Source organism: Urocampus carinirostris, chromosome 2 (assembly GCF_059441175.1).
Source record: "Urocampus carinirostris isolate Australia breed hairy pipefish chromosome 2, RoL_Ucar_1.0, whole genome shotgun sequence".
NCBI lineage: Eukaryota > Metazoa > Chordata > Actinopteri > Syngnathiformes > Syngnathidae > Urocampus > Urocampus carinirostris.
This window is the reverse complement of record NC_142350.1, coordinates 39,421,220-39,493,308: the sequence shown is the minus strand read 5'-3', so window position 1 is coordinate 39,493,308 and position 72,089 is coordinate 39,421,220. Positions and strand designations below refer to the sequence as shown.

The window sequence follows — 72,089 nt, the reverse complement described above, 5'->3', positions numbered from 1 at the left end:
GGCAGGGAACACCCTGAACTGGTTGCCAGCCAATCGCAGGGCACACGGGGACAGACAACTCACTCGCTCAGTCACACCTAGGGACAATTTGGACCGGCCAATTCACCTGAAATGCATGTCTTTGGAATGTGGGAGGAAACCAGAGTGCCCGGAGGAAACCCACGCAAGCACGGGAGAACATACAAACTCCGCACAGGAAGTCTGGAGCTGGATTTGAACCCACGACAGGTTCCCATGACATGAACTGTGCCGCACAAGCGGTAACCAATGCGCCGCCATGCTGCCCCAGTCTTTACTTATGTTTTTCAAACTTTTTGTCCCCCAAAGTAAATACCAGATAAATTGCCTATTGACTTGCTCCTACAGTGTTTACCACCAACATTTGAGACCCTCTATATAATCAAATGATAATATATATTATATAATAGGTGAACCAGAAAGAACTCAATTCCATGATATCTGCAGCCAGAGATGTTTGTTTCTAATCTTCTTCCATAATTTAACCATGATAAAACAGAGAATGCATGAATCATGTTCAAGTCATAAAAATGTATTGTTTGTAAAAAATATGTCAGCTGCAATATTGTTTTATATAGTGCCTTAACTTGGACCTTTAAAGCTAGGGGTCTGACGCTCAATTAACACGAGGGTGGTTAGAGCTAGGGACTACTTGATTCCAAAAGAAAAATACTGATTGAAATCTTTAACTGTTGTCAAAGAATGAGTTAAGGATTAAAACTTGGAAACACACAACCAAGAGACAGCTTTCCAGATTTGAACAAAAGAAAATATTTATGGACATCTACAAAACAGTTCGGGAAAATAGGAGATGAGGTCTAAAGAACAAAAGGTTCTCAGATCTGAGAAGGTCAGAGTTCCGTCAAGTTCTGACTTCTCTTCACTCTAAACAAAGCTGAGTTCCTCTTCATACTTCTCCCCCAAAAATTGGCCACTGGCCGCTTAACCTGGAGTTTTGTATTAATTGGCGCTTCCCTAGCTTGGTGAACTCCTCTTATTTATTGGAAACTTCCTTAAAAACAGCTCTCTGGGTATTAGCAGAATGGACTCTGGTGTGACTGCTCCCAGAATCCAATTGATTGCAGGATGGGAATTGGGAGGTGACCGTAGTTCACAAGCTCGCCCTATAGAAAAGGGAAGGTCCACAATAAAGGCACATGTTTATCACTTTGGTTGGTATTTTTGGGGGTGTCTTGCCACAGAACTGAGCTAAAAAAAAGGGGGGCTAAAGTACAACTGTGTACATTTTCACAAAATTCGGTTCCGCTGTTTTGGGGCCTATAAGCCATATACGACACACACACACAAATCGGGATTTTAAAATTAGTTCATTTAGATTGATAGATAGATAGATAGATACTTCATTCCCGTAGGGAAATTCACACTTCCAGCGGTATCCTTGTGTTGATTATTAACAGATGAACAGGATGGCCTTGGGGTTCTGTGTTGTAGTTTAGCAACAGCGGAGTGGATGACGTCACACGCTAGGCCAAAAGTTCAACGTCCCTGCAGCAGATGGAAATCTTTGTGTTTACATGCCCAGCGTTACACCACCTCGTGTTCACGTAGATAGCATGTCCGCCTCCTCTCCGCTTCCCGCAGGCTTTTGTGTCTCTGTCTGCCCTAACAGCGCTGAAGCCAGGTAGCTCCACGTTAACGTCCGGGATGCTAGACGTGAGCCACGTTTCCGTAAAACACAGCAAACTGCACTCCCTGTACGCTTTGATGTTTTTCACCAGCACAGCCAGTTAGTTGGTCTTATTTGGTAAAGAGTTCACATTTCCCATGATTACGGACGGTACCGAAGGCTTATATTACCGCTAGCTGCTTAGCCTTCACCTTAGCTCCGGCTCTGCAGCCACGATAGGGCCCCCTCATCACGCTGGCATGAGAATTTTTCAGGGCAAGGAGTTGATTCCTCAAATAAATGCATTTATTTGCGTTAAAACCCATAACCATAGGATAGAATGTAGTCCAAAGTGTAGTAGCTCAGGAGGTAGAGGGATCGTTTTAGGATTAAGGGATCCCAGTTCGAATCCCAGCTTGTCCGTGTTACATGCCGAAGTGTCCTTGGGTAAGACACTGAACCCCCAATACCCCCAATAAGCAAGTTAGCGCCTGCCATGGCTGCACAGATCACGGCCGCTATTGGGAAATGTGAAGCACAATGTAAAGCGCTTTGGGAAGTCATTGACTTGAAAAGCGCTATATAAATGCAGATCATTTCATTTCATTTCATTTCAGTTGTCAAACGGGACGAAAAACACAGAAGATAGAAGCAGACAATAAAAACAATAAATCGCGGTGGCGCCTATGATGTAGATAGATTTATATATGTAAATCACTCAGTGCCCTTATATGGAGCAAATACTTTAGTGGTTGACTTTACTTTTGATATATACAGCCTGCTAAAAACATACTGATCACATTGTAACTACAGTACATAGTAAGAACTGGCAGCCCTTTGCACAAATCAGTAACAAAAGAGTAGCACTGTGCTTCAAAAAGGTGGGTGACCGTTGGTCTGATGGAGGACTCCAGTTTTCAAATAGTTTTTCAGAAATTATGAGTATATGTAAAAGCACCATTTGTGTTCAATGTCACATCAGTATTTTGGAGCAACACTTGGAGTATCCGAGCAACATCTCTTTGAAGCATGTCTGTTTTCCAAGTCACACACATGTTACACTACGTGGCTGTTCAGTTGAGCAGTGCTTATACCAGCCGCCCAGACTTGTCCATCACTCAAAATGTTAGTAATGTGTCGTTCACTAACAAAACGCCTCTATGAGTTGGCTCTTTGAAGTGAAGAGCCGGTACCCTTCGAGGCACTCTTTTTATACAGACATTCCGTGTTGATGACTATACATTTTTTGTGCATATTCACGGTTCACAGATCCCTTAACCAAATGGTTTGTTGGGGCACCACTTCCTGTGGTGTGTCTTGGGCAGGTCCAGCCCGGGGGCACCCATCCTTTTCCTAAACGTTTCTTTTGGTTAAGGGGTTTTCTACCCCACATAAAACAGACAGTACTGGTTTCCATGATTACCAGAAGCAGGAGAAGCCTACTGATTATACTTTGTATTTTATCTTTATGTTAAACTGAAAGTATTTTAATTTGTGTCACCTATGTTTTTCAGGAATCATGTCTTACCCATTTACCGTAGTTTTTTAACGAAGAAAATGTAAAGTTTATTCTTGTATTTCATAGTATAATTATTGTTGCGATGTAAAGACCATATTTTTAATTGACATTTGAGTTGTGTTGTGGTTTGAGTTGTGGTGAGATTCAGACTTTAAAGTTATTTAGTACAAAATAGTTCTAGGTAGGGGTCATGAATTTGGTACTGTAGGCACAAAGTAGCCCCCTAAGCACCTGAGTAGCTCGGTGACTGGTTCCGAAAACATATAATGGCACATCTTGATTCTCTAGGAAGTTTAATTTCTTACAGGCATGATGTTTAGTGGTTGCCTGAGCCTATGTCAACCTGGTAATAACATGGTACTAACCTAGTAATGCCATGTTATTTTCAAACTGCATATCAAACTAGTAGCTCTTATTAACAAAGACTAACTCTCAGCTTCAAAAAGGATGAAGACCCCTGCTGTATATGTTTTCCATCGTATTAATACGTTTTGTGCATGTTATATTATTATTATTAATATATCCATTAAAGGGAAAACCCAAAACCATGTATTTTTTTCTTCTTTTGCTACTTTTTCCTAGCTTTATGATAAATTTTTCTTGCTTGTTTCCTTTTTTCTTTTTCCTTTCATCTTCCCTCTTTTATTTTTTCTCCCTTAGTTTCTTTTTTTTCATTTTTGACTTTTTTTTGCTTTATTTCCCCCCTTTTGAAAGTCAAAATGGTACATCATAATAGATAATGTATAAATTAACAAAAAATATCAGAATGCCTGCCTTTTTTGAGTGAGCTGAACCAAAAGAGACGGCTCTTGAAAAAAAAGATGGAATTGCCATCCCTAGAAAACGTAAAGCCCATACTTCATCACTCAGGTTTTGCACAAACATTACCACAACTCTGGGCACCAAGAAAAGCAATGAATGTTTGTTCTAAAGCCACAAAGACACTACACAGCTCCGGCTCATCTTTCCTGCTCAGCACTGGCCAGGCAAATATGGCATGAGTGGTGCTCTTTGTTGACATAGAAACAACACTGTTTCTCACAGTTACTAATCTGCACTTTTTTTTCACCCTGCTCTTCATTGCTCTTTCTGAATCCACTGCCATTAGTACTGCTTAGTACTGACAGCCTTTCCCCTCCTTATCCTCTTCTAAACTTTGGTTTTACCACATTTCTTCTATCCTGTTTTTTCCTCTTCTAATGTTTAAGTGAGTAGGGAGCTGATCAGTTATCATGGAAAAAAAACCACACAAGAAATCATGTCAGAACTAGACTAAAATCGAAGTTAAATTAATAAAACACATGACACAGTTAATCCCAGCTGAAGTTTTCATTCATTCACACTCACCACTCACTATCACCTAACAGCAGTATTGGGACGTTATTGAAAAACAGTAATCAGTTCTGGATATTGGTTCAGATTCAGATTCAGATATACTTTATTATCATTCTTGTACACGTATATACAGAACGAAATGTCGATACAGCTGACCCCCACAGTTTCCTTGAATGTACAGATATAAATAAATGTTGTACTGAGTTAGAGTATTCAAGTACTAATAATATGCTAAATAATTATAGCTTTGTATAGTATTATACAGCAGTGCAAAGAGTGCAAGCAGCTAACCAGATGTGCAAAATGGGCAGTCAGGTTACTCCATTTAAAAAGTTATTTAGTCCCCCCAGATTACTAACAAAACCAGTAGTGTGTTGCTCTAAAAGTAACTAGTTACAAATTTCCATGCTCTGAAGCAAACCCATTTAAACTGCTTTCAAATAGCCACATAATTTAAAAACGAAAAAAAAAGGAAAATACATACACCAACTATTGTAAGAGGCAAACCTTTGTCATATTTCTTGGCTTGTATACGAACACTTTTCCATGTCAATTTTATCTCTTTGCTTCAAACTAGTCAAGTCATGTTTATTTTTATAGCCCTTAATCACAAAGAGTCTCAAGGGCTGCACAGACCACAGATTAAATTTCCTTCTCCATTTTTGGGTACTGTCTAAGACATTTTCTTTGTTTTCACTCTAGGCATAGTGTATTTCATAAATCATTTTACAAATGAAAAAAAATATTTCAGTCTCTGAAATTCCATGCGTAAATTCCATGTTTACGTTTGCCCCATTGATTTCCAGTTGGTTTGTTGTATAAATCATGGCGCTTCCTCACACGCTGCGTACCGTTCTCTACTGTAAACCAATATCCAAATATGTCCATATAACCTGACCTCCTGACTTGAATATTTTATGTTATAGTTTTAAATTGAGCTTGGATGCGAGTATTTACAGTAGGAGGATTATCTACATAATCCTCATACTCTGGGCTTGAGATGGCGCCACAATAACTATATTCAGTTGTATTTCACATGTAAATATAAACATGCCCACATTCCAGATACGAGGGTTTTCTTAGACAACGTGAGGGATGCAGGAGTGTTCAGCACACAGTTAGACCACCATACACACTTCCTCATACCCAAGAGAGTTGTTCCATTCTTGACCTATCAAGCACACTTGGATTTAGGTTGTATCATGATGCTTGTAAATTAAAGTTATGTCATGTTTTTACATAACATAACACATAAATTATAAACCATACCACTAATTTTGTTAATTACTTACTTTTGCATGCACACTAAAACTTGTGATAAATTTCTTAAGCCACTTGTCAAGCATAGTCCCCAGAGATATATTTGTGGAACATGCTTGTCAATCCCAGTTCTTGTGCTCATACAGTGCTCCTATACATTACCAGATATTACACTTTTACATCAAAGAGTTTCCTTAAGTATGCAAATTGCTCCTTGTTATGGTTGAACAAATCCTTCGATGTGGAACTATCAGGAATTTCACATCTCAACAACACGTATCGGACTGAAACTGATAAACAGTCGACTACCATAATGGTCATCAGTGACTTGGACCACTAGATCCAAATTGGGCCTGAGTTTGCGAAACCCTTTTATGTAGGATCAAAGGATTCTTCTCTTAAGGTATACCTCAATATTATCTATCCTTGAAAATTAGCGCAGCTGTCTAACATCTGACAATCATTTTCAACTTGATAGGAAAGAAGAACGTAAACATAAAACCTTTTGAAGGGTCCATTCAACTGAAGGCGGCACCCTTGAAAACAATACCCATATCGTGCTATTATCGCAATCACAAAATAGATGCATGCCATGCTTCTCAAGGGTTCATCAAGACGAGGGCATCCCAGTGGAGTATCACTTTACATCACTCCCTCTATCGTCTGAGAAACTTCTTTTACCTCTCTCACTACACGGTTTTACAAGATTTTGTGAGAACCTTGAAACGAAAGCAAATGTACCGGCTTCAAACAAAACAATTTGTGAATGTTTGCAGACCATTACAGTTAATGTATCAAAGGTGCTGTTAAACATTTTGGGAACCACCCACCCTTCCGGGCTTTTTCTTTAGCTAGATAAGGTGAATAAGAGGGCATTTGTCCTACCACTGCACATGTACTTTAAAAAAAAAATAGTGCAGGGTTTGGGGCAGCACGGCGGCGCAGTGGTTAGCGCGTGTGCGGCACAGTTCTAAGGTCTTGGGAACCTCCTGTGTGGGTTCAAATGCATCTTCCGGGCTTCCTGTGCGGAGTTTGTATGTTCTCCCATGCTTGCGTGGGTTTGCTCCGGGCACTCCGGTTTCCTCCCACATTCCAAAGACATGCATTTCAGGTGGATTGGCCAGTCCAAATTGTCCCTAGGTGTGAATGAGCGAGTGAGTTGTCTGTCCCTTTGTGCCCTGCGATTGGCTGGCAACCAGTTCAGGGTGTCCCCTGCCCACTGCCCGATGATTACTGGGATGGGCCCCAGCACCCCTGCGACTCTGAGGATAAGCGGTGCAGCTAATGAGATGATGAGATGAGTGCAAGGTTTGCCCTAAACCTCAACCGTGTTTTTTTGTCTTAAATACTCGCTATACTAGTAATAATAACCAGGTGGTGGCATATTCTTGTTTAACTATTTACAGGATGCCACAATGATGGAGTACACGGGTTTTTCAGCATGATGCGGCAGAAGAGCTCACCAATGGGTAGTCAATGGACAAAGTAAAGTTGAAGGAGCTTTAAAGCTTTAACTGAAGGTACGGTTAAAGTTTCAACTTGAGTTAGCTTAACTATGACAGCACTCTGAAGGAGTAAACAACATTGGCCACTCTGTTCCTCGATAATATACAACTTGTAGTATTTAGAGTACTGTAAACTTCTGACTTAAAATCGCTAGCTTTTTGCTACTTTTTTGCTACATTTTAAAATACTGTGGCTTTGAATACAGTGCGACTTATACTTTTTTTATTCTTGGTCGCACACAGGAAAACTAAGAGCTGCTATTTTCTACAACACAAAACACCGCGGCGACCCTAATGAGATGAGATGAGATGAGATGAGAAAACACTGCAGTGACATCTGGCAACCTATATGACGCCCTTCTTAAACATTTGTTTTAGCCAAGATAATTCATACAATACATAAAAGGAGCAAAACGGTAGATATTACAGTGCGTTATTCCATATTCACAACGCTTTTGCAATATCTAAACGTTTTTATCCCAAAAAAATCAAATGCTTGATTCATGCATCCGAATTGAAGAGCAGTGGAAGTTATCCATTAAAACAATACACTTCTCCATATCGTCACCGTCAATGTCAGATCACTGAAGTTTCCTTTAATCCTCTGGGTACAATATCAAGTCAATGCAATTTGGTCCATTGCCACAACAACCACAAATGACAACAATACAAAAAGACATATCTGCTTTACAATTTGGCACTATTTTCCACAGTATGGTTGCCCTGAGGCTGTCATCTAGAAATATAGGGTATTTTACGCAACGCAGCCCTCATTCGCATTTGCATGGTGCAAGATTAAATATGTGCTATTCTTTGTTATCACCATCTTGAATAACCACATAATCTGAAAACACCTGAGATAAACAACTCAAAGGAGAACTGAAAATGACACGGCTAAAAACTGGGGCATGGTGCAATGGGCATTCTGCAGCTGTCAACACCAAATTCCAAAACGCCAAAAGTGGTATGTGCAATGGGCTTAAAATGTATTATATTGATGAGAATTAGTGCATATAGCTGTCCCGCCTAAAATCTGTTGCAGCTTGTACAAAATTGAGATTAATACTTAAATTTTAGCATTTGGCTTTTACTCAAGTGCGCTCTGAAGTCCGGAATTCACTGTATCTTTATCTTGCACATTTATAAACCGTTTGCACAAAAGAGGAGCCAATTTTATCTTCTCTCAACAGCGACAAGTTTGGCCACTTTTAGGTTACTTTTGTATGAAATAGAAACCTTTATATAGATCAGTGAACAAGGGACCGGCTCAGTAGCTGAAACAAAATCCTTCAGGGAATCATTATCTATCACAGGTCAACTGGTGAAAAGCCGTACTCGGGACATGATGTTAGATATTGATTGTCCTATGTGTGGAGAATAAAAACATGTCTACAAGTAGGTAGAAAATTGATCCAGTTCGATTCCTTCATCAAAAAAGCTAGTATTTACTAAGCTTTTGTAATAAACGCTGATTTTCAAATGGCACTCAGTATTTGCTCCATATAGGGGCACGCTGTCATTGAGAATTGCAGATCGGAGCAGGGTTAATTTGACACAATGTCAGGAACCTACATATTTTTCATAACTTGTACTTCCGATGTTATTCACTTTTTGTTTAAAACTATGCTGATAAAACGTAACGAATAAGGATCAAATTGTTCGTAGGTGTATTGAATTTGGACTTTATGATATATGTGATACTGCACCCTTTTTCCACTCTGAGCACTTGTCTTTTCAAAGGTCTGTTCATTTTTCTTATTAGGATCTGTCCAGTACACAAGATTAAATAGAACCCACCACCAAAGCCATTTAAGGTATACTATAGCTGTTGTCAGTCTGGCTGATTCTCTCTTTATGTCTCTATTTGTCTCTATTTCTCTCTCTTTCTCTCTTTCTCTCTTTCTCTCTTTCTCTCTTTCTCTCTTTCTCTCTTTCTCTCTTTCTCTCTTTCTCTCTTTCTCTCTTTCTCTCTTTCTCTCTTTCTCTCTTTCTCTCTTTCACTCTTTCTCTCTTTCTCTTTCTCTTTCCCTTTCTCTCTTTTTTTTTCTCTCTCATTGAAATAGAGGGGAACAATTTGATATACAGTAGTTCTTTCAATTTGCCTCTTCTAAAACTTCTCTTGGACGTCACCCAACATGATCTATAACATGGTCAAACTGAAAACTCGATGTTAGACCTAGGTAGTGATGACGGATCTTAGCATTTATTTGTCCCTAAATATGTGAGGAGGAGGCAACAGAGATGGAAGCCTAGAAAAGAAACTTGAGGGAAAATAATGGTTGAATTTTACAACCAATTCTGTCACAATGCTGCACTCAAGTTCCTCTTTAAGTTCCCTCTCTATCACTCTCTGTACTATCTCTCTCTATCTTTCTTTATTTGGTGACATAAATCCGGGATAGATTTTCCTCTTCATAGCTAAAGTCACTTGTTTTGTTTCCTCCTATCACGACTCTCCCTCATAGCAATTCAAACACGGTGTCTCCTTGGCTCTGTGCTGGATTGTTTTCTCTCTTGTCACGTCCCAAGCACTCTTGTCTCAGATGTTGTTATTTCAGTCTACCAAACCCTTGCCTGCTCTTTTTTGATCCTGAGTAGCACCTAACGAACTCTTGGACTGTCGCTCTCACTGTTTGATTTTACTGGAACACCAACCCCTTGCCTCCATTTTCGACCAATTGTTGTCTTCCTACCTGAAATGGTGTGTCCTAAACCCTGTATGAATAAAATAACCCTGGTTTATTTTCTAGTCTGTGCTTCTGCACTTGCTTCGACACCACCCTGAGCGGGTTCTTGACTAATTCTGCTGGAGACTGCGGTCTTACACCATAACCTGTAAGGACAAACATGAATGTTTTCCTCCATAAACTTCAATTAGGGTTGATGCAAAGCTTAAAAAATTCGAAAGTGAGATGGGTTGTCAGAAGTTGTTGTCGAGGTAATAGATCATTTCACTTTTACCCTTCACTTTAAACAAATGAGCCCAATTCCACTCAAATCTGATGTAATTACCAGAAATGTAATCAGTACTTATGAGTTGCAAAATAGTGAAAATAGTTGTCGAAGGAAACAGTTTCTTATTTCCCCAATAGACAAAACAGGAGAGGAAACAGGTAATGCAACACAGGTTGAGAACAACAAATTCAAAGGTGCTATCGTGATAGAAAACATTGGACTAAACTCAGAGACCCTATAGGAAACCGACCATGATAACACCAAATTCCAGGAGCCATGACATGAAAGGAGCAGGAAGTTAAGTGTGGGTGTCTGCCAAGAGGCCAAATAAGTTAACCCTCACCACATTTACCATGAGACAGCTACTGTTCCTGCCTCGCCTCGTATGCCGTTATAGATACAGTGAATAAACCTTGCACAAAGCTTCCATTGGCAAAATAATTATTTTGGTGACTTGTCACATAAGGGTTTACTCTGCCTTGTTCACTCGCTTTAACTTCAATGTTCCTCACATGACTGTCAAGGGATCTGTGAACGGTAAACATGAAGTCAAGTTGATTAAGAGCTAATAAATAGTTCAAAATCTATTCGAGTATCCAATATTTTTTTGCATTTTAGGTCTGTGTTTCCTGCATTGTGGTGACCTTCAGGTTGTTAGAAATCCTTTCTGCGCATACAGTGATGCTTTCACTGGCAGCCTTGCTACAGAAGTTTCAATAGCTAGGCTTTTCCAACACTTACCTTAAGTTTCCACTGGTTTATCAAATGGGGACATTTTCACTGACTGACCACTAACAATAAATATACTGTGCTCTGAATCCGTTGGGATACTCAATCTTTAGTCTTAACATCCAATACCTGCATTAGGTGACAATACAAATAAGTAGCTCTTTTCGTCGTAGGCCAAACTGTAACAAGACCTGTGGCATGGATTTTCATTCCTTCATTTGATTAACTGTGTTTCCCACGTTAAATGACTTTATGGACCCTTAGCTCTCCTATGCTCAGACAAGGGGCTTGTAAGGATGGGACCACCGGAGTGAAGGTTGCAGACTCACTAATGCAATCCTTTACTAACATATCCACCCTACCTTTTAAAATTGTCTTACATTGTAAAGAGTTAACCAAATAATATCTGGTTACAAAGCCTGATCCGGCTCCAACTTTAGAGCGTATGTGTGCTATGTTTTAGGGACGGATGGAAACTTATCTGGAGCATAATACATCTAATTGTCCTTTATTTAAATCATGTTTCAAACTCACGAATATTTTGTTTATAGAACAGTAGTGTCAGGTGTTTAAGGTTTCTTCAATGAAATTTAAAATTGAAGCTTGGCATATAGTATTTACTTAATCACTACAATTGTCAGAATAGTCTGTATTGATTCTGAACTGAACAGTAGATATCTATTGCATTAACTATGCAAATTATTTTGATTGAAATCTCATCAGAAATTATTCTCACAAGTTTCCACCAATAGAAATGTTTAGTACCAAATACATTGTTCCTTGAAGAGTATTGTATTCTTATTTAATGAAGCAAGACAGCAAATGTTTATTATTTAAAAAATGACTGGGTACTGTTCTTCATAATTTCGTCAAATCCATGTGACCCAGTTTTTATTATAAATCACTGGTAAAATGACTATAATTGCATACAAAGTATTGTACGCAAAACAAATCTAACCTATGACTAAGATTGTCAAAACAGTCATATAAATAACATTGCATCAGTAAATAAACAGAGGAAAATTCCTTTATTCTTTCCATTTTCAAATGAACAATAATTAAACTGTAAAACAATAACATAAAACATATTGCTTTGTTATTTCCTCTCAATTGAACACAGAAGGAGCATGCAAAAACAAGCCTGAAATATCATTGTTTACTATATTCAGGGTTTTCTGGTAAAGTAGTAATATTTTTTGTACTGAAAACATAGAAAACTAGAACTAAATAAATAATAATAAGCTTTTGTTTCTTTGTGGCTTGTGGAAATGACACAAAATTTGCTCATTAACAGCTGTACAATACAATGGTACAATACACAATCAAGTGCTCAAAGAAAGTAGGCTGAAGCAAACACTTTTATGTGCCTAATCCAAACTTTTCTTGCAAAAAAGGAATGTTAATAGTATCCATTATCTGCACCGCTTATCCTCAGTAGGGTCGCAGGGGTGCTGGAGCCCATAAGAAAAGAAAACAAAATAGTACCCCATAAAAGGATTTTTTTAAAAAATACAGTTCAGGCCTGCAATTATACTGCTATTGTTATATTCTATAAACATATTATTTAAATAAATATTCAATTTCCTAAGTATATTAACCAAACATAAGCAGAGTTTCAGGTGGCACGATGGCTTTTCAATGTTGTACAAGCATATTAGGTCTTGAAAGTGTGGATTTCCCTGAATGGTAAAATTATATTTACATGTCCACTGTGTTCCGCAGACATTGTTTTTCTTATTTTAAAATAGATTTACCCTTGTGAAATAAGAAAAGGAATGGTGATAATAATGTTTTTGTCATATTGTGGTACATGCAAAAGTTAAGGACCACCATACAAGCAAAGCTATGATTTTTGATATATTCGCTAGAATATTTTTCTAAACATCGTCATTTTCTAAAGTGTTTTTGTGCTTTTTTAATTTAAAAAAATTTTTTTTTAGATCATACCCAGGGGACTACAGATTGTCACACGGATCCCACAGGTGCATAAGTCACTTTTTAAGGACACTATTTTGCCTAAATCTGCTTTCTGCAAAAAGCTGCCTTATTAGAACAACAGCTGAAGTTGGTTGAGTAATCATTTTGCAGATAACAAGAAAAACAGCATTTCCGACTGCTAGTGTTTTAAACTTTGCTATTGCCTGTCCTAAAATTGACTTAGGTCATTATGTTAAGCATTCGGGTTAATTCTAGCCTTTTTTGAAACCATAGGAACTTATGTTTTTTGTGTCATTGTCCTGTTCTCACTCGCTCACTCACTCACTCACTCACTCACTCACTCACTCACTCACTCACTCACTCACTCACTCACTCACTCACTCACTCACTCACTCACTCAATCAGCCAACCAACCAACCAACCAATAGACCAACCGCAAAAATAGATAGTATTAAGTTTGACACATTAAGGTCAAAGCACAAGACACGCAGGTGGATGGACGGACGGGCGGACGACAGAAAAACAGATGGACAAATGTCTAATGGCCAAACAATCTCATACATACACCTTCCTTAAAACTAATCCATAAGAGGTTGCAACCAAGGTTGAAAAGCGTTGGTAAAGGGGGCTGTTTCCCCTGGCCATCCTGTGAAACCACACAAACTTCAGATTAAAGCCCTTCTATCTTTTAAAGCAAGCAGAGGCAAAGACCAAATGTATTTAACTTACCAAGTAGTCATCTCATCAAAGAGCAGTGGTCTCCTAATAATGCAATAGAAGTGGCGGAAATACGATAATATGTGAGATTAAACTTTAAATCACGTTTCAGTGTTCTTTATAATTTCAATACATGCACTGGACTAGAGAAGGAATGAAGCAATCATGCAAACACACAAATGCCGGGAATTTATGAATAAAATGATGAATTAATTTTGATTTTGCCCGACAGTCAGTTTGAGCTGTTTTCTGACCATTTCTGCTCAAGACATCTGCATACAGTGTTGCCAACTCATGAATTCGGAGTTGTTCTGTATTTGACTGTGCTAGACTGGTTTCTTTCAGAGACCTGGCATATTTGTACCAATCCAACTAATTCAATAAACTCAGGCTTAGGTCGTGTGAGAATATCTCGGGACTATCCGAGCAAGGACAGACCAATTGAGGCAAGGTAAGCCAAACATCAAGATAAATATAGACAATTGAGAAATCTTGCGGTTTTGTCAACGGACCTCCAATTACATGTTCATGCTTTAAAATTCAACACAGAATGCAAATATCTAAACGGTGTGTGCAAGATGCACAAACCCTGAAAATTAGTTGAGGGTTTTAGAAAGTAGTTTAAACATTTCTGTGTGTGGCCAAAAAACACCCACCAGGTCAAACGAGAGCCGTGGGGAATACTTAAGCACCATCCGTCCGAATCTGGAAAGAAAGCATGGCAGGTATAACTGCAGATACATCTTTGTATAACATCTGGTAACATTTGTAAACATAAATTCTACATGCATGTCAACTTATGCAGTTTCCCTGTATTTTATACGTTTGTTGATTATTTCAAATTGTGTACGCCTTATCCCAAAGTTTGTACAGGAATTTTGTATTTGAAAAAGAGTATTTCTTATACACTGATCTAGTCTTGCCCATTTTGGCTCCGTCTCGTCACTGGTAACAGATGGCGTCACCATAGCTTGCTAGTATTGTCTCGGTACTCTACATAGCCTGTCTTGCTGTGAGTAAATAAGGGGCCGTGTTGTGTCTTTACGGTTTATAATCACAGAATATGGGACATTGTGATCATTAATAAGGGGAGCAATTTGCTGCGGTTGAGAAGTATGACAGTAGTACCCCCATTTTAGAATCACGTGCTACGATTAAAAAATCAGCAATAATGTTTAACTGTATCAATTTTCTCGATGACTAAACCTGTTCAAAGCTTGAAATAGTGAATATTGACCAAATGTCGTTGTACAAACTCAAGTGCCTAGTTGTAAAGACTATTGACTGGTCAATGCGTTGCTTCACTAATTTCCCAGGAGCACTGATGCTGGCCACTCTGAATTAAACAAGAAAAAAAACGGGTCTTCACCCATTGCCTGTTTTATAATGTTTGTTGACTAGAGTTCTCAACACATTGCTCAGTATTGCTTAATAAATGCCTGAGGTTATTTTGTATTTGAAAAATGTGTTTGGATATCAGATCCTCCAGAATCTCCTGAATGTGATTTAGTCAATAATATTTGCTCAACAAAGTGTCCCAAACTCTCGCATTCATTCATCACCAAGTTGTGGTTTAATAGTTCAATTTGTGAGCTTTTCTTAGAAAAATTGTGAACTTTGACTACTTATTTGTTATTATTGCCCTGACATGGAGTCCTCTATAATGCTGTTTGGATTTGTTACATGCTTTCCTCATAGACTGCGGGTTGTCATTCAATGTGTTAACTTACTGTCTTTGCCTCAACTATGCTATTGAGGTATTGAATAACAATAAACTAAAATGATGTGTTTAGAGCCTGAGCCAAATTTTCACCATTGTCTTCAACCCTTAAGTTTGAGTTTTGAGAATATGCCAAATCTAGGATTTTGTGGTTTTAACGGTATTTCTATGGAAATGATTTCTTCCCAACATTTTCTTCTACACATGGGCACTATGCTTGGATTTTCCAGCAGTGTTTGCAATACGTATGGCACTTTTTTCCTTGGTATAGGAGCTTTTTCTTCACATCAAAATCAATCCAGATCAGCCACGCCCTAGCAAAAACTAAAGGCTATAATGAAAAACTATATACATGCAACTGCAAGTTGTATGGTTCAAACATAGGTATTAAACTAGAGCTGCAACTTGGGTTACTACCTTTTTGGGATACAGTACAAGACAAAGTATTAAGCATATACTTTATTGTATTTTGGTCTGCGATTGAATGGAAACCAGTCTGGAGTGAAAATGCCCACCCGTCCAATTCTAATCTGCATGGGCTGGGCTCACGTGACTGTGAGGATGAGTAGTTTTAGATTATTGAATGAATGCATTGTATTTTAAGGAATTGCATATAAAGGCCACCCAACCATGTAACATTTCAAAAAGTCTGCTTCAGGTGTCTTCCTGAGTCTTGAGATGTTATAAAAAAAATAGGGAGAACACCATCAAAACACATATTTAAACTGAAGTAAGAAATAAAATTCATAATTTTCTCCAATAAGAAAATAAATTAAGTATTTCTAACATACATATAATTTGATTGAAATGAAATGGATCATCCTATATTTGGGGGAAACTCGAGACCCCAAGAATAAAACGGAAAAGAAATATGCACCAGCCAGGTCTATTTTCCAAAATGTTACTGTAGCAACTCAAAATGATTCGTATTAGGATTACAACATTCTGGCATGCTCCCATTGAGAAAAATGGTGCCCTGGGGGTTCTCCTTCCAGTACAGGACTAGGGAATCGCTGAACTATTGGACAGTTTGGCACAGAATAGACCTTAACATAATCTACCGGAAATGTTATATTGGGCTTAGGTCACATGAATATACTGTAGGTGCTAGTCAATTGTATCAATTCTTTCATCTTCCGGGAACTTATATACGCTAGCCACATAAGGTCAGGTATTGATGTGGACAAGTAGGAGCACAAGTCCCACTGGTCCAGTATAGGTTACACAGATGGACCAAAGTATTTAATTCCAATAGCTAATAGCAATAAGAGTGCCATTATCTGGCCAGAGGTGGGCAACAGCTTCCTCAAGGGCTGCATGGCATGCATGTTTTTGAGGTTTCTCTCCTTTAACCCAGGTGATGCAAATTATTAGCTCACTAGCAAGCTGGCAGGAGCTTGTTTGCAATCCTGGTGATTAGCTTCACTTGAGTTGCAAAAGAGAAACCTACAGGACATGTGGCCTTTGAGGACCGGATTGCCCACCTCTGATCTAAACCGTAGAGGTTTGTTTGTCCTCCGGCTATAAGCCTCCAAAAATCATCACTGACCAACCGTTATAGTTCAGTTACATGTGCGTGAATATGCCCTCATTCGTCAGAAAACAAGGCATGAGTGAAGTAGTTGCCAATTCTGGTAGTCAATGTCAAATGCCAATCATATTTTACAGTGATAACAGATAAAATTATAAAATAGTGTGACTTTTTATGGAAAACAAACTTTTGAATGGTAGTGTACATTTACATGTGACAGGATGATCATTGTTTTTTCTATCAAATTGTATGGTATTATTTTGTTACTTATACATCTCTTATATATTATTAGGATCAATATTTAAGTATTATAGTGCATTATTTGCTCATTACGCTTTGAAATTAATAGCATAGTCCATACATTTCATACCACTAAACCCAAGTGCCATGCATATGGACCACTGCTTCTATGAAATAAAGCAAACAAAAGAATGTAAAGAATATTTTTGCGTCAATCTTTTGGCTGTACACTCTTTCCGACGAAAGCATATGTTTTCTTTTTAGTTTTAGACTGATGACAGTTAGATTTACTTCCCATTAATAAGTATGCTGTTTTGTGAATTAAAGGGCAACATTATTGGTCTTTACATTGGCACTTATATGAAACATATGTGTAACAGTCATGTCAGCTTTACAGTTCACTCCCTGAAAAAAAATCTAGTGATTTATTGTTTTTATATGAATACATTTTTCATATCTTATCCCATATAAAACTTTTGCTTGTTTTACCGTCCCTCCACTTCAACATTAGTGAAAGCAGACACTGCATTTGTAAAATTGAGACCTGATTTGTCATCCACTTTTTAAAAACAAAAGTAAAAACAAACGTAATAACCACATTCCTGCACTTGTACACTTCAACCTAGCCTGTGTACTCATAAAAACAAAATATGTGAAACTTTATTGACATCATATGTGCTTCTGAGATTGAAAAGAAATCCCGAAACCAACAATTTGATCATTGTTTATATTATCCAGTTTGACATGGGCCTGAGTAAAATGTGTAAATCAATTTTTGTGTTAAAAGGTGACAGTTGTTATATATTTAGCAAATCTTGGTTGGTAATGGAGCTCCTGCAAGTACTATTCAAATGTCCTCCCTGGCATCTTTCTTTTTTATGAAATCTCCAAGGTTGCAAAGGGCAATTCAGCCATACAGGGGCACAAGATGATTGGCCAAAAATGAAAATAATGTAAACAGAGCATAAAAGTCAAATTTATATCTATTTATCTACCCTGGATATATCACTTGAGAGCGGTGACCGACAGCAAGATAAACACATAAACAAAAACAAAGAAAATAAAAATGGGGAAAAGTCGCAAAAAAACACTCACAAAATTTTTGGACCATGGTCAACTCAAATGCTCAATTATCCAAACAAGTTGAGCACCTCGGCAGTTAAGTTGGTCATGCTTTTGTCCCTCCAGATGAAACGGGACACAAGAAAGTGGCCATGTCACTCGGGTCAGGGTGACACAACACACTCTTCTGTTCAACAGCAGGGCCGGACAGCTTACACTGGTTTACCCCTGCCGCATCATACAGGTGCCCAACCATCCTTTAGAACACGTCTAAACATCTCACTTTCCTTTTACAACACCTCTCCACTCATTCCTATCACCAACAAGAGCTCTAGCTTCCACTATATTATACCTCTTTCCTGCAGTGCATTCATAACACCATCAATCCAGGTCAATCGTGGCCTTCCTCTTGGTCTCCTTCCATTTACTTTTGCTCTGTAGATCCTCTTCAACATTCGCTCTTCATCCATCCTCTCCATGTGTCTAAACCAACAGAGTACTCTCTTATCCACATGGTTTCTCAGTTCCATGGCAACTCCAGATTTGTCTCTCACAATTTCATTTCTTAATCTATCCAATCTTGTCTCTCCTAACATACTCCTCAAACACTTCATCTCAAAAACATCTAATTTCCTTCTCGAATCTGCATTCAGGCTCCAAGTCTCTGCACCATACAACACAGTCGGCACAATCACACCATCATACAGTCCCCTCTTAACATCCATACTCATACTCTTGTTGCTCATGACTATCCTCAGAGCACCAAAAACCTTGCTTCCTGATTCACTCCATTCCACCAACTGCAGCCAACATCACAACCCAAGTACCTAAAGCTTTCAACTTCTTCCAGCACCTGTCCAGGCAACCTTATTTCTAATGTCATGCCCGCTCCATCACGTGAACACTTCATCACCTTACTCTTCCCAACATTCACACATAACTTACGTCTATCACACACTTTTCCAAACTCCATTACCAACCTCCTCAATATTTCCTCAGAATCAGCCACAAGCGCTGTGTCATCTGCAAACAACTGACTTACCTGTCACACCGTTCCACTGTTATCCATCATCTCTACACCTATGCCAAATACTCTTACATTCAGCTCTCTCACCACACCATCCATGTAAACATGAAACAACCATGGTGACATCACACACCCCTGTCTCACATCAGTCAACACGGAACCACTCACTTGTCTCACTACCTGCTCTTACACATGCTCTGCTGTTTACATAAAAACTCTTCAATGCTTCCAACAACTTTCCACTCACTCCAAACCTTACCATAACCTGCCACAACACCTCTACATCGACCCTGTCATACGCCTTTTCAAATCCATGAAAGCCAAACAAACATTCTATTTCTCACACACCTGTTGTACTGCATACACCTGATCAACACATCCTCTTCCTTTCCTGAAACCACTCTGCTCCTCCATCACCACCTCATCTGTTTTTCCTCTCATTCTCTTAATCAAGACTCTTCCATACAGCTTACCCGGCACAGACAACAAACTGATATCTCTCGAATTGCTACATTCATACTTATCACCTTTACACTTATACAATGGCACCACACATGCACTACACCAATCAACAGGAACCACACCACTTAAAAAGCATACATGCAACAAGCATATCGATATCCTCTTTCTTCCACTCAGTCGCTTTACTTCCATATCCTCTCACATTTAGTAACCCTATAACTAGGGATTGCGAGACCTTTCGGTCTCCCACCCCCATTTCTTTGCTTTGCTGTCTCTTAGGGAGTAGAACCACTCTTAGGGATCCCCAGTCCCCTCCCTCCACTTTCATCACCTCTTACGACACGCATCAGACCACGATGGGAGAAGTCTAACACCTCCCAGAGGGAGAGGGCCCCTCACCACAGGACCAAAAGTCAATATAACAAACAAAAATGCAAATTATCAGTCAAAACAACAGTCAACCAATATACCAAACAACTGTGCGCAATAATTGTCAAATAACAAACAACCATGGAATTCTCTGGAAACTTCTTTGCAGGAATACAATAGTAAAAACAGAATCGATTATTTACTTAGCATTTCCCCATTTACATTTCACAGAAACAAAGAAATTATGCATTTTTATCATCAGAAAGACAAAATATCGAACATTACATGATTTACTAGTTCCCACAACACTACAGATTAACATTCTTTGGGATTGGATATACCGGATTTTTTTGAGCATAACGTGCAAAGAAGTTTTACCTAAAAAATAACGTATATTAGAATGTATATTTTTTGTGCAATAATTTATCAGTCAAAGATATCGCTGACCACAATTGCAAACCATTTATTGCACCCAAATATGTTGAACCAAAAGACATCTACAGTCTATTTTAGTAACAAAAGCCAAATAACATGCCTGGATGATATCAAATAATTAAGATAATTATCGATGGCTGATGCACAGAAGCAAGGCGTCTCTGAGGAAATTATATTCAATAATTACATTTCTTATGGGCAGACTTGGTCAGACATGCCATTTCCACCAATTCTTCTCATCTGTTGAAATGTAGTTATTTAATCATTGATTGCTAACGACTTTAAAGCCCTTTGTCGAAGGTAATGCGTACCCGGGTGCTGTATTTAGGTTCCAAGGGCCCCCAATCCTTTTACTCTTCAGGCAACAGACGGGTAGTCATCGGCATGAAGGCGGGGAAAAAATGTCCGAGCTGCGGTGGATTGCAATGGTTGGACCGCAAGGAGACTCTGTGATGGAGGACCGCTCCCCGGCCGCCTTGCCTCAACATGTACCACCTACAATGCTTAGTTCAGATGAGAAAAAGTGAAACAACATTTTATACAGTTTTAATCAAATATTAGGGGTGCACTTTTGATACGTATGCGGGCTACATCTGAGAAAAAGTTCTTAATTTATTCTTCCATGATATTAGTATTGTTTTTATTTTTTTTTAGAAAAACTAAACCATCTTTTGAAACACTGAAATAAAAATATTTTGTTATAAGGAACTGCAGTATTGTATTTCAAATTGATAATTTCCGGGATTGGGGCCGAGTATTTAGACGACGCAATAGAGCTGAAGAGAGCAGCTCAGTTTAATGCAAAGATATGAAATAAGAAATAAACAAAGTACTCTGGGCTTGGGACATCAGGACAAAGTCCTCCTGAGACAAGCATTGAATGTCTGACTACCGTTCTTATGGGAAAGAGGCGTTGATGGACAAAAATTAAACTTAGCTGGAAAATTAAACTTAACAGAGGTACATTTTTCCGTCGAGTAAGGAAGGAACATATTCACAAGAAACCTTTTTCAGACAGAATCTAACTGGATTTTGCAGGAGGTAGGATAAGAGTATGGCAGACTAAAGGACATACTTATCAGAACACCACTTAGAAACATTGCTGGGAAAGTACTGAATGAATGGACACATCGAAACATCAAACGAATACAGGATGTTAATACCCTATTCAGCGGCATTAGCTCAGAAGGTAGAGCGCTCGTCTTGGGATCAAGAGGTCGCAGGTTGGATTCCTTGCATGGGTGACTCCTTATTGGTGTGTGAGTGTGTGTGTGAATGGGTAAGTGTGAAGCACATTGTAAAGCGCTTTGGGAGGTCATTGACTTGAAAAAAGCTATATAAATGCAGACCATTTATTCAAATATGTGGATAGAACTGAATGAATAATGTAAATATCAAATTAATGCAGTTGTGACTACATATTCAGTGACACATTTTAATAACGTAAATGTATCAAAGGGGTAACCAAAACCAATGCAACAAAAAATATAATGTGGGAGTACTCTACCAAAGCAGTCAAGTACTACTGATCAATGTGGTGCTACCATGACGTGGAGATGATTATTTTTCTTGGCCCAAAAGCATCACAGAAATAAAAGCAAGACAGTGAGCAAGGCCAAAAGGGATGTTCCATCAATTCATGCCCAGGGCCTCTCACTTATATGGAAGAGGTGAAAGGTGCACCAGAAGGCATCTGTAAGCGTGCTGCAGTCATCTGCACAAAGTTATTCTTGGTGAGGTGAAAGCAACATGGTCAGAAAGGGGACCAATCAGGTTTCAGTATAAACATCACAGCCCTGGCTCCTGAGGGCTTAACCCAAACATTATTGCTAATTGCATTCGTCTTCATTTTCCTCAACCCACTGTTTAACATCGATGAAAATGAAATGTAGATGGAACAGGAACTATTTCAAAACCACAGAGAGCACCTCACTTTTACCCCAGTTTTTAGTCTATGACTGTTCATTTTAGAGATTGGCAACTCTGATTGCTTCTGTCAGAAATCAAAATAAAATGCCTGTGAAGTGATTATCTTGGAACATTTTTTTAAACACAGGGGCTGCAAAGCAAAATATACTCTTTTATATATATATATATATATATATATATATATATATATATATATATATATATATATATATATATATATATGTACGCTGTACTATTTACTGTGTGTGATAGGTTTGGAAACCTGCAGACGAAATATTCATTGAAGACAATTATGGTTTTGAGAGCACTTTCATTTTAAAAAATATTATTGTTGCATGTCGAATAAAAGATTTGCTGAGTTTGCTGCCTTCAGATATGTTCTGCAGCGCTTCTCTATTTTGAACGCATCGGGCGTAACGTGTTGTGAAACAAGCGATCAAGAGCACTTAAAAAAACATTGTGATATCTTTAGTGGTAAAAAATGCCACTCGTTAAAGAAAAACATAAAGTTATACCTCATATTTCGCCAAGGTTGCTGTCAAGATCCTGTGAGTTGCCCGCTGTTTGCCTTCACCTGCGCTCACTCCCTTAGCCCCAGCTGCCACTCGTTCCTAATTATCCCTCTCCATATTTAAGCGCTTCCTTTTTAGTCACTCTTTGTCAGACCGTCAGCCAACTGTCCGCCTGTTCCACCTGCCCAGCAAACACCAGATTGCTGTATTTTCCTCTCTCCCTGATCCCACGATACCTTAATAAGGTGTGGTCTGAAACGTTACGCATTTGGGTCCCCTGTTTGTTCTGGTCATGACAGTTGCGTTCCAAGAAGGCCCCGCGATAGTCAAAATCCACAGATTAGAAACCTTTATTCGTTTATTTATTGAATTCTATGATATGCATTGAAACAAAAGTATAAAACTTATTGACAGGCTCAATCATTTTTTTTATAAAAACAAAGTACTGTACGTTTTTTTTTTTTTTTAAATGATGTATCAAATTATATATACTATATATAGAGGGGGAGGTGTGGGTTGGCCGACTCCGCCCCCACCCCTCAAGGATGCCTGCTTCTCTGGGTCTGACGGTGCCGCCCAGACGAGCGCACAGCCTGCCCTTTGCACGATAGGCTGCCAGAATCCACAGGGGAAAAAAAGAACAATGACAGGTGGATTAAAGAAAAAAGGCAGCGACAGAGAAGTCTGCCCCGTCCCGATTCTGACTGTCATGATCTGACCCATAATTCAAGTGAATTTTGGCCGGGCTCGGGTTTAAGATCTTACCTTTATTCAGGTGTAAACTGCATTCTCTCAACTGTTTAAAAAACACTTCCAGTGTAAAACTGCGTTCACTCAAATGTTATAAAAGGCTGCCACATTCAATACTAAACATGAACATAATTTTTCCTCATTATTTGTGAATAAATGTACTTGGAAATGATACCCTCCGTGGGGTAGATACCAATGAAGACCGAATGATAAAGCATAGTACAATACTGAAAATAGCTAAATATTTAGAGTTCACATTCTTTTAGTCCAATTTCCCAGTTTCAAAATCGTCCTTAGCAGTGTTCCCTCTAAGCTGCGCGCGTGCGCAATCGCGCACTGCCTGCACAGTCTCAGCGCACAAGAAAATCTATCCAGCGCAATGTTCCCTCTAAACTGCGAGTTTTTAAAGTTTTTTGAGAACCGGCTTCTTCGGCTCGGCTCACGAAAAGGAACCGGCTCTTTCGGGTCCTAAACGGCTCTTCAGGTTGTTTTTGCCTCTTTCATCCCTATATGACCAAATATTATGTAAAATTATGCACAACATGACTTAAAGGAAGGGGGAATAGTCTGACTATTCCGAATAGAACAAAAAAGAAAAAAATACCAAAATGAAAAATTAGTGTAAAGCTGAGAAAAAAACAAAAGGAAGAGAAAAAAGAAAAAAAAAGCCAGAAAAAAAGAAAAGAAAGAAACAAAGGGAAAAAGTAAATAGAGAACAAAAAGGAAAAGTAACAGCTAAGAAAAAATAAACACAATGATATTTTTTAAAAGGGATTAAACAAATGAAAAGAAAAAAACAGGGAAAAAGAAGAAAACGTTTGTGTTGCATTTAAATTATTTCCAATCATACAAGTCAATCTTGTTGCCAACATTGTACTTCCACAAAAAAAATGTGATTAAATACAGTTCTGTATCATGCAACTGACTAAGCCCCTCAAAATGTTAGTAGTATGCGACAAAAGATACCAGGAAAAAAAGAAATGAAAATCTTGTGAAAGAATTGTTGTAAAAACAAATGACGTTTGTAGGCCGTACAACCTTTGCAATAATACATTAGTCAATTCATTCAAAAGTAAACTTTTTTTTGCATTGCTGGAAACTCAGTTTTGGACAAGTTTTGGACATGTTTAATAATGACTCAGTTGCCACACTTGGGATTGCCGTTGCTCACTGTTGTTTCAAGCGTTGCTCACCGACTTTGTGTGAACGCTCAGACCCGTGGAAAATTAGAGGGAACATTGGTCCCTAGGTATGAATGTGTTTGTGAACACTGTATATCTATGAGTACACGCACTGATTGGCTAGCAATCAGTCAGCCCACTACAAAGGTTGGCTCCACAACAGACCCCAACGATTAAGAAAATTAATGAGTTTTCACAAAAATAAAAATAAAGTTTGTAAAGAAAATTTGGTTATCTAAAAACAGAAACCATACCCGTTTTCCTTCATTATGAAGTCATACAGTATTTACTCTACACGATGCCGCGCCCTCCCCTCAAGTCACATGACCCCGGAACAACTCGCGACGTCATTAAGCAACATGGCGTCGGTGTCTGAAATGTACGACGTTGGCTGGGAAGGTAAGCCAAATGACTATTACAGAATCCTTCTCGTGTAGTATTTGTGTAATTTGTGCCCTGTGTATGAGATGTTCGCATATTTTGTCCTCAACATACCGTTTTGTTGAGAAACTGAACAGTGTAACCTCACTACCACTGCTAGCATTAGCAACTCTGCCAAGGGACATATTCTCATCTGTATGTTCAGACCTTCAAATGTACTCGAGATGCATCCTGTATAAGACTAAAGCAGTTCAGTTTTCTTTAAAATATGGTTTTGTGGTAGGGGGCTTGCTGTCCCTTCCGTGTGCATGTATATGTTAGCACAACACGCGTCATTTGTTTACCAAATTAATCGCTGTTTTTAATAAGGTTATGTTCTGTTTTGACAGAGATGCGAGACAAGTTGCGCAAGTGGAGAGAGGATAACTTCAGAAACAGTGAACAAATAGTGGATGTTGGCGAAGAACTCATATGCGACCATTCGTCTAAACTCGGGGATGACAGTGAGTGCGCTATAACTGTTTTTTGGAGGAAGACTGAAGCACCAAGTAAAATCTTTATCATTAGAATATTGTAATTGATTATAAATATGAATACGGAGTTAGGGTACGAGTATTGGAATGATCTTGCTATTAATTTGTCTGCTGGAGAAATGGGAAAAGCACCAGGCACATATGTCAAGTGCGGAGATTGGGATATATAAGCATATGTTCCCTTAAAATGTTTTTTTTTTTTTAATATTCTCCCAAAAGTTTGATTGCTCTGTGAATCATTGTCCAGCATGCTATCACAACACTTTTTAAAAACACAAAAATTGAGCTTAGGGGAATTGCAATTACATTTGATGTTACTACAATATTAAGTGTTCACATTTGTTTTAGCCATTTTATGTGGCAGGTACTAATGTTTTACTTGTAACTTGATGTGCAATGTAAACTCATCTTTTGACATCGCTGAATACTACTGCAACAAATGTTCATCCTGTGATTGCATGTAATTCTTAAAACTTTTTCTATTAAATCTAGATCATACATGGGTGTAAAAAATATAAAATCAACACCTACAGTAGTCAGGGAAAGTGTGACATCTGTATTTCATTTTCATATTCAAATTGAATAATGACACATTGACGAAATTACAACTGAAATCACCACAGGGCGGCACGACAGCTGAGTGTTTACCGCGTCTTCGGTCATGGGTTCAAATCCAGCTACCGGCCTTACTGTGCGGAGTTTGTATGTTCTCCCCGTGCTTGAGTGGGTTTCCTCCGCTCCCACATTCTAAAACATGCATTTTAGGCTAATTGCCAGGTCCAAATTGTCCCTAGGTGTGAATGAGCGAGTGAGTTGTCTCTCTGTGTGCCTTGCGATTGTCTGGCAACCAGTTCAGGGTGTCCCCACTTCTTTTTCTGCGATGACTTTCTTGACAAAATGAATCAACCCCTTCTGTGCACGACTGTCTCATTAAATTAGAACTATTATGCTAAAATTAGAGCAGCACGGCAGCGCAGTGGTTAGCGCGTATGGGACACAGTTCTGAGGTCATCAGATCTAACCTTCCTGTGTGGAGTTTGCATGTTCTCCCAGTGCCTGCGTGGGTTTTCTCCGGGCACTGCGGATTCCTCCCACATTCCAAAAACATGAATGTCAGGTTAATTGGCTGGTCCAAATTGTCCCGGGGTGTGAATGAATGACTGAGTTGTCTGTCTCTATGTGCCCAGCAACTGGCTGGCAACCGATTCAGGGCTTCCCCTGCCCATTACCCGAAGATAGCTGGGATGGGCTCCAGCACCCCCGCGACCCTACTGAGGATAAGCGGTGCAGATAATGGATGGATGGATGGATGATCAAATTATTTTGTTTCTGTAATGCAATTAAAAATGTCATACCTAATGGGTTAGTTACAAATCAACTGAAGTGTTGCAGGTCTTTTATGCAATATTAAAATAATGTGCTCATACTTCCAAAAAGTTGGACTTCACTGCATTTCATTTGAACTGCACTAAGGTAATCCATATAATGTATGACATTACAGTGTATCGACGCTGTTTGCTGTCAATTTGATTAATGTATTTTATTTACAGTAGATTCTTTATTGTCGTAGAAGCATTATAGATATAAGAAACCTATCCAACATAACTTAAAATTATTATTTTCGACTATTTCAAACACAAAATGTACTCACACTAGTTGACCAACGTACACTTCATTGTTTTTCCGAAGGCCTTTTAGGGCCATTTATCATGTGAGAGTTTGATGCAGCCTCCTCCAACCTTTGTGTGCGTCATTGCACGTAGAGGACCAGTAACCACGTTTAACTGTTTGGCTGTGGAGGCATTGGGATTATTCCATTGGTTCAGTCATGAACTGTTTTTATATGTGTTTGACGTAAAAACTGGTAATTATTTATTTTATGTGCAAGAGCGAGGCTGGTTAATGAGGTTAGGCAGGCCAGATTGTTTATTATGTCCCATAAAATTTTCTCAACAGATAAGAAACTAACAACCTCATGTATGGCCCATTCTAAAGTTTTCCTTTTCTTCGTGATGAGGTTTTTGAGTATTTCCTTGCCCTCAGGTAGGTTTCAGATCAGGGAACGTTGTAATAGTGGTCTGTGCAGCCCTTTGAGCATTTTTTTTTATTAAGAGCTATACAAATAAAAATGATTTGACTTGATTATGACCAAAGCTTAGTACTAATACACTTTTAATTATATTCAATGGGATAGAATATTTGGGCAGCACGGCGGCGCAGTGGTTAGCGCTTGTGCGGCACAGTTCATGTCATGGGAACCTGTCATGGGTTCAAATCCAGTTTCAGACTTCCCGTGCGGAGTTTGTATGTTCTCCCCGTGCTTGCGTGGGTTTCCTCCGGGCACCCCGGTTTCCTCCCACATTCCAAAAACATGCATTTCAGGTGATTTGGCCGGTCCAAATTGTCCGTAGGTGTGAATGAGCGAATGAGTTGTCTGTCCCTGTGTGCCCTGTGATTGGCTGGCAACCAGTTCAGGGTGTACCCTGCCCACTGCCCAGAGATGGCTTGTATGGGCTCCAGCACCCCAACCCACCCCCCCCCCCCCCCACGCGATAAGCGGTACGGCTAATGAGATGAGATAGAATATTTCAGTATTTCGCCATAATCAGCGATGTTTGAACAATTAAAGATTTGTTATAGCTCGGTTGATTTGAAAAAGAAAAAAATCTGTGTGACAGTTTTGTTTTTAAAATTGCATTACAAAAAAATAACAAACATCACAATATTTTTCATAATCAGTCCTGTATGTGTAACTTTAGTACAAAATATTTTTTGTGACTTAAACCATAACTTGACTCCCAATGGTTTTTGGCACACTCGGGTCGACTCTTTTTGTGCTTTGACGTCAGAAAGGTGGTGTGCCTGTGATTCTTACTTCAAAACCTGTTTTTTTTTTCAATTTGCTTCTAATAGTCTTGTATGAATTCTGAAACTTGTCAAGAAGTACTGGAAACTGCTTAATTGCTGATCATTAAGGTTCTCTTCACATCTAGGTGTGTTTTCATTAGCTCTTTTATTACACTTGACTTAAAACTCTTTTTCATAAGACTAGTTAACTGGGTGTTAAATAACCTTGTCAAATAGAATGGGCGGCAGTGGCTCAGGAGGTAGAGCGCTCGTCTTGGGATCAAGAGATCGCAGTTCGAATCCCGGCTCCTCCGTGTTACATGTGATGTGTCCTTGGGTAAGACTGTAAAGCGCTTTGGGAAGTCTTGACTTGAAAAGCGCTATGTAAATGCAGATCATTTCATTTCGTTTTCAAATGCAATTAATTGGAACATTAGCCCTAAATAATTGCATCATTTCAGTCGTATTTGCCTTGTTTTCAAATAACAAAATTCAAAAGGAAAAACATCTCTACATTCTGCGTTGAATAATTTTGAGCATTTTGTGCATCTATTTCAAAATTGCACAATTAATTTGAATAGACTATACAGATCTACTTTAAGCAGGAGAATGGAAAGGGTGTAAACCTAGCATCAATTGTGTTTTTCTTCCCAGTATGGATTATTTATGAGCAGGTGATGGTTGCAGCGTTGGACTGCAGTCGGGATGACTTGGCACTGGTGAGTTTTTAATGATGCCTGTTACACATCCAAGACAATCAACAGTAATCATTCTCACCATTGTAGACATTCCGATCCCAGCATCATTATTGCCAAATGTGTAAATACAGTTTGTATTTGACTAAATGGTTTTGCTTTGTCATTTGTATAAAGAAAATCATTGGCAGCGGGTTGGAAACTTTGAGTAATAGGGTAAAGCTTATTAGGAAATAAACTCAAATGTTTTAGGCCCGCTTATTCTTTTCATTGTTGATGTGACATCCTGAAGTCAGATTTCACATTTGTTAATATACAGATATTGCCAGTAATGTCACAATTAACCACGACAGCCATCTATTTTTTTTTCTATTTTTTTTTTATTTTTTTGACCACATACAAACCAGTAAGATTTTGCTATTAGGACAACATATATTTTTTTCAGGACTGGAGACATTACATCCACTTACCTTACATTAACCGAGGGACTCATTAATGTTGACATGTTTTTTTTTTTAAAGATAATTTGTAATTTGCAAATGCCTTTACTCTGAAAGTCTTGTTGCTGTTTTCGCTTCCCGTTGCATCTTCACATTCTTTACATGGAAATAAAGGTAATCTTGCGAGTGCTTGCCATCACAGGTTGATTCTATTCAGTTCTTAGATCAGGGGATGGTGTAATAATAGTCTGTGGTTTGCAATAATCTGTGATTCAGTGCATCCCTTTAAGACTCTTTGTGATTGAGGGCTATACAAGTAAAGTCATTTTTATTTGTATAGCAAATAAACATGACTTAACTTGACATGACTATTCATAATCAGTCATTTAAGACAGTATGTAAAGTATGAAAGTCCAATAGGAATGAATACTTTTACAAGGCATTGTGTGTAAAATATTAAGTCTGCCATGTCTTAAGGTATTTTAAAGGAATTATAACAACTAATGACTAAGGCTGCACGATTTTGGAAAAAAAAAACAATAGCAATTTTTCAGACCAGTATTGCAATTTCAATGTGATTTACGATTTTACAAGAAAAGTTCATTTTCCGTGCTTTTGTGAGTGCCTGATCATAGTGGCATGGAGAGCTTTGTTAGGGTTGTTGTCTGACCATTATTGACTCAGTTGATGTGTAAATAACTACCTACCTATGAAATGCAATAAATAGCATTTTAAGGTTATTAAAATAATGGTCTCGTCTACACAATTTTCAAAATAAACAAACATTTTGTTTTGGGATTCTGCCATAACAACTTATCAAGGCTCACACGTTGGGTGTGTGACATAGCGTGCTGCTTGCAAACATTGCCTCGCCTTTGTTGGCGAGTGCTATTAAAACTTTCCTCTGATCGTCCGACACAGTTTAAACCCAAATTGTGTAAATTCTGGTTGGCCAAACACTCCATCACTCAAAACACGAATGGAAATGAAACACACAAATGGAGCTATAATCTTTGGGGGGAAAAACTTAGTGTCTCGCGTTTACACAATCTCACTACGTCACATTGCAATATCGATTGGACTTCAGTATAACGTGCAGCCCTACTTTTGACCAATATACCCCAGGTCACTGTAGTTGTTTTCTATTCTTCAAAATAAAACCGATTTTTTTTTTTTAATCGTTTATCCCCCTTAACATTCCGTAGATTGCATGAAGAAACATCATGTTACCAAATCAGACATTGACCTTATTACCTCAGTGTGCATGCACATGCTCAATAGCCATTTTGACGCAAGGTCACATAACCTCGGAACATTTTTATTTTAAACTAAAACCCTCTCAAAAAATGTATGTAGATGTGTAAGTTGTGAGTTTAATAAGACGTCAACCTTAATATATCCTTTTCAGTAACATTAGGAATGAGCTTCAACTAGTTTAAACACAAAATTATGATTGTCATGTTTTTGGAATATAAATCAAATACAATTTAGTGAAAATGCACTTTAATTGTTATATCTATCATAGTATTGCTGCTAATTACTGTATTTTATGACCATACGGCACACATCAAAGTTTTAGATTTTCTTTAAATTGTGCACCACGCCCTTTTGTGCAGTGCGCCCTATGTATGTTGTAAAGCAGACGTAATAATCACCATGAGAATGCTTAAGGGTCAAGTGTGAACCTGCCTTCCAATGTAAGGCTTTGGCGTGGGGGCGATAGATAAGCAAACAAATTCACTAAGAGGGGAAAGCAGCACCGAACGTGTTAGAAATGGATTTTAGATGCTTGGCTTAACAACTCTGCTAGGATTGTTGTTTGAGCTTTCACAAATTCTGCATAATTTCAGAGGAGCTGTATGGCATTGTAAGTGACTCTAAAGGTCAAGAATGTGAACCTGGAATGTTGGAGATTTAGCGCAGAGGATGAGGACCCCGATGGGTTTGATTGATAACGATTACTGGTAAAATGTGTGAGTAGCAAACTCAATTTTGCCCAAGCTAGTTTACAAGCACTCGTTTTTATCCGTGTGTCTTACAATGCCTGCGCCCTATTGATGATTAAAACACGTTAGTACTTTGTAATCAATACTGAAATAAACTGCAACCAAACATAGCTCCCGCTGTATTTTTAAATACGCACACTTGTATGCTTGTCTCTTCCTGCAAGGCGCGTGTAGTTTAGGCGCAGAAAGTAAGGCACAATTGGAAGATGTTAGCAGGGTGACAACTGTTGCATGAGAGAGTGTGTGGAGGACAATTAAAGTTCAGTTTGGTGTTTCAAATAAACCCTTGCCAACTTTTTCGCTTACCAAGGAAGCCATATTTGTTAATGTGTATTTTCTTTTAACGAGGAGTGATGCAAAACGACACGCTACAATGGCAGAGGACACCCGCGCCCAATAATCAGATGCGCTTAACAGGGCACTGTGAAAAGTGTATAAGTGCCAAAATTATGTACTAATTATGAACATTTATAATGGGCCATGCAAAAATAGAACCAGATAGACTGCGCCTTTTACCACGGTCTGCCCTATGGACGTGAAAATACGGTAAACGAATATTGGTTTTCAAAAGTCCTAACAAACGCCTATTAAGTTAATATACAATTTACACAGTTACAAGTGACTGCCAGCGTAAAAAAGCGGATAAGAAAAGTTGGTGTGGTTTACATTAAGACAGTGTTTTGTGAAAGCAAAATGCTCCAAAATCTCAAAATTGCACAATTTTTTTCTTTGGTGCGCATGAATGGAGCATAAAATAGTTCAGTAGATTTAGCCAAGTATAATTTGTGTCTCTTGTCTGGCCACATCCTTGCAGACCTGTCTACAGGAACTGAGGAAGCAGTTTCCAGATAGCCACAGAGTGAAGCGATTAACGGGCATGAGGCTGGAAGCTTTGGAAAGGTAAGCATAGCGCAACAAATTCTGGAGCGGGACAAATGGCAAAAACGTCACTTTATTAAATTTTGTACCTAAGGATGCTTGGAATCAGAAACCTTTTACAGCTTTTGGAACAGAAGTCTGAGTTTGAGGTTTGGTTGTGTTTATGTTGGATCACTTGGCATTCATTTTCTGAATTGGGTAACATGGAGAAAGCTTTGACTTTGGATAGCCCTGCATAGACCTTGAGTCACGCTTTCGGGATTCCCGTGGAGGAAGCGGTCAAATCCCACTGTTATTCCCGGGGTCCCTCAATCTTTGTTTATGTCTTGCTATCTGTTTTTGTGCGGAAGTGTGTTTTGGCTAAGTAAGAGTTATGTCATGTTTTTCTTTCGAGTTTTTTGACTAAAACATTGAAACCTTTTTTTGTTCTTTTCTTTTTCTTCAAATCCGATTTAGTAATCCGACAATAACATTGTAATTTATTGGTATGTCAAAAAAGTTTATTTGTTCAAAATTACTAACAGCAAACCAGTCCTTAAAATTCTATCATTGCATCATTCTGCTTTCTGAAGTATTTCAAAGTCTGGCTGACTTACAAAGTGAATGTGACAGTGATAGAAGTTCAGGATGCGCAGCTGTTTGTTGCTAACTGAAACTTCTGTCTTCCGTAGTGTTTATTGGGACACCGATTACTGACTGCACACTGTCTTTAATGGCTGAATAAAACAATACAAATAAAATTACTTAAAAAAATACAATTATGCCAAAGCACAGACTAACCATGTGAGCAAAGGGACGTGGGAGAGACCCACGCTGATGTGGGTAGCAGCAGACTGCTGCAGGAAAGATTTTCAGCCATTGAACACCGTAGAGGTTTCATGTGTATGCTTAAAATCCTTAAATAGGCTTGAATTTTAATGTTGTGTTTTCAAGGATTGGAAAGTTTTGGATATTGGATAAAGTGCTTGTAAATACTTGGAATTATTGGCTTGTTTCACAACAAGTCTGCTTAAAAATGACACCGGCATTGCTTTCTGGCTTTACTTTACCATTGCAGCTTCCATTAGTTTGTCCTGGCATTGTCCCATGTAGCGTCTTTGCCCCCTACTGGTCTCGCCCAAAAGACTGGTGCATGATACATTTAAACAGAGCAGCATAAAGGCAGAGGTTCCCAGTGATGAATTGTTATTGGAAGAACTTTCAGTAACTGAAAACGTAAGCTACATATCACTGTCATTTTAACCAGCCCCTATATGGGGAGAGGTTTCTCCCAAACATATTTACATATTTACATGTGTATTGTTAGAATTAAAAAATATTCGCAATTTACTCAAGATCTAAAAAATGTGTGTGTTGGTAAATAGACATGCCAGATTAAAACTTGCACATCTAAATTACATGTGTCTGTTCATTAGAGCTGCCACAGTGAATCGATAAAATTGATCAAAAGCGTTGGCAACGAATTAGTTCGATTTGTTGTGTCGCGCGATTTATGTTTCGCTCAGCAAGGTCACACGGAGCGCGAGTCGGCCAGCTTAACCATGCGAGGTGGAGTGTGAACAATGGCGCAATTTTCAAAGCCTACAAAAAATTCAACTCATGAAACATAACGGACACGGAGAAAATGTTTGACCGAAGTCTGCAAAAGTGTGTGAGCACTTCACAAAACAAAAAAAGGGCAAGCTTTGCAAAAGTGATATGGCACGGGAGCATCAGGATGGTGAGACAGCAGTCAAAAGAAAAACATGGAGTCACCGACAAGGATGAAGAGAGATCAGTAGCAGGGTAAGCCACTACTTTGTTTTTTTTGTTTGTTATTTGCGTTTTAAGTGTTTTAACGTAACCTTCGTCCATGGTGGCTAGCTGATTTTAGCGTTTGCTTTTAAGCTGATTAATGAGTACGTGCATGTGTGTTTGAGATACTTTTTTAATCTCAGTTAAATCAACATCAGCAGTGTTTAATTGTGCTTCATAAAAAAAAAAACGTACAAAATAGTGGTAAGATTGAGCATCACGTTTGAATTTTCTCGCAAAGTCTGAGTAATTTGGTGATATAACAAAACTTTACTTACTGTTCACTCACTTAATGCAAGCATTTGCTTGTTAGCTTATTAATGACCATGTGTGAGTAAGACACTTATTGATTTTAGTTAAATAAAAAAATGACGTTTATTTTGGCACAGCACAAAAACCGTATCAACAACTAGTAAACAATAGGGAACAAAAAATTATTTGCAACAAACACACCCCAAATAAATCGGCTAAACAATACAATGTTAACATAAACATGTCCCCAAAGGGAGTAGGCTGAAGCAGAATCTTTTAAGTGCCTATTCTTATTACACTCATAATCTAAATCAGTGTTTAATTTTCAACTTTTTTGTGCTAATAAGTTTAGGATTTAGTTTTACTTTTCTGGCAGAGTCTGATTAATTATTGTGTCATTGTAAATTGTGCCATAATACTTATCACTCGTTCTTATTTTAGTAGAAAACAGCAAACCGTAACAAGCTTCATGATGAGAAAGACATGCACGCCACAGCAAGCAGCTGTCACCACTGAGAGCATCCTCAACATGATCCTCATTGACATGCTCACATTTTTGCATTGTAATGCAAAGTTCATTAAGGAAGAAGAGTGAGTCAGTTAGGGCAGGAGTGGTTACTTTTTGCTTCTTAATGAAAATGACGTCACTGGGTTTTCACATTTGCAATTATTTCTTGTTTCAAACGCTCATGTCACTTTAAACAAGACTACCTCAGACACTTGCATGTGTATACCATGAATGTGTATGTATCTTTGTTAATTATTTAGTTATTTGACAAACACTTATTGTTGATTTGTGTCAATTCATTTTCAAATTTGCAATGAATTAGTGTTCCAAAAGCTCATGTTCCTTAAATAACAAAGATGTAATTTTACAAGTGTAACGTTTTTCTGACAAACGCAGATTTTTTTTAATTGTAGACTATTCTGTTTTGTGCACTATTTTCTTATTTGTCAATAAAATGTTAATATTTGAATAAAGATTTTAAAATGTGTTTTTTTTCTAATCTGATTCATTGATTAATCGAAAAAACAATTGTCTGATTAATTGATATTGATTTTATATATACAGTGGAACCTCGGTTTTCGAACGCCTCTCAGTTCGAACAAATCGGTTCTCGACCAAAAATTTCGAGAAATTCTTGCGTTGCTTTTCGTTCAAAAAATCGGAGTTCGAACGCCGGTACGCTAGGGGCGACGCTGAGCGGCGTACGAGTGTAGATTGCCCCCACCCCTCGTGAAGAACTGTTGTCACGGCAACGCGTACTCCTTTCTGTTTTTGTTTATCAAAAGCGGTGAAGGGAGTGTTTTAACCCCTAATTATGCCTCGGAAGAAGGTCGGTGCAAGCAGCAAAGTTGCTACAGGTGAAAAAAGAAGGGTAGTGCGTACAACTATTGCATTTAAGAAAGAAATAATAGCAAAATATGAAGAAGATGTGCGAGTTTCCCTTCTTTCAGGAATACAGCATGGCTTCTGCCGACCGGTAAGAAATCCTATTCATATTTATTTTTTTTATCCTTTAACCCAGGGGTCGGGAACCTTTTTGACTCAAAGAGCCATAAAAGCAAAAAATATTAATTTTATTTTGGGAAAGAGCCACACCATATATTATGAGACAAATTTACTAAATTGCTAAACCCGCGCCCCAGACAAAAGCTTAGTCTTCAGCACATTTATTTTTGATGATTTGATAAAAATTATGAAAAGAGAATAATGCCAGAGCCCCTGTCCCAAATTCAACAAACAGACCACGTTAAACTTGTCTCTTTCTTGCAATTACTCAAGATCGGTTAAACTCATTTTGACCCTTTTTTTCATACATATTGGTTTCAAAACCAGATGCAAGCATTTATTTTGTAAAAACGTCACAACATTCTGAGAATAGGGAGCCTTATGTGCTTACCTTTGGCGAGAGATGGGAGGGAATGCTTGTACTTTTTGCATAGCTCCACCCATCCCTCCCACTCACCCAATCAAATGACTAAGTTCTCTTCCGGTGTTTTGGCGTATTTACAGTTCTGTGGATTCATCATAAAGTATCTGAACACTGAACACAGATTATATAGTGAACTTTTAAATAAAGGATTCTTTAGTGTTGTACAGCCAAAACGAGTTTTTTTTTTTTTGGGGCTGTGACACCTTGACTGTAAATTGTAGTGAAAAACATGCCCTATATATACTGCGAAGTGTTTCATTTGCATTTAGCTTTGGTTTGGCTTTACGTGTACCTGAATAGGATAGACAATCTCGATTTTGAACAAGATGGAGAAATTTTGCATGCAATCAAATTGGTCTCTGAGCCATAGGTACTCATAGAAAGAGCCATATATGGCTCGCGAGCCATAGGTTCCCGACCCCTGCTTTAACCGCTCACCACTTGTTGTGGAGACCCCGGTGCTAAATGACGCTTAAACGTCCTGATTTTTTAATTTTTACACGTTCATGTTAGCGTAATCTTTCGTACGGAAGATTACGCTAACGCGAACGTATGATTAGCCTGGGTTAGCTTCATGTTTACGTTCATGGTAAACATTCAAAGGTTTGGAACGGAATAAAATGATTTTACATTACTTTTAATGGGAAAAAACTGCTTCGGTGATCGTACAAATCGGTTTTCGTACAAAGAAATGGAACGGAATATGGTCGAGTACCGAGCTTCCACTGTGTGTGTTTGTGTGTGTGTGTGTGTGTATATATATATATATATATATATATATATACACATTAGTGGATATGTAAGATCTGCAAAAGCATTATTCACATCAGATTTCTGACTATTGGTACTGAAGTAATTAAAGTACTAGCTTTCAAAGTCCTTTAAAAGTGCTTCAATTTGTCCATGAAAAAGATATGTACAAACTATGTCCCTACTACTGCAGAGGTCAAAACAGACCACCTAATCAGAAACCTCACAACCTTTTTAGTGCAGCAATATGACCTTATTTAAACGTGAAACAAACAACTACAATATTCAAAACGGAAAGCCTTGCATGGATCTCATGATTTATTGTGAAATGATACAGGACTCTTACAAGGTTCTCTATGTAACTAGCAACCTACTCTTTAAATGCGTGTTTATTTCATTCTGAAGATCACCACTGATTACTGTATAGCTATACTGTAATCATAGAAACATGCTTCCTGTATACAAAACTTGATTTTCCAGAACTGTCTTTGATCTCACTACCACCTAATTCTACAAGTTTGAAAATGGATTGAGTGAAAATTCAGATTTTCTTTTCTCTTTTTTTTTAAGGTACGATGAGGCAAACAAGCACTATGATGCTATTCTTCAAGAGGACCCAACAAATACGGTAAGACAGTCGCTGGTTTTGCATTGACTTTAAAAAAAAATATTTGAATTTTTTTAATTATTCAAAATGACAATTGGTCACATGCGGCGTGATATTTTTCCATAAATCATTAAGTTCTGTGTGGGACCTTGCCGATGATATGACATCCCCTTCCACCCCTTCCATTCTCATGCTTTGTTTCAGAATAATTCTTCATTGGCACCGAAAATGACCCCACGCAAACATACCCTATACAATATTCACAGATCACATCCTGATGGTTCTACTTTTTTGATGATTCACATTAGATAACTTTCACTTTTTCAATCATGTTTCCATCTTTAAATTTAGGAAACAGTTTATGTGACGCTTACTTTTTGGGTAAGAAGTTCGACCTACTACTAGTTATTTTTACCTAGAAATGAAGTAGTTGTCACAAATAAAATAGAAAACTACTAATCATCTCAACATCTAAAGAATATATGGCTTTTTTTAACATCAATAAGGAGGGAGATTGAAAATGTTGGGAAAATAATTATTTATTTACTAAGGGATCGGAGGATCAATAATACCCCAACATTCTGGAAAAAGGCGGATTGGTCTATTTGAGAACTTTAAACAGTTAAGGCAACCCAAATTGCTAATTATAACAAGAAATGTAGGCGGTATTAAAAAAAAAAAAAAACTTTGACACACCTCAACATTTAATTGTTCATTGTTGATTTTGTCCTTGTGTTTGAAGGAAATTGACAAGTTGCTAGGATTTAAAAAAACCTCCCTGCAAAAATAAATGTCAACGATTTAAGTACTGGTAGTGCCAATTACCATACTTACATACAGAATTACATTCTGACAATGGAATGGATTAAAAAAAACAAAAAAAAAACACTGGTCTTTCTTTTGGGGTATGTTACCTGTAAAATGTTTGCCACAATCCGTCCCCTTTGGAACTGGGGTTATTGATACAGGGTGGTGCAAAGGTTTGCTTAATTTAGGTCGCTGTCTTGGAGTAAGGACTATCACAAGCAATTCCCCCTGCAGGTTTAGGATTCAGCTGGGGATTGGTCTAAGAAATGACGGAAAATTGGTGACCACAAGGAAGACTCGCTAAAGCATGCCAGCATGCAAAGCAGGGATTGGAAAGTAAGCTGTTGTAATTACAGGTTGTGGAGAAGATGTGGTACCCATTAACCATAATTGTTGACTCAACAAAAATTGCTTAAGGTTTTTTCATTTTTTACCAAGACTTTATGCAAATGCTGAACAAAAACCTGTCCAAACCTTTTTTTTTAATCATTCTTTGCTAAAATGTGGTTTATTCTATAATTGAATGATTACTTTGATACCAATACTGAAATGATACCACTGAAAATTCAATCTCTGGAAAAAAAATGGAACCCATTTATTTGTCATTTCTGAGTCTCAACTAACTCCAGTTTCTTTCTGAACATACCCTTGATGTATACTTGGAGCAGGTGTAAAAACTCATTCCGGGGTGCATTTACATTGTCTTTTCAATCCATCAAAATTTTATTTTAAAACTCCACTTTGCAGTCAAATAAACACTTGATCTTATTGAGGTTATTGTTGGTGAAAACCCAAAACTTTCATTTTTTTTCACCATCCAATTTCTCAAATACTTCCAACAAATATACTCTAACGAACTCCTTATTGATCACCCTATCTCTAAGGCTAAACCACATCCCGCTTAGGAATTTCCTTTCGGCTACCTGTATCCAGAATCTTTTTAGACCCCTTGGACTGAAAATAATGTTATCGACACTTGAGGTATTTTGACCATGGAACATCCATGCTTTTCTGATTCAATTTTCTCCTTTCCATTTTTATTTTTATTTTTTTTTACCACCAACCACTCAAAATGTTCAGGGGGACCTCGGATATGCGTACATATATGCTTTTTGTTTTACCTTTTCAACTCTGCTGTTTCCTCACAACGATGATCATGATTATAACCAATCTGGAAAAAAAAAACGATGCAAAGCTGAGGGCACCATATTGGGCCCTTTCATTGCTACGGGCAAGCATAGAATTTTCATCAAATACGTTAATTGCAGATTCTGTGGCAAAGGGCATCTTTGGGCAGGTCTAACCTTTACTGGACACCAATCTGACCCACTGCAATGTGGACATAATCAGACATGGCTGGCATCATGGCCATCATGCCCTTGATAGGTGGCATGATATTTTCTTCATAATCATACAATGCTTCCATTGGTTTTGTCAATGAGTATGGCATAGTGGCCCAATAAAATCCAGGCCAGTTCATGAATAAAGATTTGGCAAGACAGTGCTCTTAGAACAGAACTGTGGCTTCTTGATATGTTTTTACAGAGAAGGTAATAAGAATAAAATGCTGAGCAATTTGGCGCAGTGGAAGTCATATTTTATCATATAAATGAATCAAGCTTCAGGTCAGTTTAGCATTAAGATGAGCTGAAAGCATATTTTAAATGACGTGAATGAGACAAGTGACTTCCTAAATGAATTCCATGCAAACAGGAAGCCAGGTATTTGGGTTTTGAGCAGTGTGCCATTTCCCCCAAGTGGTTCTGGTATGACTTACCACTTTATATTAGCCTTTTAGTTTGTTTTTCTCTTCAACTGGACATTGGAAATATATCCTTTGTTATGTTCTTCCTTTGAATACTCAACTTTTTGACTGTGCTTAGTCTATTGTAATGGCAGGGAATCCTGCCGCAGTTCTATGTAATCCTCATTCAATACAGCTGCAGCTCGCTAGCAAGTTTTGTAGTAGTTGATAAAAACCCTGCTAATCAGTCAGTTGTATTTGTCAGACAAGTCATGAAAACCCCCACATTCCCTTTCTTTTTTTTAACCTTTCTACGTACTACGTTCTTTTTTATTTCTCTGACCATTAATATAACGGCTACTCATGGTCCCTAGTTAAATTCTTACTTAGAAGTAGAATTGTACCTCCTATAAATCCTTAGGCATTATAGGTAAATGAAAACAATCTGGATTTACACTGTTGTTTGGAACTGTAATGAAGATTGCAGTAAAATGTAAGCTGATTATCTAAACATATAAAAAATATTCTAACAATTATTAAGTTTCACCATTCAGCCTAATTCTTCTATTGGTTGAATTACGGTAGCCTTCACAGTATCTGGTGCAGTGCTAAAATGCTACACACAGGGTCGCGGTTTTGTTCCCAATTCTGGCAAATTGAAATGACTTATTTTCACTCACTGGTTTCGGGATTACAGAACCAGTTCAGTTCAAATCCCCAGTGGCTCAACTGGTCAAGGATTCACCTTCCACACAAAGGGATGTTTTTCAAATTCCAACTAAGCCTTCAAAAGTGTATTTAGATCACCTCACTGTTGGTTCCATCATTTTATTTTAACACAACCAAGTTTTTCTTGCACGTTTCCAACATTCTCCTGCATAATGCAGACATTTAACAGTATTTTTCAGTTTTCAGCATTACCAAAAAATGATTGAATAAAAAATTCTCTTTGTCCAAGCGTTTCAAGAAATTCAGGACTATCAGATGTTTTTTTTCAGGGAAAAAACACTGCCCTAAAGCCTGTTTACTCTCTTCTCTCCAGGCTGCAAGAAAACGCAAAATCTCTATTTTGAAGGCCCAGGGAAAGGGCCCTGAAGCCATCCGCGAGCTCAATGAATATTTAGAGCAGTAAGTCCCTTGAACACATCTTGGTAACAAGTAACTAAATAATATTCACACAACTGATATGGCAATCTTAACAACAAGTGCACCCAACGCATGCAAAACAGTCACTTTTAAAATGTTAAACCTGCATACCTTGTGCATTGTTTTATTCAGTGGTCATTTTGTTTTTTACAGATTTGTTGGTGATCAAGAAGCATGGCATGAATTGTCGGAACTTTATATAAATGAACATGAGTGAGTATACTTCATTGATGGATGCGCACATGTTTTTGGTACTGTTTTAATGCACAAGGGTAAAATAAAAAGTACATGACAATTCAGATGCAGAACATTTAGGCTTACAGAAGATTGATTTGATCAGGGTCCATATTTATTGTGAAGAATTTGAGTAGGATATCAGTTTTCACTCGCATGTTAGCAGAATCACTCTACCTCCTTCGTACTGACTCGTTTGTTGCCATGTTAAATGACTATGTGGACAGCAGTGTTTGAGGAAGTGCTAATTGTGTGTCCCATTGAAATATCAGTCAGTGGTTGCATTATTTTTTTTTTGCTTGCATGCACTGGCTCTATGGTTTCTCGGTTGCTGTGGTTTGAAGACAGTGGAACAAAAAAGTGCAATATTACAAGCCTTTGTTCAGAAAGCTTTATTACTGTGTTTGGATCATGTAAAAGGGATCTCCATGGGTGGACAGATCATCTAGTCGTTCCAAACACTTGTAATTTTACTATAACTCTAAGCAGGTCAATTTATTTGTCATTATCATTAAAAACCAATAGTATGTGCATTTGGTGACGTACATTTAATGTTCAACTTTAAAGTCTGTTAAAAAAAAAGAACTTAACGATTCTCATCATTTTGAAATCAAACTGACATTTGATCTTTGGACTGCATGCATTTAATTTCAAACACTTTTTCAGGCACAGTCTAGCATAAGGCTCAAACAATTTTATAGCAAAACATACACATATAAAATGTACAGTACATGGCTACTTCAATCTTACCAAGGTGAGTCGGACTCAATTTCAATCAACTGTTTGACGTCATCTATTAATATATGAGCGTCATCTACCTACTACCATGATACGTGTTGTCTCCCTTTGCAAATTTTTCAAGTACTTTCATTTGCCGTCTTGATGCTTAAATGCTCCCTAACTTTACAAGTTTGGTGGCGCATACTTTATGTTGACGCTGGCATTTCTGTAATTTTATGTTACCGCTCGAGACGGATAGGCTATAGCGCATGAGCAACTCTCAGCAGATTATATTCATGTAAAGAAGCCTCACTGTATTTGCAAAACGTGTCTGGTGACTATTGTCGATGTCAATGGAATTCATTGTCGACCATATTATTGATTTTAGTCAACAACGACAACTAAACATTGCAGCGCTATTTATACATGAACGAACATGTGGAAATTGTGCAATTTTTTTGTTGTATTGCCTATCCCAAAATATTTAGGTTCATATTGTGGCGACTGACTTGCTCAATAACTCTACTACACGAGCGTCAGAACTGCCTTGCAGAAGAGTGTGGTGATGGCGCTTTGAGATGGCTTAAAGACAAATGAAGAGGTCAGAGTCTGGCCCTGTTACGAGATCGTTGTCAGAGCTAAAGGAACCGACTATTGAAAGGCAGGGCCACTGCTTGAGCACATCTGAAAGTCTTTATGGGGAGGAAGTGGTAATTGTAAGCAGCCCCAAACTTTCTGAGCCCTCTGATCTTCGTTTTTGGTGAAACCCCCTCCCCCTGTTTATTTCTTTCATTCTAAGTTCCCACCTTCCTTTCCCCCTCCAATGCTGTTAATCTTTCAGCCAGTCACCATGGCAAGCTTTATATAGCTTTAAAGGGCTGTTAAATCTCGGCGGTATGATTAATATCACACTGCAATGTACAGCTTTAATGTGAGGAGTTGCACATAAGATGTGTGCAGGTAAGCATGCGTAGTACCAAATAATCTTGTGTGTGCTACATTTAATTATTTCTTTGTTTGGTTGTATTCTCAGCACTTTGCGTGGCAGATTGCCACTCATTGAAATCTCTTCTTGATTACCCTCGAAAACTCATTTGAAAACATACGACTTCACACGAATTCATTTCCATGTACTGCAAAAATGTACACCCGGGACTGTTACTTGTTAGGCTTTTAATGTAATGTTTGGGTCAACACATCTTTACAGCAATTAGAGTAAATGCACTGAACAGAAATTAGCTTTTAATGGACAGGACAGTAAATATTGAAAAGAAAAAGGAATATGGAAAATGATGATGGTTATTGGGCTATCTAATATAACAAAAAAGTCACACTCACATTTTCACTCTTGTAAAATAATAATGATAGTAGATTAGAATTTATTTTCCTCGCTCATGGCTTAGCAGCAGCCATCGACATCAGAGCCGAACTGATTAAATGTCACACACAATATACGTGTGTATAAAAATAATACCGCTTAACTGTAGTTAGCTCTGTAGAGTTGGCAAGTAAACATTAGTGGACTAACAAGTACTTGAGAGCAGATGGACGAAAACATACTAACATTCCACAAGTGTAAAAATACATTTTTGATCACTTTCTTCTTATAAATTTGGTTTAGCACAAATTTATACTAATACATTTACCTATATTGCACATTAGTACCTGAGAGTCATTTTCTCAGTTGCTTGCCATGCATACACAGTATGAAACTACACACTCATGCATTATTTTTTGTTACTGATAAATGTTTTCTGTTGCGTCCAAATGTTATTACACTTCTTTCGGTGCACTTCTGTTACGATGCACTATTCTTTCATCGCACTGTTATTATAACTTTGGCCAGTCTCTAAGCACTACTTTGTAATTACCTTTGCCTATTTATTCTGACAATCGTATCTTATGTATTACATGTTTACCCTGGAATGCCCTGTCAAATCTAATTGCATACACAACGTTAATATCAATGACAGTAAAGACAATTTAATTCAAAACAGTATGCACGCATACATTTTCTTATTGCTTACCCATTTACAAATCTAAGCAGTGACAAACCCATGGCTACATAAGTTGAACTGTATTCTTTCTCCTTCTCAGTTATGGAAAAGCTGCATTTTGTCTTGAAGAGTTGATGATGACTAATCCTCACAATCACTTGTATTGTGAGCAATATGCTGAGGTAACTATCATAAAAGTGAAAAAACATTAAGCTTCTGTGGCACTCAGGTGACAAACACAGTGGTAGTGTTGTTCAGTCAATATGGATAATGAAAAAAATGCATTTACTGTTTGTCATACTGCTGTTACTGATAGCTACTATGCACATCTAAGTGCTATGTCTTTCCTTGTAGGTGAAGTACACTCAGGGAGGCTTGGAAAACCTGGAGCTGTCGAGAAAATATTTTGCTCAGGCTCTGAGGCTGAACAACAGGAACATGAGGGCATTGTTTGGTCTGTATATGGTAAGTACTGTGTTGTATTCGAAGAAGTTGGGATAGAAAACAGGACAGACGAAACTAAAATAGACATCTTTTAGTCTTGTGGTTTGTCAGTGTTGAGGCTGGTTAGGTGTGCCAAATACCACGCAAGCCAGTCTGTCCACTCGGGTATGAGTGGATGTCTTTTTCGAGGGGTGGAAGGGGCTGACTCAGATGGTGAACGCAAGGATCGGAAAGTCTTCCCCACTAGTACTTTGGTACTTTTTTTATGTTGACTTAAATAAATAAAGTAGTCATGATTTGAAAGAGAAACCTCTGGGAAAGTGATCCAACCAGGTGCCACTTTGATTATGGTGTGTGGAACAGCCCACTGGTAATTTCATTTGTTTAAACCGGATGTTGTTTGCCATAACCAATGCATCATCTGAAAGCGAGACCTGACATAAGAACACAAACGAAGGGGTGCACAGAATTAAAGGTGCATTGGGGAAGCTGGTCCAACACAGAGAGACCTTCTGTTTTTCTTGTGCAGCACTGGCATTCTTCATATAATCCAAACAATTTGAAACAGCATACTTTTGAAGCAAGTATGAGGAACAGTTAGGTTAAATGAAGACATTTGCTTCCTTTAACATTTATACTTGCTTGGAGACAGAGCAGACCTCATGATTTCCTGACAAGTCATCCGGCAACACTTAAGTCTTAACTGAGTACTTGAGGTGAGATTTTGTACTTAATCATCATCTGCTGAATTGGTTTGAGTGTGTTTTGTCAGCAAGGCTTGCTGGTCCACATCTTGACAGGTGCAAGAGGGTCAGTAAAAGTGCAGTGAACTTTCACTAGCCTGCACCAACTTTGACAATTCCACAGATGGACTGGTAGCACTGACCACAGTTGGGCTGCGGCTTGGTTATTTACAGCACGTGTGGGGATTCCCCACCATAATAATGCACTTTGTCATAGAGGGATTGCCAGTCTGGGTTGACATCATCTAAACTGTGGTTTAGGTTGTGAAAAAATAAAACGGGAAGAAATAAATACTATATCAAAAAAACATTTGTAAAAACAAAATGTCAAATGGTATGTAGCGTTAATTTTAGCATTCTGGTATGTGAGCGAGGTGAATTGCAAACTGAGTAGCGCTGTTCAGTAGCACTGGGAATCTTTAAGTACCTCCTGATTAGATAACGGTTCAGAGGACACGTTTTTTTCAATATTTTTTCCCCCTCACTGATTCGAATATGTGAAGTTTTTAATTCCCATGCTGTTGTAGCAAAGCAAAACGAGAACTTAAATCATCTCTACAGTTTATGCAAAGTCACAAAATAGCACACATTGATTGAAGTCCAAATGACTACTTCATTACCTAAATATTTTTTTTCTTAGTGTGTAGTTAATAAATTCCAAATTCAGATGTTTTGTGTATCATAGAATACATCTAAAGCATGTTGAAACACGTTTGCCCCTTTTAAAGTATCTGAGGGTGAACATACGCTTGCTTTTTGGTTTTGCTTAATTATGAAAACCGTTTTTCATATTTCATTTTTGACATATATTAATCACCAATTTTTATTTGAATTGAGTGAGACTCGTTGGCATCATAATGACACTGTATCCAGGAATCGTACATTTCACACACCTCTAAACATAGGAAAATACACACTATTTCTGTGTTGGAAGGGAACAAGTCTTGTTAAATGATGCTTCAAATACAAAATACTTTGCATGTTTCATTTCTCGGATGTGTTGGTGTCTCCAGAGGAATTTTTCACACATTAATGGAAACTTTACAAATGACAAATGCAAATAGTCCATAATGTTTTCTCACCAATAACAACGTTTCCCATCTCAAGAACTGTTTTGCCTTTTCCTCTATAGAGAAATTCCCAGTCTTATGAAAATACCTAATCTTTAGCTTTTTCTGCTGCGCTTTATCTTCTATCTAGTCTGCAAGTCACATAGCTGCGAGTCCAAAAGTCAGTGCCAAGGTGAAAAAGGACAACATCAAGTATTCTGCGTGGGCCGCCAGTCAAATAAATAGAGCGTATAAGGTAAGAGACATTGACATTACAGAACTGTCTCAGAAATAGAATGTTGTGCTAGTTATATTCTTAAATGCAATCAAGCATAATATTATAATCTGTTTTATTACAATCCATTGTAACGTTGTCTCTTATTGGTTTACTATTGCTGATTTTGGGGAAAACTTAAATATCCCATCTCAAAATATTAGATCTTGAAATGGTAGGATGCAAGCCACAATCAGCAATACTAAATGCAGCGCTTGCGTGATTTTTCATATCTTCTTACGAGAGACTTTTATTTATTCATCTTTGTTGCTAAAATAAAAATTTTTTTGTAATATAATCCTAACTATTGGTTTGGGATTGTTTTTTATTTTTTCAAAGTACTGCAGATCATTAAAATGTTTTACAACGTATTTAAGTCTCTGAATTCAAATGTCCACAATGACAAAGCCTGGACCTTGATTCGATAAACTATATTCATGTAACTTACCACATTGAAAGAAGCACTATATATTTTTTTCCTATCACTTCATAAGTATGCTTTGTTGAGTTTTTTTTTTCCAAAAGTTTTGTTATTCCGTCACTCGCCAGAAGAATTGACCTACACTGTGTATGTATAGATACAACTGTGGTATTTCCTGTTAGTTACAGAAAATTGATTGAAGATGTTGAAGGGGAATCGGGCAATTCTCATTAAGGATTGTGTGCAATTTATTTTCAGGAATACAAGACCAAAGTTTGTTGCGGCGTCAACTAAGGATAAAAAATAGCAGCGCAAGAAACTGAGCATACGCAAAAATAGACAAAGAAATCGATCATGCACATTAGGCATCAGCATGCAGATAAGCATTTTCTTTAGTAGATTTCCGAGTGCTTTTACATGACTCAACATTATCCAAATATCGTTAACATTCTTGTCTTAATCCTACTATTCCCGATGTAAACATACTGAGTGGTAGAATTCTCAACCCAGGGTTTCTGGGTTGAACACAGCCCATTGTTATCCCTAGTACAGCCGGCCCTCCACTTGCGAGATTAATTTTTGCCCCGGATCAAGCTTGTATCTGTGTTTTTCGGATCTTGCAAACACTTTACCCATAAGAAATGACTGAAAACCAATTAATCTGTTCCAAACTTCCCTTTTACATTAATATACAGTATATTTTCATCCATAAAAAAAAAATACTTCAGCTCTCTATAAAGGGAATTACTAAGTTTGCAAGTGAGAGCAGATGTTAACAAGAGGTCAAGTTGGCAGGGATCCCTTTTATAAACAGGAAAAAATAAGTCCTTAGCTATCTGGTCAGTTGACACGTTGAATATGTTTTCTGTCAGTAAAAACACACCAGCATGACCTTTTATATTTTTTTTTGCTAATCCAAAACCCGATGTTCTCGGGTAAGAATTTGTTGCTCGCCATTTTATTCTACTTAAAGTATTTAGACTTTTCTTTCCGTGTCATTGCAGCCTTTTTCCATAATAATTTTGCATGAACATACACTAAGCACCCCATATTGACAGAAAAGGCAGAAACCTATAATTATTTGGAAAAGAGAATAAAAAAGAAAATCTTCATAAGGATTAGGTGCTTAGATCTTATTTATTATATTCTGTGTGTCTTTCATGCCTTTGTTGGCAAAGTTTATACAGACATCTTTTCCATAAAGTCTCAACGAGTAGACGGCTGCATTCATGTTAACTAATTTTCTCCCAATTTCCTCTCTAATATTGCTTTGTTTGGCTTGTTGACCAGGTCTAGGCTGAGTTTTGGTTTTGCCAAGTATCTTGCATTTGTGGCACTGTGCTTATAGGGACTGTGAGTGCTGTATTAATTATTTTGTACCATTTGGTAAATTTGTGTCTTGCTACAATTCTCTGCCGAAGCTGTTTGGACAATTTCTTTGATATCCCGAATCCTATGTGTGCTGCCATGCATCGTGAGCCGCAAGGCCTTATATAGACGGACAAGTGTGTGCTTTTCCTAAATAAGTCAACTAATCTATATAATAATGTATGATAGAATCAAAATGATAATTCAATAAGAATATTAATGGAATCAAACTCTGCTCGACTATAATAAAGGACAACAATCTCCAGGAGGAAGAAAATGTCAGCATTTTAGATAGATATGAATGTCACACTGAAAGGTCTGAATACGTATGACCAATAGACTTTCTTTTATCCTATTAACAAAAAGTTATACGTGTTATTTTTTTCTGTAAAGGAAAAGGGCGCTGAGTGGAATTTAATCAGAAATCAAATTGTAGATTTTGGCAAATGGCTGCAGTGACAGGAGTGAACAATTTCAAGGTCTGGATACTTTCTATACTCACTCTAATTCCATTGTGTGAAGGTTGAGACAGCCGGTGAGATATCTTGTCCATTTTGTGAGTTTTCTAAATGGTTCCGGCTCCTCAGGCTGGGAAGATAATTGCCTCATATCTGCACTAATGCAGCATGGGCTTCCAGGCGGTGAAACGCAAGGATCATTACAACACACCCCAAACCCAGCAGAATGAGTCACACTTGGAAATTCTAGAGCCAATTGAACACCTTAGCCAACTGCTCTATTTGTGACGGATGTTTGCAATAGACAGGGGGGGGCTGTAGGCCATGGAAATTGTTAGTTCAGTGACAGTCCTTATTTTCTAATGGCTGAGCACAATTGAGGGCTTAAATAAATAAATTAAAAGCGTAGACTAGTCAGGCTTGGCAACTGGGCGCTCACAACTCCCATCTCTACCCGGCGTGGCACGCAAAATATGTGTATATGAGACGGGAACTGTTAACATCACATTTCTGCAGATGTTTGTAAAAACATAAAGCGGGGAGAAGAAAAACTTTTACAACTGTTAGTAAACAAGAACATAGAGGACACAATATCCCCACCTTCTAGCCGCGACCCAAATAAAGAAAACATTTGGATTTTTTTTAAATGTTATGAATAAAATGGATGTGTAGTTTAAACCAGAGATAATAGAATGTATAACATTTCCTTAACTGTACAATTAGCTGCATTTCAATGACATCCAAAATGCTTTACTTGAATGAATGAATTCAACTTTATTTCGAACATGAGAATACAAAAATAATACAAAACAGCAAGTCAAAAAACAAAAACGATATGAACGTAACATGTCCGAAAAGGAATAGGAAGAAGCATATGCTTTACTTCAGTAGCTTCCGCCGTTTTAAGAAACTCAATATGCACAAACATTAAATGAAAAAGTGCAACCTTTTTGTCAAACCTGGCTGCTCCACCAAAAAGTTAACTGCACTCATTGGCCACAATTCATTATCCCCAAAGTCCCATACAGCTGTGAGCGAGGAAAGGCAGAGCGCTCCTTCGTTCAGGCCTGGCGTTTTTTTTTTTGTTATTTCCCCCTAAAATGAACTGCACTAATGCAGCCACAATCAATTATCCCATATTGGGGAGCGGTGGAAGTCACTTTTGTCAGGAGGTAAAGAGTTCTCGCCCAAATACATGATTTTTTTATGTTTTTTCTTACCATTGCTTTGCCAGGGGCATATGCCCTAAACTCACTTTTGGATTGCAATCCCCTCAGTGTAATTACACTTCTAGTCTAATGAACAATTGATCAATTGGGGTTGGTGTTCTTTTCTAATGTGACACTAACGTAAGATGAGAACCATTGTTTTTTGGTAAAATGTTTTATTTTTATTATTATTATTATTATTATTATTATTATTTATCATTTTTTTCAAAAATGCCTATGAGCGACCTTGATTTGTTTTAATTTAAATGAGCAAAAAAATCACAACAGGTTTTGATTAGTAAGATATTGCAACCCTTATAAAGTGGGGTATCGCTAAAGCTCCTGCTCCTCTATTCTTTCCTCCAAACGTTTTTTCTTGATCATTAACAAGTATTTAGATCAAGTAAATTAAATTGTACGTTTTTGAAAAATATAAAATAGTCTGGTGATATGAGATTAAATCTAATGCCTAGTGGTCTAGCAGTTAGGATTCAGCGCTCCTGTTGCCGCGACCTAGGTTTGATACCTGTTGCATCCAATGTTTTGCAATTGCGATAAGTGATGTTTTTGGACTGAGCACTTATTACACAAATACAGTATTATACTACTGTAAAACCTTGTGTGTAATGCGGACCCACATTCAAAGTTATTTTTTGGTACAAAAAAGTGCGTCTCATACAAATCAATACAGTAATTGTATATCAAATTAACATTGCTTTACGAAAGGCACAAAATCACCTTTTTCCCTCTGACAACTTCCCCCACAAACGATCCTTGCATGCCTACGTAGGTACTATAATTCAATAATATGGTAATCCTAAACTAGTGCTCTTAATCAATATGCCAAACCATTTGTGATTGAATAACATTTTAAAAGACTAACAGAAAACAGAATGCCTTTCAACAAAATACTATACAAGCTTTTTTACATACATATACATACTAAACTGTAACATGCACAGGTGAAGAGGTGGAGAGACCGTTTCACCTATCAGAGTTCAAAGAAAAATGCTCTATGCAAATCTGTGTTTCTGGTACCATAAGTAAAAAAGTGACAATGAGATAAGGTCTAACCCCTTACAGCACATCATCTGTACCACTGGTAGTGTAGCAGTTAGGTGTAGACACCCTCGTCACCGCGACCCGGGTTCTATTTGCGTTGCAAACAATGTTTTGTGTATGAAGAACCCAACAGTAATACAGCCCTTACGATAGTCTCAATTCAATGCACCTTAGAGTCTGGTGCTTCTTATTTATGAAAATGATATGACAAAAATCCCATTTTATAAGCCAGTACGTCTTAAAGTGGTGAAAATACTCTCCCTTGGCTAAAGATAGCTTAAGGTTGAGGATGTTGTCCCTTGCCATTTCTTCATTTCCTATTTTTGAGAATACGCCTCAGTCAGAAGTAAGTTTAATTGGCATGAAAAGGTTCAGTCATGTATTGTGGGTCTACGGATGAGTGAATATTTTTTCTGCAGCACTTCCTGTGAAGTCATTTGAAGGCAATGCAAACGTTTTGTGTTCTGTGCTAATACCGGAGGCTACAGAAGAGGATTGGTCTTGCTTGAGAGCTGACACAGAGAACAAAAATAACATGTTTTTTAGGCTACACCTTCTGGTGGGAGTAGTGTGTTCCATCGCTACTTTGTATTTGATGTTTTGCAGTTTCATTCTATTGCGGGTTTTCTTTTCTACCCAATTTGTGACATTTGTAAACTGGTTTCTGGTAAAATAATCCACCGTGTTAGTGTTATAGCCTAACAAAGGCATCACCACTCCCCCGTCATGCCCTCACTCTAAAACCCAAAAACTACAACTTCACAAGTCTGATATGTCCTTGTTGCGCACATATTTTCAGCACACATTTCTAAATCCATTGTAGAACATAAAGCTCACTAAATGGCCAACAAGAAAGGCTATTGTTGATGCCCTGAAAAACTTTTTGGGTTCATTTTTTTAGATTGATTATGGGGTAAGGTGTTTTGAAATTGCTGTTCCTTGTCTATTTTCAACACTGGGTAGTCAAGTCATGTTTATTGCATAGCCCTTAACTGTGAGTCTCACAGAGCTACAACATCCCCTGATCTAAATCATACATGAGGGCAAGATGAAACTCAATTATTTTGTTATTTTGTGCACTATTTTTCGATCATTCCAAAATTTTAACATCTGAATAAAGGGGAGAACGTTAGAAATGTCTTCAAGAAATCCTATTTTCGATTTATCGAAAACATAATCGACGATTCCTCCATCCATTAACTATATATAATTTTTTTTTTTTTTAGATTTTTTGATTTTTATTTTTTTATTCAGTTGAGGCCATTAAATCTGCAAAATACTCATCAAATAATGAAACATTCATTTTATGAGGAATAAAGGCAAAAGGGCAAAAAAATAGAGAAATTGGTTATGTTTTACATTTATTGAGACCAAAACACAACTAGGCAGGCAGATGCAATTGTAGTAGTATATAAAAGATTTTTCTCACCTCGGCCACCACCTCTTTGCCCGGATGCCCTCTGATAGGTCCTTTAAGACGTGACAAATTCTTCCCTAGGGCTATCACATACCTAAACAATCGCACAAACCTGAAGAATGCATTGAAAATATGTTTATTGACTGAATTTTTGCTGATGCACTACTTTCTTATTACACTGTTATTACAATCTGGGCCAGTCCCCAAGGACTACCTGTTAAATATTTTTGCCTTTTTATCCCGACATCCTTTTCTCTTATTTTTCTGATTGAATTATTTTAATACAATAGAATGGAGTTGTCTTTATTGTCATAGATATCAACATTGTGGCACTACGCCGTTAATATATTGTAAATAAGGAATAAACAAAAAAGATCAGTCTATCAGGATAAAGGGCAGAAAAATATTTACCCTGGAGTGCATTGTCTAATCTCGCTGCAAATATTTCCTATGTTGTCACTAATGTTATTGATTAAGACCATTGAATATAATTCTATCGAGAGTAAATGGACTCTCATAATAGTTAGTAGGCCAACCACCGCAGCTACTATGCATTGAGACCACTGTGCAGCGAGACCAAGACGGGCTTGGATATTGTTAGATGCTAGCGATATGTTTCTTACACTATGCAACACTATGCACTGTCAACTTCTAATTCAAACTTTACATATATCGGAGCCATATCCCCTAGTGGCAGGTGGCTAGAGTCAAGAACTTAAAATGTTTTAAATAAACATTGATGTTTAATTTATTTTATTTTTAGATAACTCTGCTGTTGAAAGTTTATTTTCTACGTTTTTGACTGGTTAGGCTCCACACAGAAACTAAGATGGAATTTTCATGGATCGGAAAAGCGCACGGAGCTTATAGAATCTGGTGTACATGACAATTTTTATGTACTCAGGCTTGAGCAGTGTTTATTTGCAGTCCTGGTTACAAAACCACACATAGGGCTTTGTTTTCCTACAACCTTTCATGTTTACTGCTGGAAATACTTAATGTATATCTTCTTCTTCCCCTTCTTGTTCTTCTATTTCTAATTGTTTTGTACTCGTTTCTGATGTATGCAGCTTGCTGGCCGTGGGTCCAAGGAGAACAAGTGCTCTGTGAAGGCAGTGGAGGAGATGCTGGAATCCATGCAGATAACCATGTCCTAGACGTCCTCCACCAAGACCTTCATTTATTTGTCTTTTTTATAACCACACACTCTTGAAGCCAAATGGCAGCTCAAGTAACGCTATAATTCGATGAGAAACTCAATCTAACATTGGTTTGTTTTGTGTCCTTTCAAGTTTTGCTTTTGGTAATTAGCTGAAACTGATATCAACAATGACATTGTTTCTTCCTCTCAAATGAAAACATGTGTCCTTCCATTTAGAATATTGTGGCACAATTTCCAAATAATGTAGTTTGCTTTTGATATTTTACATTCAGTTAACTTGGCCGGCTACAATGTGCACAAGCTAGAAAAGATTTATAATAATAGCTATTTATCGAGAGAGTGTTACAACCTGTCTTGCATTTTAGTTTAACCTACCAAAATGTCCCAATAAAACACAATCTGAATAGATTTTATCTGAGTGGTGTGTTATTTTGTTTTCTGGCCCATTTGAATTTATTGATGTTTTACAAGGGTGCGGCCTACTGGTACTTTTGCAGCATTGGGTGTGAGAAGATAATTGTGCGCCCACCCACCCCGGCTACTTCCTCTGACATTATACACCACCCTATCACAGTCTGACACGCAGTCACTCACCCAACACACATACAACACACACACACACACGGCCTTTCACCTCCTTAATAGGATTTGCTGTGTGTTGTCTGCTGCAGAATACATTGCACAATGGAAATCTGCGAAGTGTCAAAACCACTAAAAGTAAACCGCAGTACTTTTAGGGATTTCTGTATATTGAGGAAACGGTGCCATCTCTAGTGTCAATAATTGAGGAAAAAATTGTGTGACAGAACTGTTCAGAATTCTTGTCTTCACCTCTAATTTAATGAACAGAAATAATACTTTCCATATCATTTATCAATACTCTACAGCTCATCATTTCTTGCTTTCCTATGCGCTGTCCAACTATCTTTCAAATATCTACTGGGATACGTGTGGACAGCCGAAGGTTATATGAAAGGGAGCACGCAGCCTATTAAGTACCATAAATCTGTGGCTCATCTTTTTGTGGGGAAAATATGCAGTTATTGCGCCCTATAATCCTGAATTCCCAAAGAGATTCACCTACAAACTACACATAAAGTGCTGTTCAAAATGATAGCAGTTTAATGTGATTAACCAGAATATCTTAGGTTTTAGTATATATTTTTGTTACATGCCAAACAAGTTACAAGTTGGTGTTGTAGATTCTCCGAAAACAAAGAAAACCCAGTATTCATAATAAGCACGCCCCGAAGGCTGTGCAATTGGGCAAATGATTCAAAGGGGTATGTTAATAAAAAATGGCGGTGTCTGCTGTTGACTGTACAAACTCAAAACTATTTTATATTTCCAAAAAGGTAGGGTTAGGCAATCCTAAGAGTTGGTGGCAGGACCATATTTTTTTTTTTTTTTAAACTCCCATGGAGTCAACCAACTTCTGACATCTGCCAGTTGCTATTTCACTCCATGAATGCTTAACAACATTCCATAATTCATTTATATTTATCGGTTTTACTTCACAGTTTTTTATATCACCTCACAAGTTCCCGTTTGGATTGAGATGTGGGGATTGGGCTGGCCACTCCATAACATTAATTTTATCGATTTGGAACTAATACTTTGTGCATCTACTGATGTTGAAACACCCATTTCAAGAGCACGTCCTCTTTGGCAAAAGGCAACATAACCTCTTCAAGTATCTTGACACACACTAACTGATCCATGATCCCTAGTATGCAAAAAAATGGTCCTAACAACAGAGTAGAAGAAACATGCCAAGACAATGATATTCGCACTACCATGCTTCACTGTCTTCAATGTGTGTTGAAGTTTGAATTCAAAGGTGGGGGGTCCTCTCACACACACTCTTGGACCCATAAAGGAATATTTTACTTTCATCAATCTACATAATGTTCCTCCATATTTTCTTAGGCCAATTAATGTGTTATTTGGTGAATTGTGCCTTTTTTTAACAGAGGGACTTTGCGTGGGATTCTTGAAAATAAATTAGCTTCACACATTATCTTCTAATTGTCACAGCACTTACAAGTAACTGCAGACTGTTTGATCGTCCTTGAGCTGATCATTTGCTGAGCGTTTGCCATTCTGGTTATTTTCCGGTCCGTTTTAATAGTTGTCTTTAGTTTTCTTACGCGTGTCTCTGATTTTTCTATCCATTTTAAGGCATAGGAAATCATTTTAGCTGAACAGCCAACAATGTTTTGCACCTCTTTATAGGTTCATCCCTCTCCAACTTTTTGATCAAAGAAAGCCGTTCTGTGGAGCAATCTCTTGAATGACCCATTTACCTCAAACGCATGTTCAACTTGTGCTGGCTTCATCGTTCTTAAATAGGCGCCACCTGATTCACCCCTGTTTTTGATTTTTTTTCTTTCCCAAAATTGATGAACTCCGAGGTAAAAGCAGCACAGCTCATCACCCTCAACACACCATCCCCACAGTCAAACATGGTGGTGGCAGCATCATGGCTTAGGCCTGCATTTCTTCAGAAGGGACAGGGAAGATGGTTAAAATTGATGGGAAGATGGATGGAGACAAATACTGGACCATTCTGGAAGAAAACCTGATGGAGCCCGCAAAAGACCTGAGACTGGGACGAAGATTTGTCTTCCAACAATGATCCAAAACATAAAGCAAAAGATACAATGGAATGGTTCACCAAAAAAACATATCAAGGTGTTGGCATTTCCAGGTCAAAGTCCAGACCTCAATCCAATTGAGAATCTGTGGAAAGAACTGAAAACGAACGCCTTCCATCCAACCTCACTGAGCCCGAGCTGTTTTACAAGGAGGAATGAGCAAAAATATCAGTTTCTCGATGTGCAAAACTGAGACATACCCCAAGCGACTTGCAGCTGTAATCGCAGCAAAAGGTGGCGCTACAAAGTAATAACTTAATGGGGCGGAATCATTTTGCACACCCACTTTTTCGTTTTTTAGTTGTCAAAAAAGTTTAAAATATCCAATAAAGTGTGTTCCACTTTATGATTGAGTCCCATTTATTGTTAATTCTTCAAAAGAAATTACAGTTTTATATCTTTATGTTTGAAGTCTGAAATGTGGCAAAAGGTCACAAAGTTCAAGGGGGCCAAATAGTTTCGCAAGCCACTGTATATAACCTTAGGGTCACCTAGAGGTAGCTGACATTATTGTCTTTTATCTTGCTCATAAGGGAACCCCCAAAATCCAAAAACCTTGGGAAACAAATAGTGAGAGACATTTTTTGGTTTGGTCACATTGAGTCTCCCTAGTTTCTATTCTTCCATGTACTTTTATATCACTTTCATTTTCACTCCACAATACAGCAACATCTAGAGGTCAAATATTACTAGAATTACTAGAAAAGCAATTATAAAGTGTAGCAAAATACGAATAATGATGGTGTAAGATTTTTTTTTTGCGGTGGTAAGAGGGGTTGGTAGACCCCCTCAGACACAGGCAGAAAGAATATGATTCAAGTCATTGAATCAGTTGGAAAAAAAGTGTTATTCTCTGATGGAAACAATGTGACATTCTGATCAAAATAACTTAATCATGTTGATTAAGCAATATTCTGTTCTCTCCATGACTTGAAGCGTATGCAATATAAAATGAGGATAATTGATGAGTGACACAGAGATAACCTTGTCAATTTTTTCTGCAAAATAAGGTAAAACTTGATGAATTTGACTGAATCAATGTCAAGAAATCCATATTTTACAAAAGATTCAACTCACAGCCCTGGTGGTATTTCTCTCCACAAAAGCAATATTATGTCTTTAAACACAACCTTTACGACTGGAAAATGTACTTAGAAGTTTGATACAGTCATTCATCATTCTATAAGTAGAGTTTTGTGAAGGCTTCAGGGTTTCTTGTTTTCACATCGTGGCATCATTAATTTGTTAGGGCAGTATTTCAAAATTCTAGGGCCAGAACCATTTTTTCAACTTCTAAAGTAATGTGTGAACTTAAAGGGACAGTGTGTACTTGTATTTGAACACTATATGTCCCTGTATTATGTAGTGCAAGCAAACATGGGTGCTAAAAAGCTTAAGTACGAATATAAACTCGGGAGACTTGAAGAGACCAAACCAAACTATATATCTTCTCATTAAGCTCCCTGGCCTTATTTAAAGTTTTTGGGTACCTGCACAAGAAGATGTCGGACAACAATGTCAGCTCACCCAAGGAAAGGCTCACGATATAGAAAATAAACTTCTCAATGTACTTTGTACAATTGTACAATGTATTTTGCCCACTATTTAAACCAACTTAAACTGGGCCATGGTTTGTTGAAACGTGGGCACAAGAAATAATTGCAACCATCAAGGCTTTCAATAGAAGATTGGATTCAGCTCCTTGGAGGAGTCTGTAGTCGCAGTACCCAATTTGGCCACCAGTGGGCCTCAGGGACCACACAAAAGCAGACCTCACGAAAGCTGATGTTGGTCGATTTTATTAGTATTCATTGGGGATGCCTTGACACTAAACCTAGCTAAAGAAACTCGGGAAGTTTATGGTAAAATAGTGTAAATTTCTATAACAATCGTTACAACTGTTTCTGAGCCTGTTAGTCACATACAAACCACACACACAGAAACAGACACGCACAAGTCAGGATTTATAAAGTACTTTAGATTGAGATAGATTAGACTTTAGATGAAAACACTGACACTCTTTAATTTTAACATTTCATAATTCAAACAATTCATAAATTCAAACCATCTGATATTTGGAAGCAATTTACCACTTAAATCAGTAGTTGCCAAAGAGATTGGCGCGGTTGTTGGAGTTTTATTATGGAAGTGTGAATTGCAAACATGCCTTTCTGTCAGCTTGAGCTTGATGGGAGTGAATGTTATTTCAAGTGAGAATTTCCCAACAAAATTTAAACAAATTGTGGAATTTAAAGAAGTGGCTCCAGGCAGAGGGTGCTGTCTTATGGTTTGAAGGGTTTGTTGCAGGACCTCCAGAATCTTATCATTTTTTTCCCCAAGCGAATCCTTGGCCCTGCACACGTCTGAGTTCTCATATCATCTGAGAACCTTGTCACCATTATTCCCATTTGAGAAAGGCAAGTTGCTGGCTCCAAAATCCAGCTGTTTCTTCCCGTCGAGACTTTCCAAACCACAAATTCCCATCTTTGAGGGTCTTCTCAGCCAAAATGCTTGGCCCAATCCCTCATGGCCGAGAGCCTAATTGTAAAAGGAGGGAAAACCATAATTGGCCACTGATTGAGCTTCCTGGGTGAGTGTTATTGGCAACCGCAAAGAGATATTTTATACCCCGAGATGGGATTCCTCATAAGATGGTACAATGAAGAGACCGAGGTTTGGAGTTGCCTTGGCGACATTTTATATGCTGATATTTTTACGCCTTTATTCTGGAATGTGATCATCTTATTGCACTGGAAATAGCATAATCACTCGTGTGTGAACACTTAATGTAATCGAGATTTTGATGAGCCACACTGGGAAAGATGTCAATCGTTCAAGTGTAAGTGCTATTTGAATATTTACATTTTTTGTCTCTTTTGAAACATGAGTTTTGTTCCAGAAATAAATTATATAATAACTGTAAGTGCTACTAACATTGAGTAACTTGAGATGAAATACACAGAAATAGAAGATTTTTATTCTCGCCCGTTTTTTTGCAATTAAATGCATGCAATTGAGTGTAGCATGGGCATCTTAGCTGGAAAAACAGGTAAGACAAAAGCTTGAAGTCTCACCTGGTACCTTGACAAATTTGATCACATACTGAAAATCTAAACATTGTATTTTACACATTTACACAGGGTAGGGTTAGGTATTTCCAAAGGTGGCCATTTGGAAACCACCAGTTTACAACACTAAAACCTTTAAAAATGTGTATTTTACTTTGGCCACTTGTTTTAGACATTGTGAAAGAGGTGTAAATGTTAAACTTTGCCTTCCAGAATTCAATTCAATGATTGTGCACACTTAATGAATAATGAATGGATTGAATTGCACACGTTATTTTTGGCTATGATTTGAATACATATCTGGAAAATTGCATAAAATTATGTTTCGATTTTCATTGGCTAACCTATGTGTCAATCATCATTGGATTTGGTTACTACAGGCTGAAGATATTCGATACTACGGGAGATGATCTCCCTTTTATCAAACAAGCCTGTATAAGCTAATACTGGCTGTGGATCATGAAAACAATCCTGCTATTGGCTAAAAATTGTGTCAATCGAAAGGTCAGATGCTAATGGCTGCAGCGGAAGTCATCTGACAAGTCTGTTTATTCTTAAGGGGAATTTCAGGGCAAAACAAACAAATTACAATAAGAAACGTCGCACAAAGCTGACATGATTTTAGGCGAATTTTCTTTTATCTGTCGGCATTATCGTGTGTTTTGGGGTAAATGTTTTCCGACGTTAGATTCATTTAACTGTTGCGGATGTAACCAGGCCATGGTTGTGTACTTTCTTTGAATTTGATGGTTGCAAGACGACGTCTTTGGTAAGTTATGCCAGCTTCATAGTTTTCGGGTATCTTCTTTTAGACCGATAGTGATGTTTCTGTGATAAGTATATTTTGAAATGGTCATCATATCTTGAAGTCGAAGCTTTTAAGCTTTCCAATGATATGTGGCATGGCGTGTTTCAGTGACTGTTCACATTGTAGAGACACTGCTTGTTTATCAAAACTTTGGCAATAAACCAGAAATAACCGAAGAGTGAAGTAGCGAGGGGGTCTCTGTACTGTATTACACTACAACATTGTATCCTGTTATTGCAAACTGTTGTGCATGGCAAATGGCTCATATTCCATAGGCCTCTTGTAAAAAAAACGCTTACACTTCCGGTTTATTTAAAAACAAAAACAAAACGGTGCATTTCAAGAAAAATAAATACATAGTCATTAGGTAAAGTCATGCTCTCAAATTGCTTTTATGGACAAACTTTAAAAAGAGCTGAGTTTGATCAGTGCCAAAAGAGTTTTGGACGAGAGAAAGCGATGAGCTATTCAGACTGGTAGGGAGTCAAATAAGCTGACTGATAACTTCTTGCCTTTTTCCTCTCATGAGTGGGGCGAGATTAATGAGCCCGGTTTGGTCCAGCAGACACAAAAGCACAGACATCGCCATCATTCAAACTGTCTGATCCATCAATGGCACTTTACTTTGGTGTCCTCCGAAATAAATAACACCTTTTGATGACACACTCAATCTTAGTACGTGCAGTTTCTATTTACCGCCAGTGACATCATTGTAGGAAAAGATCCTTTGGATGCTTACTGGAATTTGTTCTGTCCAATTTGACATGTCTGGCATGAGCTAGAATTAGCGTTGACATTCTTTTATAAATGCCTTGGCTCGTCGACAGCACCAATTGTCCTTTGGGACTCAATTCGGTATAGTTTCTCTCGTGAAAAGGAATTTGATGTTAAACACATTGAGTCATGAATTTCAAATGTGTAAGCAGTGCGTTTTATCTCGAAGGTCCTTGATTGACTGACAAAACCGTAAGTCCGATTTTAACCTCAAATGCCCTTGTCTGGAGTTTGTTTCTACACGGAGGCTTGCCAGTCAGTTTGCAAGTGTTTATAGCACTGTGATCACGCTGAAGCTACGAAAGGATTGTTATTCAACCAATTATCTTTGAAGACTTAAATAACGTTACACAGACAAGTTCTCTCGTGGTAGGTAGGGTCAGTTTAAATCTACATGTCCAACTCCGGTCCAAAAAAAAAAACAAATGACTGTATCGCTTTGAAGTTCCAAGTCCCCAAAACTTTTTTTGGAACTATCATTCAGTGTGATATTAAACAGAAGGACCAAATGTCCCCATTTGCCTGAAAACTCAAATTTTGACATCCTGTCCAAGGTTCCGGGGGTTTTATAAATTCATGACAATGTGCATTCCCAGATGTCAAATTCAGATGGACAGACCCACACAAAAAGGATCGCTGTAATTTTTTTGGTTTTCCAAAAAATGACTGAGTTCCTCATGAGACCCTGGAAAATATAACACTGGACAAAAAATGTAATAGAAATGACATTTCTTTCCAAACCGACACTTAAACACTGACATATACCAAGAAATACGTGTAACGCCAAGACAATATTTTCATTAAAATTGTATTTGATTGTCGGTTTGTAGCGAAATTTGAAGCCATAGGGATGGAGATCAGCACCTCCAAGTCTGAGACCATGGTACTCAGCCTGAAAAGGGTGGCATGCTCGGAGATGTGATTCTGCCCCAATTAGAGTTCAGGTATCTTGAGGTCTTGATAACAAGCGAATTTAAAATGAAACAGAAGATTGACAGACGGATCGATGCAGGGTCTGCTGTCATGCAAACTATGAACTTATTTATCGTGGTGAAAGGCAAAGCTCCTGATTTCCCGGTCGTCCTACATTCCTACCCTCAACTAGAGTCAAGAACTGTGGGTCATGACTGACATGACATGATCCCAGCACAAAACCATCGATCCGATCCAAGTACTTGCTTGATATGGATAATATGGATATTTGGATCAATTTGCCCACCCCTAATGGAAATTGTCCCCCTCAGATAAAACGGCAACAGATCCCCTTGAGCAAGACACACTTCCACCATTGTTATGTCTCAGACATGGGGACTTGAGACTTAGTGACTTGGACTCGAGTCGACTCGAGTCGCTGTTTTTATGACTTGTGACTTGACTTGGACTTGGCAATCTAAGACTCGGGACTTGACTTGTGACTTGACTTGCCCAAGAAAAAAATACTTGGGACTTACTTGGGACTTGAAGGTGAAGACTTGAGACTTACTTGAGACTTGCACATGTGTGACTTGGTCCCATGTCTGTTATGTCTGAATCTCCAATACAGGGAAGCTGCGTGATCCTGTCAAAAACAGATTTTCCATGAATAATTCTTCTCTAATAAGATTAGACCTTGTTGAGTGGTGAAGTGTTTCCAGACCTGGTTTTACAATACCATTACATCCAATACATATAGCCTTGTTTCATGGGAGAATTCTACCCTTGCTCATCTTTGTTACTGTCCTACGGAGAAATGCACATCTGACGACAATCGATGCGGGAATGTGGCTGCGTTTCTCAAACGATCTCTTGCTGGGTTCCAACTAATGGACCTATAAAGTACGATGGAGAAGCTCATAATATCTGCTGGGTCTTGGCAGATGATTCTGGGTTATTGGTCACAGCAGGGCTTACATTCTGGAGCTAACCGCATTTGTTGAGGATGATCTTCCCGGCCGCCATGAGGCTGAATTCCACATGTGCGTGTTTGTTTTTGTAACTTTTAAAGTGGTGGGTCAAGTGAAAAGTAAAAAATGAGGATAATATTCCTTCACACCAGGATATCTATCTACGGTCCAGCCCTGGTCAACAATAATGGAATGACTCGTAGACAATAAGGAAATCCTGGCTTGAGATCAAGCATAGTCTAGTCTACAATGTTTTAACTTGACCTGTATATATTTTATTCGCTCAAGGTTGACAGGTATGCATACACTGAAGGACCATATTAAACATGAGCGAAAAGTGCAAACTTTTGTAGATACAAAACAAGGACAGAAGACATCAATGGATTTTGAATTTGCAAGAAGTACAAGGAGAGAATCCTTCAGATAAGGAAGTCAAAACTGTTCTAAAGGCCCTCCTCTCAGCCACTGTTTTTTATATATCCTAGGTGACATGAGGAGATTCTCCCTAAAGGGTGTGGAATCGAAGAACAGCAACACAATTGGCTAATAGTGACAGTGATGTAAAACAAACCATAGTGTGCAATAATAGTCAAAATAACGTTAAAATACAATAAAGGAAACTTAGCACGTTCATGCTTGATAGTAAAATGTAGGGTTCATTCTACTCCGTTAATGTCAGGCAAATTGTTTCACTTGCAAATTTAATGGCAGGATTAATTATAACCATTATAACCATTTTGATGGGAAAAAAGCTTTCAAAGACACACTTAAAAAATAAATCAATTTTTGTAGTAAGCAATGTCCCAATATAGGATGTAAATTAGCACACTGATTTACGTGTAAATTTCACAATTATTTAAACTTTTGGGGATTTTTTTCTGCCTGAAGAATGGCAGGAGAAACATTATTTAGCATTTATATAATTTTTTCATTTAATCATTGACATGGAGGGCAGCACGGTGGCGCAGTGGTAAGCGCATGTGTTTGCATGTTCTTCCCGTGCTTGCGTGGGTTTCTTCCGGGCCCTCCGGTTTCCTCCCACATTCTAAAAACATGCCTGTCAGCAGTGTTCTCGTTTTCCCGCGTCCCTGCGTCCTAGACGCATCATTTTTGCTGGGGACGCATACTGTCAAATCAGCGTGCGTCCCCGGGACACAACGTTTTTGACACAAAATTGTCATTACTACCCGATACTTTTTTTAACAAAGATTTACCGCACTCAACTTTTCGTCAAGCAGATATGCCATTGTTGTTTTGGTCTCGCGGTTTAGATTTCGTCTGCACGCCGATCTCGACAAACGAGATCTTGTTGCTTCGAGATTACGTCATTGTTGTGGTGGTAGTTGTCGAGTGAAAGAGAAGTATGCCTCCGAATAAACAGTATTAGGTGAAAATCAGCACAAAATTGATAATTTCTTCAGTGTCAATAATAAGTCGAAACGTAATAAAGTGATAACAACGGCCTATGATTCCGGCACGAAAAAATGGCGGAGAAATTCTTCGGAAGATCGCGGAGGGAAGGAAAACACGTGTGTTGAAGCGAACGATTCGACGAAAGAAAAACAAAAGAATACTCCTATCAAGAAAAGGACTTTTCAGCCAAAATGGACTAAATTATATTCCTGGTTACGCAATGAGGAGGATGATCATGGATTGGACCTTGAGAAGGCATTACAACTGTGGCGGGACAGCAACCCACGAAGAATATATGAAGTGAAAAATCTGAAGTGATAACTGCTTTGTATTACCAATTGACTGTGATAATTAAAACTGCATGAATATATTGACAAATATTTCAGCAATATTATTTTGTATAATGTCCAATATTGTTGTGAACTGATTTGTATTACCAATAAACTGTGATGATTAAAACTTAATAAATATATAAATTCATATTAAATATTGTCGCCGATTTACAATTTCAACCTCGATAACACTAAATTTTGGGGACCCATAGATCTCATCACTTTTCAGGTGTATAATGAACACTGATGTCAGGTTAATTGGCCGGTCCAAATTGTCCCTAGGTTTTTTTAGCTAGTAACCCAGAGTCTGTGGCTATCATTCATCTTTGTACTAAAAGTTCATAATGCTCTGCCGCATCTACTGCTACATGCTACTTCATGGAAATTTCCCTAATACGGGTTGTTATAGAACTAAGTAGGTGAAAAATCAAGGGAATGCTGTACAGTAATACTATACATAAAGTCAGCATGTAGAAGAGTCTATGGAGTCTACAAATTATGACATCATGAAGAAACCTTGGATAAAAATGTAATCAACTGTCCTTAATTTCAACCCTAAAATAGCAAAAGTTGCCAACTTTAACCAGTTGGGTCACGAAATAATGACCAGATATTTTTCAATATTTTGTATTTGAACTCAAGGGTATGAACTTTTATATCACCCTGCCAATTTGTTGAGTTCAGGGTGTTCTAAGTTCTAAAGATCTTTTGCCTTAGAACTGGGGAGGGTATTTAATCTTAAGGTTTTTTTTATTCCAGTTCTCCTAATCACATATCCAAGTGCGCAAATGAACAATTACCAGTCGTTCAAATCATACACTTTACAATTTAAATTGTCGCCAGATTTGACAGAGTTAAGAGAAAATATTCAGTGTTGATTTTGATTGCTCTGCCTCTCATATGCAGAATCAAATAAAATAATTATATGGCAAAGATTAGAGTGTGAACTGAGCGTGCCTATTAATTTGAATGCCCTATTCGTCAAAAATTAAATGCTACAAGACGGTATTTCCTAACAGTGGGATTTTTTGAAATAAAGCACAAAAGTATGATATTTCGCCCCGAAATTCAGATATGCTGCAAAATACTCCACACACCGATGGACTTTAGAAATTTAGTCTCAGAGTTAACCCATCAGGCTTGTTTCTTTTAAAGCGTTGATGTCATTGAAGGAAGACAACACTTTCAAAATGGCAGATCCCATTGACACAACATGTGTGGCCAGCTTCGAACAGACAGCGTTTGGAGTAAACCGGGATCGCATAACCCTCATTTTTGCTTGGAGAAAGGGATTGTGGCGCTTGTGTCGCTGTCTGGCTTCTATGGGGTTTTCCCTGCTCACGGTGAGCGTTCGTTTGCTACCCAGCGTGCATTTTTTTAGATGGCTAGCCTGGCTTTAGTGCCAGTTTTTTCACTGTCCCTCGGTTTAGTCCCAGCTGGCTTTGAATTTATCATCGTTGCTGTTTTTAGCTGATGGTTCCTAAATAGCTGGGCTGCTCACCACGTGTGTTTTGGTCGCCCGGCCTCACGTTTTCTGCAAAGGCGGAGGTTGCCCTTTGTTGATCGGTCCCAGTTGGCCCCCTGTTGGCGTCTCTTGTGAGTTTTTTTGTTTTTTTCGCCAGTCAGCCCCCTCCGGAGATAATATCTGCAACCTCAATGGAAGTTTTTAAATCAAGGCTTAAGACACACTTCTGTTCCAAAGCTTATGATTGATGCCCACCTCATACTCTGTATTGTCCTGTCTTTTTCTGACTGCCTGCCTGGTGGTGATACGAAGGAGAAGGACGATTTGAGATGAGTCAGCGGACCAGCGTTTGACCTGAAGCATGTCAACGCCTGCATTGACCAGCTGGCAGAGATGGGAAGCTGCGTCGTGGCCTAGTTTACAGGCTGGGGGCGTCGTTGCTGTCATGCATTTTCCGGACAAATTTTCAACATGTTACCTAGTGTTTACTATGTTTGTGTACTGTAATCCTAAATGTAATTCACCCTGGTCATCCTGAAAGGGGGATTATCACTTGTGAGGTCTCTTCTCAAGGTTTCTCTTTTTCCTCACGCTGATGTTTTGAGTTGTTCCTTGCCCGCAGGTTGGTTTAAGATCAGGTAATTGTGTCATTGTAATCCTTTGCAGTCCTTTGAGACATTTTTGTGATTAAGGGCTATATAAATAAATGTGACTTGACTTGACTTGACTTATAGGCTGCTCCCCTTTTGTTCTACCATTGTTGCATCCACCTGCGACACAATGCACAGAGACTCTCCACAAAAACTTCCAAAACTTTGCTTAAAACTTCAATTCACATCATTGACACGTAAAGCAATATGGAGACTGATGGTGTTTCTCTGATGATTTCTCAGCTCAGGATGATAAAAACAAGACATTATTTCCTCAAAATTCATTATCTCAGAAAATAATTGGTATATTCCAATGAAATACATACAGATTCAATGCCAAAACCATATATTATTTCCTCACATGTTGCATGTATAAGAATTAGGATATACTTTTAAGAACTGTTCTTTAATTGTTCCTGTTTGCATTATCAAACCAAGTGTCATCTAAGTAATCGTTGACTACCCATCATTCCGTACCGGCTGTGTTTAAATTACCCAGGATTTTATGACATTCTCAGGCATGTTCTGAAGACTCATCCAAATCTCAGTTACATTTTGTTATTCATGTAGCTTTGACTTTATTATCCTGCTTTCAACAGATCCTGATTTATGGAAGAGCCATTTGAACATCCATGAGAGGTTTATGAACCCGGTCAAATGTTATTCTGTTCAGTCTTCCAAACGATCAAACCACAAAGTCTCCAATTGTGGCACTAAATGTCATTATTGACCTGTTTTTCTGCTGCGGCCTGCTCCCATGGCTTGCAGTCAAAACTCGGAAGACGGGCCTCCAGCATAAACCTTTGCTCCCTTTTTTATTCCAAAACAACCTAGCAAATATGGATATGGCCCATTGTCTTTTATGGGTTCAAGCCCTTTGAACTCTTGCCTTGAATGCAGCGTCTCACGTTCGAACCAAGAATTACATTAGGTCAGCTATGTTCTGGCATTCCAGTTTGTCTGAAGACTCCGCTTTAGAACAATAAAAGAAACAAAAATCTTGGCAGAGAACTTGACTATTGCTCAGAAATGTCATTTGAACAGTGAACAAAGGGTTGAAATTGAAGAAAAGGAATTTGTATAATTTGATTAGGGTAACTTTTGCAATGACCACCAATACCACCATATCACTTTCTTTGATTTAGCTGAGGCCTGGTTGTGGTGGCAAAAGATTACGTAGGGAAGCCAAATTTCCACTCTCTTCATCTAGTTCTTCCGGCAGAATCCTGAGGCAATCCAGCCATGTGACATTGGTCGTTTCTCATCTCGGAATAGTTTTAAAAGGAACGTACAGCAGCAGCGCACCGATGCTTCTAGAGCATGAATTAATACATCTGCCAAGAACACCTTAGAAAAGCAACTGGTCCAGAGGAAGTACCAGAAAGGGTACTTACGGACCCTGAACAGCTGGCTGAGGTATTCACCTCACTCTTCAACCAGTCCCTGAACAGGCTACCACTCCATCCTGCCTAAAAACCTCCAACATCATCTCAATCCCCAAGAAGTCAGCAATGGTCAGCTTAATGGACTGCAGGCCTGTTGTCATGAACTGCTTTGAGTAGTTGGTGTCACAGCGAACCAACGGCTCCCTTACCCTGACCCTGGACCCTTATCAGTTTTCCAACAGGGAAAAATGCTCCACACAACACTTCACACTGCGCCAAGCAACCTGGAGAAATGTGGCTTATATGTCAGGTTGCTCTTCCTGGATTTCAGCTTGGCATTCATCAGGTGATACCCGTATTTAGCTCAACAGCAAGTGGGCAGGAGCTTGTTAATGATTCTGGTGATGGGAATCACCTGAGTTAAAGAAGAGAAACTACCAATAACATGCAGGATTTCGGCCCTCAAGGACCAGGTTGCCCACCTCTGCTCTAATCTTTAGACAATTGTTGTTGGAAGATGACACTTTCTTCAACAATAACCTTTTTAGTCAACATCAGTCAGTTAATCCCTCCCATTATTATGCAATAAATTCCATACTGCCGCCTGGGATGTTTATTTATTTCACAGAGAGTGGTAACCCGAATCATGCAAGTAATTATTGTTGATTTTGGCTCCTTCCTTTTCCCCCCCATTTGCCTTTGAAGCCTTTGGAAACCAATTCCAGCTAGCCGCTCTTGTTAGCTGCTTGAGGATTGCACACTTTTACACCTGAACCTTGTGTTAGTCATCATTGTCCCGCCTTCTGTCTTGCTTCCGCATGCTTTTACAAGCTCTTTTTCCTTACTAAATAACGGTTGATCCCTCTGCTGTTCACCTCGGACTATTCACAGACACAGCCCACAAACAACATTGAAAAGTTCGGTGATTACACCACCTTGGTTGTACTCATCTTAAATGAGGATGGGAGGCATACAGGAAGGAGGTGGATATACTGACAAGGCTGTGTTTGAAAAATAAACTCAGAACACCACAAAATCAAAAGTCATACTCGAGCTTAGGAGCACAAGCATGAAGCCATCTCCAGTCATCATCACTGGAGACTGTGTCCAATCCTTCAAACTCCTGGGCTTATACATTTCCAAAGAAATTTCTTGGTCTACAAAAAACAGGGGTTTGGGAGGGAGGACCAGCAGCGACCCCACTTCCTGTGAGTGCTTACAAAGAACAACTTTGAACAAAAACTTCTTCTACAGAGCCACGGTGGCGAGCATTCTGGCATACGGCAGAAAACAGAAATATTTTATACAGTCATCAACTCAGCCTAAATAATCACTGGCTGCTTTCTGCCAAGTCTGGAGGACGTTGCTGGCTTGAGATACTGCAGTGGAACAAACAACGCTATGAAGGATTCCTCTCACCTTGGCCAGTACCTCTTTGACCTGCTGCCCTCTGGCAGTCACTTCCCGCCCCTTAAAACAAGGACTGAATAGGCTGAGAGAAAATTTCTTCCCAAGGGCCATCACTACCCTAAACAAGCACACAAGACAGTAAGAAATATACATATTGCCTTTGGATAGTAAAATGGGTGTTCATATCTTATCTATCGGCCTATTTATTTATTTTTTTGCTGCTAAATAGTATCGTACTATTTTCCTTCCGTTATGGTTTTGATGCTTTTTAAACTTCATCCAAGCACTACCTTGCGAATATTTTTGCCTATTTATCCTGATATTCTTGCTATATTACTTTTTTGTCTTTTAAGTCGTTAGCACATGTTCACCATGTTGTTTTTAACTACAATGCAGACAATTCTAAATCTAACTGACTCTTGTCTACATTAGTCCAACTGTGTCCGGCCAGCCACTAGTGATATCTTTACTGAATAAATATAGCTTTTTAATAATTCTGTGTCACATGTTTCAAAAAAGATTCCCATTTTTGTTACTTGCCTAGCTATTCTTTTGCCCACACACAAAAAACCCAAAAAATGGGGGGAAAGCTTGCGATGTGTTATCTCCCTGAGCTACCCTAGTGATTTATAATGAGCATCCCATGGCACCATTGTGTGATACAGCAACATACAGCAGTGAAACATTGAAGTATGGCGACCAATCACAACAGGGATGCGTGAGAACACACTTGGCCCTCACTGACCAGTAAAGCATAACACTTTTGAATTTCTGAAATAACATGACAAACTCAGAGCATTATTCAGACGCTTCACTATTTAAACAGTGGGTGGGATATAGTTTTGTGGAGACCACTCTTCTGTGGGTGGCTTACTGCAAACTCACATATTACCTGTCATCTTTGTACCCACATCTATGAAATCTGTCCGATAATATTTAGATTTCTTTGTAATGTCGCAATGTCCAGTATAGAAGAGTGGTTTGGCCCCTGAAGAATGTGAGATCGAGTTCACGTATCAGACTAACAGTTAAGCATAAAAAAGTCGCATGGCTGAACACATTTTATGCAATTCGCCCTACCTTTATTTAAGAAAAGCATACATTGTAAAATATTTGGCACTTATGTTTGGCTAGAAAACATAGTAATAATAAAAATCTCCAACTGGAAAATAAAAATGCCTTAGTAAATAATGATTCCTTTTATATGTGGGGTTTGTCAATGTCAAAGTTGACACAGTAGGTAGAAGGCCTATTGGGGTTACACTTAACCCTTAACTTTTAAAGGTACATTGTGTCTTATTTACAGTGTTAGCAATAACGCCTTTCTAAATAACGCTGTTACGTAACGGTGCTATTTTTATCAGGATCAGGGTAAATAGATAATTACTTTTTCCACCCTTGCAACGCCGTTAGCATTAAATACCATCAAAAGCGGTGCGTTACTTTGCCTGCAAAACATCAACGACGTCGTGACCCATCAAATCTGCAGCGTATTCAACATCGCAGTTTTCCGCTCCCCTACTATTTGTTAACGTCACGCCTTTTCGGATCATGTCACTATTCAAAATACCGACAACCATATAGTTAGATAGTGCTTGTGAATGCAGTTTTTACCAATGCCAGAGTAACTAATCGTGAAGAACGGCTCATGTCAAGGTGGGGTTTGGACTGTCTGTATGAGAAAAATACTTTTAACATTTAGTATCGATTCAAACCAAGTACTTGCTCAGTAACGATATTAATATTCTGATTGAACAGCCCACCCATATTTTAAATAACACGTGGCTAACCTAGATGTAGCTGACATGATTATCTGTAATCTTGCTGCCAAGGGTACCCCCAAATAAGAAAAAACATGTGAATGGCTAAGGAGAAAAATGAGAATAAAAATGGTGCAGTTTGGTCACTTTGAGTCTGTAGTTTGCATTCTCCCTTGCGTGTTGTAACACTCGTTTTTGGTTGCACTACACAATATTACACCGTATCCCTGTAAGGTATATTAAGTAAGAGTTGAACTGATAAGCTTTTGTGTGTTAATGGACCAATGC

At 38.2% G+C, this 72,089-nt stretch overlaps 1 protein-coding gene across 1 annotated transcript; it reads left to right on the top strand.

Moving 5' to 3' along the window:
* Window positions 1-25,088: 25,088 nt before the first annotated feature.
* emc2 (ER membrane protein complex subunit 2) lies at window positions 25,089-54,604 on the top strand. The gene is made up of 11 exons (XM_088326489.1): window positions 25,089-25,220; window positions 25,592-25,705; window positions 29,237-29,301; window positions 32,538-32,623; window positions 37,906-37,963; window positions 41,536-41,621; window positions 41,793-41,852; window positions 44,691-44,772; window positions 44,945-45,055; window positions 46,978-47,082; window positions 54,105-54,604. The coding sequence occupies exons 1-11, from the start codon at window positions 25,091-25,093 to the stop codon at window positions 54,189-54,191; spliced, it is 984 nt and encodes a 327-aa protein (XP_088182615.1). The 5' UTR covers window positions 25,089-25,090; the 3' UTR covers window positions 54,192-54,604.
* The last annotated feature ends 17,485 nt before the right edge of the window (window positions 54,605-72,089 follow it).

Excerpts from the sequence above, each read along its gene's own strand:
- emc2 (XM_088326489.1), top strand. The coding sequence starts at position 25,091 with ATGAAGTCATACAGTATTTACTCTACACGATGCCGCGCCCTCCCCTCA. Across the intron at positions 29,302-32,537 it reads GTCGGGATGACTTGGCACTG|ACCTGTCTACAGGAACTGAG; the intron begins GTGAGTTTTTAA and ends ACATCCTTGCAG. Across the intron at positions 41,622-41,792 it reads CTCAATGAATATTTAGAGCA|ATTTGTTGGTGATCAAGAAG; the intron begins GTAAGTCCCTTG and ends TGTTTTTTACAG.